At 40.7% G+C, this 72,089-nt stretch overlaps 1 long non-coding RNA gene across 1 annotated transcript; it reads right to left on the bottom strand.

Annotated features, from left to right (window-relative positions):
• Positions 1-27,175: 27,175 nt before the first annotated feature.
• LOC131195760 (uncharacterized) lies at positions 27,176-57,371 on the bottom strand. The gene is made up of 3 exons (XR_009154538.1): positions 57,272-57,371; positions 41,127-41,241; positions 27,176-27,506 (listed from the first exon to the last, which is right to left on the bottom strand). It is a non-coding gene; the product is annotated as an uncharacterized LOC131195760 (long non-coding RNA).
• Between the last annotated feature and the right edge of the window lie 14,718 nt (positions 57,372-72,089).

Raw genomic sequence — 72,089 nt, 5'->3', positions numbered from 1 at the left:
TTCTTCCTATCCCAAATGATTTCTCTGTTTAGACATGCATAGAAATGCTTCCACACTAGATGTATCTTTGAAATCTTATTGACTTGCATTTCAGTAAGTTCACTGAAGACGGGATGTTCGCAAAGGCCAATCACACTAATAAAGAGTGCAAGATTAGTATTTAGTATATTAGTATTAGCATCATTAGAAGTTATTTATCTGTTTCTAATCATTAATTGTTGCAAAGAACTATGTTAAGTGGATTCTCTAATTCTGGCAATAAAAGAATCCTGAAACATTTCTGGAGCTGTTGTAAAATGGTGAAAAACTTTTCTGGCATCTGGTTTTTGTGTTGTGCTTCCTTCCATTCCCCACCAGTCGGTTAGAACTGAAGAAGCTTCTTGGATGAAAACTGAAATATTTTTCAAATAAAAAAAAACCAAGAAAGTTGCCTTTTTGGGAAAAGTACTCTGAGACAATCATTACCTGGATAATTGAGAATCTCCATAGAAACTCTAGTTAGAGGAGATGGCTAGTGACATCATAAAGTTATTGAGATGAATGAGACCACTAAATGTCAACTCGCAAAGCATCCCTGGCCTGATCTCGAGTTGCCATAAGCAATATGGGAGTGGAAACTGATGGAGCAGCATGGCAGCCACAACCAGAAGAACATTCCATGCATACTTTTCTGAAGGCTGTATCCTAGATTACTTGGAACATCCAGTGGGGCATGATCTCTACAGCCTGTGAAAGTGCTCCATTGGAGAATGTGATTTATGACACATTCATAAATGGGGGGGAGGGGAGGAAATGATCATAATTGGGCCATAAATTACATGGGGCAGAGCTGGCTTCACTTTGGTAGGTGCCAACATGGTTGCTCCTAATAAATAATGGAATTTCTTTTGAAGCTTGGCTCGAGACTCATGATCTAATTACAGCATCCGTAGGAACAGCTACGGCTATCTTTGGCCCTCACAGAACTTTAATGTGCTTTTTGAACCTCCTTCATCCAAAAAAGATTTTGCAAATGTTGAAGGCTTTTAGGAGGATACCATAATCTACCTCAGCTGCTCTGACTCAAAAGTATACTTTAAATGCTCTGTAAATCTATTTCCTAGCAGTCAAAGGAGAGTATTCCTCTAGAAACATAGATATGGATAAAGCCTATTTTATTGATCTTAAAATCATTGTTGAAAATCTACATTAATTTGCAATGGTTCTCTCTCAGAGCATTGTACTCTGAAAACTAGCATCCTACTGAAATACTTGAAAAAATAAAGTCCCCGTCAAGTTGAGTTTGATTCTAATGACTTCATGGATATAGTCCACTTTTGTATATTTTTAAGTTGTTGGCTACCAAGGTATTTATCTGATTTACTTGTCTACCCAAAGATTCCCCAGAAATCACCCATCCAAGTACTAACCAGACCAAACCCTCTTAGCTTCAGAGTCAACATTTGCCAGCTACTGTGATCTGGGGACTTGATTAATTTTGTTTGATTGTCTGTATATGTGATAGTTTCCTCCCCTTGTTCTCTCTTTTCCCATTTTCTCATTTCATAGCTTGCATTTCTGTTCTATTTTTTTGCCAATACCTGGCACTACCTCAATTGTCATTTGTTAATCTGGTTATCTAGGCAATCATTTTAGACCACTCACTTCCATGGACTAGAGGTTTATAATCAACAAATATCAAAGGAGCAATATTGCAATCCAATTTAATCTGTAATAATATTGTCCTTGTATCATCAGAACCAACGCACCATCACAAAACACTAAGGTCTTCAAGATTTCCATGATGGTCAGGAGATCCTATTTCAGGAGGTCAAGAATTTCAGAGTGCAGTGGCAGACATTGAAAAGGATCATTTAACCTCTACTCCACGTATCTCCTACAGTATCTCTCTTAACATAATCTTCCTCAGAGACCATAGCGGTTATCTTCAAAGGCAGCTTGATTTACAACATGTGGCAGTATTAATATTATTAGTATTAGTATTAGTATTAGTACTTCTAGTAGTAGAAAGATGACATAGAGGAGTCATTTTTTCCAGAGCTTTCTAGTCCAAGATCTGAATCTGGGTGGATCAGCCATGGTTTCCATTTGCTGATTTAATAGGATCTGTGGATCCAGGGATTCTCTCAAATCATGTTGTTTCTTTGCAGGAGTGTGTGACCTAATCCAGAGTCAAAAATAGAAGTAGGATCAGGCCAGGTCTTTCACTGAAAAACTCCATCTTTCAGGGATGAAATCCAAATTTGTTTTGAGTCATCCAGGTACGATGCCTAGGTTTTAGTCTGGGCTAGTAATGTACAGCTTGCATACAGATGATCTCCCACATTGGTTTTATGTTGATGTTAAAATAGCGCAGGAGAGACAATTGAGACCTATGAGATGAAACACTCAAGAGGAACTGCCACCATGACCACTCTGCTGCCATGTACCAGTTGAAACCATTTGCATAAGAAGGAATGTAACCATTTAGAGTGCCTCCAATCTCCAGCTGTGGCAGGTGGTCTAGTGTGACCATAGTATCAAAGGTTACCAAGAGGTCTAGTGGGACCAATGAGGGCACTCTGTCATCCCTGACAAAGATAATCCATCAGGTTGGCCACTGCCATCTCTGGTGATCAGTATGGGATCCTGTCTGCAAATGGTCTATAAAATCCATGTTCTTAAGGGTCTTCCTTAATTAGGGAGCAAGTTCTCTAAAATATCAAAGGTGGAAGAAATGTTATTGTCCTACATATGGATCTGGTATTTACAAGCGATATCCTAATGGCATCCAGCAATTCTATGTGTCAGCCTTTTGCTTGGGTCTGAAGGACCTGATGTAAGAGTTGAACTAATTTGCTGATCATTCTTCCCCTATAATGCCTCAGGCAACACCTTTTATCATAATTTCTATGAAAATATACACCCTTCTTTCTTGTACCACTTGTTCCATTCCTCTCTCATGGAGTATCAATTCTTCACCATGGAGAAGCAGTCCAGCAACCACATTAATATTATTGTAAGCCATCCAACCATAAGTGAGAGAGTGGCTTTATAAAAGGAAGGAAGGAAGGAAGGAAGGAAGGAAGGAAGGAAGGAAGGAAGGAAGGAAGGAAGGAAGGAAGGAAGGAAGGAAACTACCTTCCAAATGTATTTCCTGACCAGTTATTCTCCAGCAACCTATTTTCCTCCCAGACCCTTCTTCTATAAGGATATAGGATATACATTATACCTTCCACACTTGCTGGCCATCTCCCTTACTATCATATCTTCTCCCATGACTCAAAATGAACTTTCAGCTCTCCCTTTCCAATTCAAAGCTGCCAATCACCTTTAAAAAGAAAAACATTGACTGGTACTGCTTGATTAATTTTTCCCCCAAAAATTAAAATCTTCCACTCAGCTCTATGGAAACTCCTTTTGTTTGTGTATGTGTGTGTGCATATGTGTGTGTTAGGGATATTCCTCAATGTTATGTTGTTTTTATGCTTTTTACTTTGGGTAAGAAGATAGCAATAGCAATAGTACTTAGACTTATATACCACTTCATAGTGCTTTTACAGCTCTCTCTAAGCGGTTTACAGAGTCAGCATATCACCCCCAACAATCTGGGTCCTCATTTTACCCACCTCGGAAGGATGGAAGGCTGAAACCAACCTTGAGCCTGGTGAACTGCTGAACTGCAGCTAGCAGTCAGCTGAAGTAGCCTGCAGTACTGCATTCTAACCTCTATGCGACCTCAGATCCAACACTATTTGTTTTTTTATTTCTTTTCTTAGAGCTTTAGAGAAGGAAAAAATACCATTGGAGAACAGGTTAAGTATCCCATTTTAACAGACTAGGAAGAGTTGGGCTCTTCATCGTGGATGAAGAGCCCAACTCTACCATTTTTTTTTTTTTTTGAGGGGGAGGAAAGTATTGGAAAGACACAATCTGTCAGGAGGAAAAGTGATCCCCCCACCACATGAATAGTCTTCCATCAGGATATTATCAGCATGAGTCAGCCTTCCAGATTTTTCTTGGGAGGCTTCTTGGCTCTAAATTATGTCGACATTATTCATTTCACTTGGTGAGCTATTGCTGCTATACAATTGCACCTCCATTTCAAGAACTCTGAAGAAAGGCCCATAGATTAGATAAACCTGGGATGACACTTGAAGAAATATATCCAAAACATCAGAGTAACTTATGGTAGAAAAAATAGCTTTTAACAGTATTACAAAGTAATAACTCAAAACAGTCTAGAGGCTCTTATAGCAATAAAAGGGAGAATAGAAGCTTCTTAGCCCTTTTTCAGTCAGCCATGCGTGGAGAACCGGCTCTGCGGGAAAGACCAATATCTAGCCAGCAAAAGTTGGCATTTCTAAATGCCTTCCTGTAGTTCTCCTTTCTAGACGCCACAATGTCTTCAACTTCTCTAGTTGAAATTATAGGACTGGCGAAGGGCACAGTCCTTTCAGGGAGCAAATCATAGGGGGAAGGGAATCATGGTATTTACTCACAGGCAGTGGTGGGATTCAAGTAATTTAACAACCGGTTCTCTTCCCTAATGACTTCTTCCAACAACCAGTTTGCCAAACTGCTCAGAAAGTTAACAACCGGTTCTCCCGAAGTGGTGTGAACTGACTGAATCCCACCACTGCTCACAGGACATTGTCAAGCCTGAATTCTATTTGAGTGTGGAATTGGTTGTATCCTAGGGTAGTCTAATGTTAATTCGGTTTGACACAGTTCTGACCTGGAGGAGGATGGAGCCTTCAATATAGAGAGTAATCAAAATGGATACTAGATTTTTGCTGCAGCAAAATTAGATTCAGAATGAACATTTTTGGCTGATCTGATCTGAAATATATTATCCTCAATTAGCAGAAGCTTATACTCCTTTAGTATGGTCCCTTTAATGTGTTCAGAGGTTATAATAGCTTAAGCATTCTTTATAATAACTTCTTTAAAAAGAAAAGGATACATGATAGCATCATTTGAACCAAGAGATAATATTCTACTTGTAATCACATTAATGTAGGATTTAAACCAAAAATGTCAATCTAGGTTATAAAATTTTGAGAAAACCCTCCAAATCAATCAACAGCTGGTTCAGGTATTGTGGAGGAATCATATTAAAACTACTTCAGTGTCCAAAGAAATAGCAGCTGAATTAAATCAATTCTTAATTAAAAATGTTACACTTTCAGAGTTTTGATGAAACTGAATACATCCATCTAGAGGTGGTGCACTACAGTTGGAAGAATAAGGTATATTCTAAGGGTTAAGAAAGCTGTTAAAATTATAGCATCCACAACAAGGATAAATATAGCTCTATAATTATAACAGATAACAAGATCCTTACCTCGCTTTCAGTCTGTCTCATTAAAACTAAGAGGTAGGAGACTGGAAAAGCTTGATGCATTCAGTACCTACAATATAATAAAAGATAAAAACTCAGTGTAATTTTTCTACCAATCAGCTAAAAAATCATCACAACAAAATATTCCCCTCTTTCATAGCTTTAATTCAAAGTTACTTAATAATAATAACCTTTATTGTCACTGCACAACGTATGTACAATGAGATTGGTAGAGCTTCCTCAGTGTACCCCCACCCAAAAACAATACAACTCACAGTGGAAACAGAAAATCCCATACCCAATAAATCATATTTACGAATCCCCAGTCCTATTACACCAGTGTGAACATGTTACACATTGCGCTGGCCCTGCAAGTCCATCGTACTACGTAATTATGATGTTATTTCACATTCAGGAATCTGACAACTCATGGATAAAAACTGTTCTTCAGCCTGTTTGTGCAGCTGGCTATGCTTCTTTTTTTAAAATTTATATTTTTTATTTTTTATTTACATAACAATAAACATTTTTAACAGTACTGTGCCATGTGTCTCTTACAGGTATTTACATTTATTCCTATACATTTTTGTTTCTCTGTTCTAACCAGTTATCCCACACCTCATAAAATTCTGCTTCTTCCTTGCCTTTCATTTCTAACGTGAGCCTATGCATCTCAGCACATTCTAGTATCTTGTATATAATCATCTCATTGGCTGGTATATTTTCTAGTTTCCAACATTGAGCATAGATAATTCTCGCTGCTGTTACTATGTGTAAAATAATGTATTGGAGTTGCTTCTTGATCTTTTGGTTAATCATTCCTAATAAAAATAATTCAGCTTTGAATTCAATTTGTTCTATTGTTATCTCCTGCAGCCATCTCCTCATCTATTCCCAATATTTTTTTGCTTTGGGGCATTGCCACCACATGTGATAACATGTTCTATCCTGGCTATGCTTCTATATCTCCTTCTGGATGGTAGGAGGGTAAAGAAGTGCTGACCAGGGTGTGAGTTGTCCCTGAGAATTTTCCTCAATTCTTCTAAGGCAACGAGTCCTAGCAATCTCATCTAGTGGTATCAGGGGGCAACCCACGATGTTTTGTGCTGTGCTCACCACCCTCTGTAATGTTTTTCTATTTGTGCCTGTCAACCACGGATAGAATGCCATAAGTGAGAATAAGTGAGAATGCAATAAGTGAGAATGCTTTCTATTGTGGACTGGTAAAGGAGGTCATCAGCTGTTGTTCCACCCTGTTCTTACACAAGGCCCTAAGGAAATGGAGTCTCTGTTGGGCCTTCCTGGCCACCTGGATCATGTTGTTTTTTCCAGGTGAAGTCTTCATTGAGATGGACTCCCAGGAATTTAAAGGAGGAAACTCTCTACACAGCTCCCCTCGATGTAAAGTGAGGCAGGTTCTTCTCTCTTCCTCCGGAAGTCCAACACCATCTCCTTGGTCTTGCTGATGTTCAGGGGCAGGTTGTTTTTTAAGCACCATGTGGATAGTTTTTGAACCTCCCCCTTGTATGCTGTTTCGTCTCCACCTGTAATAAGACGCAGTATGCTGGTGTCAACTGTGAACTTAATGATCACAGTGGATGGGTGAAACGATACACAAACATAAGCTACTTGAAGAGAAAGGATAAAATTAGATTTTTAAACTGGTCCTGTCTTTAAATGAGTTTCACATTCTATATATATAGATATTGATACATTCAATATAATAGATACATATATATATTAGAATCCGTAAATACGTTCTCCTTTCTGTTGCTTTCCATTCTACATAAGTTCATGATTTTTTTCCATATTGTACTATACACCAGTATCATACATCTCCCAGCTTCCTTTAGTTTAGTATATCGGGTCACAACGAAGACCAATCATCGAAATAAGATGTTGGTTAGCATTAGCGTTAGGCTCAGTGGTGGTTCAAATCCCTAGCTCCCGTTACTTGTCCCAGCTGCTGTCAATTTAGCAGTTTGAAAGCACATAAAAATGTAAGTAGAAAAATAGGGACCATTTTGATCAGAAGGTAGCAGCATTACATGTGCTTTTGGTGTTTAGTAATGCCGGCCGCATAACCATGGAGACGTCTTTGGACAGTGCTGGCTCTTCGGCTTTGAAACGGAGATGAGTACCGCCCCCTAGAGTCAGGAATGACTAGCACATATGTGCAAGGGGAATCTTTACCTTTTAAGACTTTGATCAAAGTATTCCACTTAAACACTACTAACGAGAGTCCTGTTTATGTTTTCCCAAAGCCACAGTGTGAGGAAGATACTTTTTGTTTGCTTCTGAATTAAGATTCAATACAGGAAATCCTCAATTTACAACCCCAACTGAGCCCAAAATCTCTGTTGTTGAGAAAATTGTTAAATGAGTTTGCCCCATTTTATGACCTTTCTTGCCACAGTTAAGTGAATTGCTGTAGTTGACAAGTTAGTAACCTGGTTGTTAAGTGAATCTGGGTTCCCCATTGACTTTCCTTGTCAGAAGGTTGCAAAAGGGGATCACATGATCTTGGGACATAGCAACGGTCATAAGTATGAACCAGTTGCCAAGTATCTGAATTTTGATTAGATGGTCATGTGGATGCTACAAAGGTTGCAACTGTGAACAAACAGTCATGAGTCATTTTTTCCAATGACATTGCAACTTTGAACAGTCACTAAATGAAGTTATAAGTTGAGGACTGCCTGTATAAGTTGATTTTTCCTTTTTTTTCCTTTTTCCTTTTTTTAACTGGGCTCTTGCTTACTTTCAGGAAACCTTAGAACCATACCTATTTCAGTTTACTGATAGTGGACTTTGACAACTCTACTCATTAAATCATTTGGCAAACAGAATTGAATTAAAATTAGAATCCCACTCCTACTGCCAGTTACCTCTTTGAGATAAGTAAGCTCAAACTGCCCAAGGAGCTGCTGATCCAATTCTACAGAGGAATTATTGAGTCTGTCATTTGCACCTCTATAACTGTCTGGTTCGGTTCTGCAACCCAACAAGAAAAACACAGACTTCAGAGGATAATTAGAACTGCAGAAAAAATAATTGCTACCAACTTGCCTTCCATTGAGGACCTGTATACTGCACGAATCAAGAAGAGGGCCGTGAAAATATTTGCAGATCCCTTGCATCCTGGACATAAACTGTTTCAACTCCTACCCTCAAAACGACGCTATAGAGCACTGCACACCAGAACAACTAGACACAAGAACAGTTTTTTCCCGAAGGCCATCACTCTGCTAAACAAATAATTCCCTAAAGACTGTCAGACTATTTACTGAATCTGCACTACTATTAATCGTTTCATAGTTCCCATCACCAATCTCTTTCCACTTATGACTGTATGACTATAACTTGTTACTGGCAATCCTTATGATTTATATTGATATATTGATCATCAATTGTGTTGTAAATGTTGTACCTTGATGAACGTATCTTTTCTTTTATGTACACTGAGAGCATATGCACCAAGACAAATTCCTTGTGTGTCCAATCACACTTGGCCAATAAAAAATTCTATTCTATTCTATTCTAAAGTTCATAGTTCATTTCCCCCTCTTCTGTTCTTTTATTAATCTTATTTCCCAATTTACGCAGAAGGGAAATCATTATGATGTGTCTATCATGGGGAAAACAGCAGATATTGCCTTCACATAATAACTGTTCCACGTGTTCAACTGTTTGTGGCTATGTGCAACTTTAGTTTCACATTTTGGTTGCCAAATATTCTCTAATAATAAATTAATTGGGCTTCAGAGTAAACAATTTCAAGCAAAGTGTCAAGGTTCCGACTAACTGACCCAATTAAAGCAAACATGATCGAGATAATCCAATCTCTTTATGCAAAACTTTATTGATTACATTGTTTCAGCACCATCGAGGGCAAAATCAGTTCTAGTTCCTTCCTGCACTAACTCCTATAGTCAAAGTTCCAATTATTCCACTGCCACCCCCACCCCCAATTAGTCCAGGTCACATTGTCCAATGCAGTCTCCAGATTTTGTTGTGGGAAGGTCTTTTAAGATTCTGTAAACACCTGCAAAACTGTCCTTGGTTCTCATGCCAACATCTCCATATCTGGGGCGTGTTCTATCTCCCTTTCCCTCCCTCCCCCATACATTTGTTGGCAAGCTGAGATGCAATAATAGTTGCAATAGCAAAATGACTTTTGAAGCTTGACACAAAGTCTTTATCACATGAAGCTTAAGCCCTCGTGGTAGATTTCTCCAACCCATAGAATCAATGTTCTAATGTCATTCAATGCACTTTCATGGGGTAAATATAAGAAACAGTGGTAAGAAACCTATCTACACTTAGAAGGCAGGAGAGAACCTTCAAGGCACTTAGGTTGCATGATTGCATCCTTCTCTGTGAGCCCCATGTGAATCTTCAAACTCTTTTGAAAGGCCAAGAGGGAAGGACCTGCTTCACCTCTGGGGAGAGAGTTTTCCATAGGATGGGGGTAACAGCAGAGAAAGCTCTCTTCCTGGATCTCACCACTTGGAATTATTTAACTAATGGGATCAGTACTCTGGATGGGACAGGCTGATGTACTGGGGATAATTAGCCACTTATTAATTTGCTTTGAAGTTGCTTTGAAGAGAGAGATGGGCAGCATATAAATTAATAAATAATCATATGCAGCAATTGCAATATGGGCAGAGCAAGAGCAAGATGGGGAAAAAAACTGTGCAATTATGACATTTCTGTTTTGTTTCCTAGTATGGGAAATCCAGCATCCTCAACCGAAGCTTTGTTGCTATACTTGGTTCCACTTCATAGACGACATTTCCCTTCCCCCCCACACACAAAAAAATCAACAACAAAAGAGCATCAGAAGAACAAACAGTGAAAGTACAAACGGCATCTGAAGTACAAACAGTGCATGCAAGATAAACACTGCAAAATGTCACCCATGACTTCAACATTCCACAGAATGTGAGACTAATGATAATATCCACAGGCACAGAAGATGCATGACATTTGGTATAATATGGAAGCTTGATCTTAAGGTAGGGGTGGGGGGAACCCTTTCTGGTGAATATATTTTAAAAGGTGTTTTGTACAACACATATGCTACCTCTCCAAGTGCTGAGGTAGCCACCTTTGCTGGAAGTCTTGGTGTGTCTGCTTTAAAACTTTGCCAGGTTGTTTCCACATTGTACAGACATTAAGAGCGGCGGTGGTGCAGTGGTTAGAATGCAGTACTGCAGGCTACTTCTGCTGACTGCCGGCTGCCTGCAATTTGGCAGTTCGAATCTGACCAGGCTCAAGTTGACTTAGCCTTCCATCCTTCCAAGGTGGGTAAAATGAGAACCCAGATTGTTGTGGGCAATAGGCTGTCTCTTAAACCACTTAGAGAAGGCTGTAAAGCACTGTGAAGCTGTATAGTGTATATAAGTGTTATTGTTAATGCTTTTTACTTCACTTTGTTGGCCATCTCATAAGGCATTTTCTGTCCTTGCAGATGCCCATTCAGAGAAGCCAGGAAGGCCTACAACTTTACAGAGCCTTCTATAAGACATTATTGATTCAGCCCTTGAAAGAATTATGACTTTGTTCTTACCACCATGGTTTGCAAAGTATCATCTCTAAAAGTGTGCTGAGATAGCACAGTGGTTGTTTTTTTTTTTTTTTAAAAAAAAGAAGATTCTCAGTTATACAAGAGCATTTTTAATGAGCTAACTGCCTTTTGTGGAGAATGAATGCTTTGCTCACAATAGATAATTGTATAAGTAGATTATGCATTAACAAAAAAAACAAGGACAGTGTGAATTTGTTACAAAATAGAATAATGAGCAAAGTGATTCCCTTTGGAGCTAGGGGAGAATGACTGGGCAGATCTGCTTCTTCAAAGTTTTGGAAGTTCAGATCTTGAGGAAGCTTCTGCTTCAGAGACTTTTCAGACACATTTCATAGCCCACTGGCAAAAAGAGGAAGAAGAGCAACAAAGATGATTAGGGGACTGGAAGCTAAAACATATGAAGAATGGTTGCAGGAACTGGATATGTCTAGTTTAATGAAAAGAAGGACTAGGGGAGACATGATAGGCGTGTTCCAATATCTCACAAAGAAGAGGGAGTCAAGCTATTCTCCAAAGCACCTGAGGGCAGGACAAGAAGTGATGGGTGGAAACTTATCAAGGAGAGAAGCAATCTAGAACTAAAAAAGAATTTCCTAACAGTGAGAACAATTAATTGGTGGAATAACTTGCCTGTAGAAGTTGTGAATCCTCCAACACTGGAAGTTTTTAAGAAGATGTTGGATAACCATTCGTCTGAAGTGGTGTAGGGTTTCCTGCCTAAGCAGGGGGTTGGACTAGAAGACCTCCAAGGTCCCTTCCAACTCTGTTAGTCTATATTTTAAGTATTGTTTTACTGTCAGCGTTCCAGTAAAAACCCCAATTCCAAGTAAAAACTCCGAACCAAGCATTTTTCAAAGTTCTATTTACTAGCATAGGTAAACTGGCACATCTGGGAAAACCCGAATTTGACAGGTCTGGGTTTTTCCTCGGTAAATCAAAAAACCCCAAACCATCCCCTCATTCCTCAGTCGATCACATGCTCCAATCATCATAGAATAGAATAGAATAGAATAGAATAGAATAGAATAGAATAGAATAGAATAGAATAGAATAGAATTTTTTATTGGCCAAGTGTGATTGGACACACAAAGAATTTGTCATGGTGCATATGCTCTCAGTGTACATAAAAGAAAAGATACGTTCATCAAGGTACAACATTTACAACATAATTGATGATCAATATATCAATATAAATCATCCATCCCATCTTGAGACAGCACTCCAACCACTCCTTCTCCAGATGCAGGATCGGCCTGACCTTGACTGACAGGAAGAATGCTATTATATCTAAAGACAAACCCTCTACTAAATCCCCCCTCCTACTTTCCCACACAGGAGAAAGTGGCAGCATGGAAGCTTCCGGCCTAATATGGCCTCCAAAGCTGACAAGTGATTTTTCAGAAATGGGACAGTGTTGTTCAAAAATTGGTTCAGCTTCGCATAGAAGCCAATCTGAGCCAGACATGAAAAAAAGACTTTTGTAAAACTTTTTATTGAAGCACTTCAGCAAAAGAGTCCCAGGACAATTTGGGAGCTGAGACCCAAACAGCATAGCATGATCTTTTATACAGTTGATTTCTGGAAATAGGGAAGTAACATTTCAAAAGCTATTACCTTTTTTGGAGTTCTACCTTGCTTTTAGTTTATGTGTTTGTTTGTCTATGGAGTTGTGTCTTGTTTGAGCATATGTGCCATTTTGCCCCTATAGAATTATGACTTGGTTAAGCTCTACATGTCCTTTTGTCCCTACTTATGGTTTCTGCTCCTTATTTTCTTGTTGCCAATTTTGTAACTTCCTACCGAATTCTGAGTACGTGTTGTTACATTTCCTTCATTTCTGACACGTTGCACATACATCTTCTAAATTTTTATTCCTTCCCAGGATGGGGTTGTATTGCTTCTGTTGGAAGAAATGTCCATCTGGGTGCAGTTCCAAGTGGGAAGAAAGACAGTGGAAACATGGAAGTGGCTTGGAAAGAAGGTTTATTGGATGAACAGGATCACATGGCTTGAGATCCTGGGCAGAAAAGGACAAGAGATGCTGAGTGACCTGGTTTTATGCTCTCTGTTGGGTTTTGAATTTGAGCTTGTGTTCTGATTGGTTGTCAGACTCCCATGAGGCCATGCAGGGATAACTTTGTAGGTTGTCTTTTGAGTCCCAGGCTTGGTTGACTCTTCCTGGGTGATGATGCAATGAAAGGGCTTTGGGCAATTCCTAATATGGCTCTGCCTGAAGGAGTAGATCTTTGTTAGGTAGAATACACTGGCCCAGGCCTTAATGATCCATTGACAAAGGTGGGGGGACTGAGTTTCTGCCTCCCTTTTAGGCAGGGGTGAAATGCTCCCGGTTCAGACCGGCTTGCGTGATCTGTTAGCAATGTCGGCTGCTGGTTTGGAGGACCGGTAGCAAAAATCCCTGGCCCCACCTCCCGCCTCTGCTGAGCCGCACCATCAGCAGAGGGTTTTTATTTTACTTTTAAAAGCAGGTTTTTCTTCAGCCGAAACATGCCTTTAAAAGTAAAAAAAAGCCTTTGAGGATCCCACCCCTCAGCTGAGATCGGCAGAGCCTTTAAACTTAAAAAAAAAAATAAGGCTCCTCTGGGGATCTCACCTGAGTTCCTCATCAGCAGAACCTTAAAAAACATGTTTTCTGTAGAAAACGTGTAGAAAACCTCCTTTTAAGAGATTCTAAGGCACTTACCTGATTACTGATTGACCGCATGGCTTTTTTCCAAGCCCGAAAGCCCCAGTTTCACTTTCAGCACCAGACAGAACTAATCTAAACTTAGCTAATCTATTTCATCACTGATCAACTAATGCTGCCTAGCTTTGCTGGCTGAGGAACTCTGGGAATTGAAGTCCACAAACCTTAATAGTAAAGTAAATATTTCTGCAGCTTTCTAAGATTTGGTGTGTTTCTGTAGTGTTTCACTCTAACTACACACACAAAATCTCAGAAACTTGTATGTGGTATTTTGTGTGTGTGTGTGTGTGTGTGTGTGTGTGTGTGTATGTGTGTCAGTTGTGTTGTGTTGTATGTGTGTAAAGTGTGAAAGTTGGTTTTTGAGCTTTTTGTGGCTGTGTGCAGTGTGAAGTGCATCTGCTTTTACATTGTGTGTGAATCAGTAGTGTTGTGATGTGTGTGCGTAAAGTGTAAAAGTTGGTTTTTGGTACCTCTTATTGTTTTTTATACTTTGTTTATTATTTTTATTACTTATTGTTATTGGCCACGCCCACCCAGTCATCTGACCACCAAGCCATGCCCATCAATTAAGCCACGCCCACAGAACCAGTAGGGAAAATTTTTTGATTTCACCCCTGCTTTTAGGGGAACTTTGGCTAAAGAGAAAACAAAAAGAGCAAAACACTTTCTTGCCAACAATCAACATCCAGATAAATCGGGATTGAAACCAGGATTAATAGCAGACCAAGGATCAAGCAGTAAACAATATCCTAATGAAAGAATTACCAACTCAGACAAACAATCAAACAAACAGTAAACAATAGCCTAATCAAGGAACTACCAATAGTAGAACTATATATATATATATAATCTGATTCCAGGGGTGAAATGCTCCCAGTTTGGACCGGATCACCCGATCCAGTAGTGATGGCGGAGGGTTGTTTGGAGAACCGGTAACAAAAATCCCTGCCCCCCTTCCCCCTCCATGCCCAGCTGAACCGCGTGATCCTCACAGGTTTTTTTTTACTTTTAAAAGCATTTTTTCTTTGGCCGAAAAAATGCTTTTAAAAGTACAAAAAAGAAAAGCCTCTGATGATCACGCGGCTCAGCTGGGATCATCGGAACCCTTTCAAAGAATTTTTTCTACAAGCTCTTCGGCCGAAGAGGCCATAAAAATGCTTTTAAAAGTAAAAAAAAAGTCGTCACATTACACACCCCCACCAAGCCACACCAAACCAGTAGTAAAAATTTTTACATTTCACCCCTGTCTTACTCCCTTCTAGCACTGAAGATGTTACTTAGTTGGGTAATGAAACATCTGCAAGAAAATAACCAAGCTCAGAGAGCACCAAGGACTTCACAGTTCAACCCTGCTAGAAGCATTTCTTTCCATTAAAGGGGCTTTCATTACTGTGCTGATGCATGCAGATTTCAAACAAAACCCAAAATGTATAAAAATCCATTTTAGCCCTAAAACAAAATAATTCTATATTCCAGCAGCAATCATTGGTTTCCTGGATGCCATAAATGAAGTTGAGTGGCAGTTGCCTAGCAATTCTAAGCAGGAAAACTTTTTAAAAGTCTTGGTATGAAAAATCTAATTTTGTGATATTGCAAAGGACGCGATGGCTCAGGGGCTAGGATGTTGAGCTTGTCGATCGAAAGGTCGGCAGCTCAGCAGTTCAAATCCCTAATGCTGCCGTGTAACTGGGTGAGCTCCCGTTACTTGTCCCAGCTTCTGCCAACTTAGCAGTTTCGAAAGCACATAAAAATGCAAGTAGAAAAAATAGGGACCACCTTTGGTGGGAAAGTAACAGCGTTCCGTGCGCCTTTGGTGTTGAGTCATGCCGGCCACATGACCATGGAGATGTCTTTGGACAGCGCTGGCTCTTCGGCTTTGAAACGGAGATGAGCACCGCCCCCTAGAGTCGGCAACGACTAGCACGTATGTGCGAGGGGAGCCTTTACCTTTACAAAGTTGGCTGGGATTTGTATTTACAAGAATAAGGGAGAGCAGCTTCTTTTTGGAAAATCTCTTTCGCTCCCAAAAAAAGTATGCTTAAATTGATGCAGAATGAATTCTTTGAGCTCTGACATTTTTCCTGTGATGTTTGAAAGCAGGTTAAAGGTTTCCCAACCTTTTCCTTCTATTATTTTATCTCTTTTATATGACTTTTGGATTCCTAATGGATGGAATGGATGACTTTTTTGCACAGAATGACTGTGATATAATGCAATAGGCAATGCTTAGCAGATGTGAAGAATTGCTCTCTTGCATATTGGATCAGCCAAATATTGATAAATGTATGCTGAGCTTATATGTGACTTGTGGAGTGTGTAGATATTTAAATTTTATAAGGCGGGTAACAAGTTGACTTCTGGTGCATATTCTGGAAAAGATTAGTTGGTGGCTTTAATATTTCAGCAGGATAATCTATTAATCAGAATTACAACTGGTTCTAAGTTCTGACTGTCAACCTATTGCCCTTATGCTGTTTGGAAAGCTAATCAAGGATTATTTTTTGAAAAATTACCATTTGTATTGGAATGCTCTTTATTTTCACTATTCCTTCCATTTTGACATACAAGATTAGATTCAAATTTGCTCACACTTAAACCAATACCATTGAACTCTCTGAGAATTTAACTATGATTAATTTCAAGCCCATTGATTTCTATAGGTCTACTTTACGAGGAACCTGGGGACATGCTTTGTGAAAATAGGCTGAAGGAACATGGGATATTCAATCTGGAGAAAAGATAATAGTCATGTTCAGATATATAAAGGGAGGCTACAGGTAAAATGATTAAGAACTATTTTTCACCATCACAGAACTATAAATAATAGGTTTCAGTTACAACTACCTAGATTTTTTCTACACACACACACACACACACACACACACACACACACACACACACACAAATAATCCTGGAAGGGTTTATTTGTGGAAGTTGTACGTTTCCCATTACTGAAGGGTTTAAAAAAGAATCTGGATAATTATTTCTCATTGATGGTCTAATGGGTTTCTTCAAAGGTGGTATTCAGATTTTATTTTTTATTTTTTATTATTGATTTATTTCGTCAAGCATGTATTTTATGACAGGTACAAATGTAAACATAATTATAAATACATGTAAAGGATATGAATAAAAGAAAACATTAGGACAGGGGCGGTAGGCATGCTGGTGCTCTTATACACGCCCCTTAAAAATAATCATGGAAAGGTTTATCTGTGGAAATAGTAGGTACCCCTTCATTGAAGGATTTTAAAAAGAATCTGGATAGTTATTTCTCATTGATGGATTGATGGGTTTCTTCAAAGGTGGTATTCAAATGGTTCGTACCGGTTCAGGAGAACCGGTAGTGGCCTACCCAACTGCCCTGATGTAATGCTGTCCTATTTAGCTATGTTTTCAAGGCCGGGCAGATGCACAGAAGGTGCGCAAGAGAGCAAAGTGAACCGGTGGTAAGAATATTGGAAACTGGTATTTCTTGCATGTTGCAAAATGTGGGATTAGGATTATCCTTCCGGTCATTCAGATCTACAGTTCTTTGATTCTATAGGTCAAGGGTATCCAAACTTGGCAACTTTAAGACATGTGGACTTCAACTCCCAGAATTCCTCAGCCAGCTGCTGGCTGAGGAATTCTGGGAGTTGAAGTCCACAAGCCTTAAAGTTGCCAAGTGTGGACATCCCTGACCTACAGCTCATGGGCTCAACCTTCTCTCCATGTTCCTTTAAACCAGTAATGGGCTATGTGAATAGGAACAGGAGATAGAACAGTAGCCAACTAAACTATGTTTAGTTAAGAGAAATTTGAGTCCAAAGCAGAAATTTAATTTGAGAAAACAGCTCAGACTTGATCCTCCCTAATTCTCTTCCCTCGGGATAAAGGCAGGTGGTGGGGAGATTCATTTAATAATATGACCTTATTTATCTTTGGTTTCCTTGTGGAGTCTACCTTAAAGGACTGACAAAGCCTCACTGTAGAGGTCATCTTCTTCACTCAAAAGTACAATCTATTGTTCATATGTGAGTCATACTTTCCCTTTTTTTTGTGGCCCTGGGAGTCTTGTAAGATGACACGGTCAAAAAAAAAAGTGATATATCATCAAATAAATACTACCAGAATCATTTCCCCAATTTTCTTTGGGAATTGAATATGTACTTTAAGCCTCCAACTGGTTTATTGGACCTATGACTATAAAAAATAAGCCAAATTACCCCAAAAGGGAGGGGAATTTTAAAAAAAATATTGTGCTATGCCTCCTGTTGATATGACTCTGACATTGCCACAGCCTTGCATCCTTCTTCACTCCCACCATAAAAACCTTCAGAAATGTTCCCTTCTACACCCTGGAAAGGAAGTATATTTCAACAGTGCCATCCTTAATACAGAGACATTAGGGAAGGTACTAATGAAATCTATAGGATCTTTTGTACCTTTCTACTGTAGCTTTCTAGTACAGTGGCTTAAATCAAGAGGCCCAACCTACCCTCTGTACTTCAAACAAGCACCATGGTGAAGTTGCTATGATAGGAGGCTAAAACATATGAAGAATGATTGCAGGAACTGGATATGTCTAATTTAATAAAAAGAAGGACTAGGGGAGACATGATAGCAGTGTTCCAATATCTCAGGGGTTGCCACAAAGAAGAGGGAGTCGGGCTGGTCTCCAAAGCACCTGAGGGTAGAAGAAGAAGTAATGGGTGGAAACTGATCAAGGAAAGAAGCAACTTAGAACTCAGGAGAAATTTCCTGACAGTTAGAACAATTAATAAGTGGAACGACTTGCCTGCAGAAGTTGTGAATGCTCCAACACTGGAAATTTTTAAGAAAATGTTGGATAACCATCTGTCTGAGATGGTGTAGGGTTTCCTGCCTGGGCAGGGGGCTGGACTAGAAGGCCTCCAAGGTCCCTTCCAACTCTGTTGTTATATATATACCCTCTGGAATGAGCTACCACCAGGTATCTGCCAACTCCCTGATCTTCGGACCTTTCGACGTGAGCTCAAAACATTTCTATTCCAGTGAGCAGGACTGGCCTAATAGGGTTTTAATAATGGGGTTTTTAATGGTTTTAAATCTTTTGCCAACTTTAAATTTTTTTCTTTTAATCTGATTTTAATTTTGTATTAATTGTCTTACTTGGTTGTGAACTGCCCTGAGTCCTCTGGGAGAAGGGCGGTATAGAAATTTAAACAATAAATAAATAAATAAATAAATATATTATATATTATATTATATATTATATATAGAGAGAGAGCCACTTTGGCAGTGGTTAAAGAAACTATAAACCTGGAGTTTCTGGGTTCTAGTCCCATTGCAGGAATGAAAGCAAGCTGTGTAATTTTGGGCCAGTCATTCTCTCTCGGTGTGTGTCCAATTCACCTTGTTTATTGTGGGGAAAATAGGAGGAAGGAGTATTATGTATTTGCCACTTTGAATTATTTATAAAGTAATAAAAGCAGGATTTTAAAAAATCTAATAAAAAAAATGGGAGTACAAAATTGCCTCTCTTCTATTGGGACACAGAGCTTATACTTATTTACAAAGCCCAATTGCAAAACTGATTTGCCTGCCTTATCTTCATTGGCATCATTCTCCACTCTCCAAGGGAAGCCCATCATAAAACTCTCAGGTGCTGATTAGTCCACTGCAATTAATTAATTAATTAATTAATTAATTAATTAATTTTGTCACACAGTATATATAAGCATAAGCATGAAATAACTATACAATATATGATCATATATATAAGCATGAATATATAATAACTATATTAATTGGATAAAACGAAAGGAAACAATAGGACAGGAACAGTAGGCACGCTTGTGCTCTTATGCATGCCCCTTTCAGACCTCTTAGGAATGGGGTGAGGTCAATAATAGACAGTTTTTGGTTGAAGCTTTGGGGATTTTGGGAAGAGACCACAGAGTCAGGTAGTATATTCCACGTATTAACAACTCAGTCACTGAAGTCATATTTTCTGCAATCAAGATTGGAGTGGTTAACATTAAGCTTAAATCTATTGTGTGCTTGTGTATTGTTGCAATTGAAGCTGAAGTAGTCTTCATGAGGAAGGACATTGTAATAGATGATTCTATGTTCTCTGTCCAGCTTAAGCTAGGAAAACCACACCTGATTATGCTCAATCCAATAGCATCCATAAATTGATTCTTCAGAGGAAAAATTCAGGAGAGATTGTGGCATCCCAAATTTTGTTGTCACTTAGACAAGAACAACAGCGATGATTCATGCATCCTTGCCTATACTTTAATGATGACAATCTCAAGCAATACCCTTCTACTACCTTAGCCCTAAGGTATGTTTTCACAGGAAACTGTTTGTGCTTTCAGCCACAAATCATCAAGAGTGGAAGAATCAAGCTATCTGACCTAAGATATGTGTCAGCCGCTTTGGATTGCCACAGAAAGACCTCCACTCCTTTGAAATTATAAAGAAAAGGATTTTAAAAAGCAGGGGGGGAAAGTATGTTTTGTGACTAGCTAAAGTAAAGCTTTAACACTGTCACCTACCAGAGGATCTGTGAGGAGTAAAGAAAGGAAGCCTTATTTAGAAGAACAAATGCTAAACAAAACCACCTGAGCTGCTGTTAATAAACCAAACCAAGAATAATATGTATGTTGATGATAAATCACCTCACAGTTGAGACAGCAGGTTTTAGCTAGCATTTTCATACCACGCAGCAGCATCTTTTCAACTGTCACTTCCTAGCCAACTTCCATAACTTGGCTACTATATCAGCATGGAAAATATCACTAAGATTTTTTTTCTCCTTTGAAATATTTTAAAAAAATTCCACTCAAATTGAATAACCTCCATTATAACACAATATGGAGGATGACAGGAGATGGAAGGGACCTGAGAATAACAGAGTTGGAAAGGACCTTGGAGGTCTTCTAATTCAACCTCCTGCTCAAGCAGGATACCCTATACCAGGGGTGTTAAACTGGCAGCGCACGGGTCGGATGCGTCATGCGCAGGCCACGCCCACCTCAGCTCCACAATGGCAAAAAATGTCATGATACGTCATGATATGTCAGGTGAGGCAAGCCGGATTGACACCTGTGTCCTATATTATTTCAGAGAAATGATTGTCAAATCTCTTCATAAAATCTTCAGTGATGAAGCAGCCACAACTTCTGAAGGCAAGCCGTCCCACTGGCTAATTGTTCCATCAGGAAATTTTTCCTCAGTTCTAAGTTGGTTCTCTCCTTGATTAGTTTCCATCCATTGCTCCTTGTTCTGCCTTCAGGTGCTTTGGAGAATAGGTTGACCTTCTCTTCTTTGTAACAGCTCCTCAGATATTGGAATACTGCTATCATGTCACCCCAGTCCTTCTTTTCATTAAACTAGATGTACCAACATGTTAAAAGCAAGAAAAAAGTCAAGGAAACAATTGGCCCATTGCTGGGAGAAAGTGGCAAGAAGATGACAAGCAACAGGGAGAAAGCAGATCTACTTAACTCATTTTTTGCATCTGTCTTTACACAAAAGGAAAAAACAATCCAACCTATCAAAAACAGCACCACAAAAAACAGATTAGAAACACAAGTTAAAATAGGGAAGAAAATGGTAAGTGATCACTTGTCTACCCTAGACGAGTTCAAATCACCAGGACCGGATGGATTACATCCCAAGATTCTGAAGGAACTGGCAGACGAAATCTCAGAACCACTGAACTATATCTTTCAAAGATCCTGGAGCACAGGGGAGCTGCCAGAGGACTGGAAAAGAGCTGATGTAGTTCCCATCTTCAAAAAAAGGCAAAAAAACAGATCCAGGAAACTACAGACCTATCAGCCTGACCTCAATACCGGGGAAGATTCTGGAAAAGATAATCAAGCAACGAATCACCGAACACCTAGAAGCAAACAAAGTAATAACCAAAAGCCAACATGGGTTTGTCAAAAACAGATCATGCCAGACTAATCTTATTGCATTCTTTGACAAAGTGACAAAATTAGTAGACCAGAGGAATGCTGTCTATATAATTTACTTGGACTTCAGTAAAGCATTTGATAAAGTAGATCATAACCTACTACTAGATAAAGTTGAAAAATGTGGGTTAGACAGCAACACCGATGGATTCGTAACTGGCTGACCAACTGCACTCAATGTGTAGTCCTCAACGGAACTACATCCACATGGAGGGAAGTATGCAGTGGAGTACCCCAAGGCTCTGTTTTAGGCCCAGTACTCTTCAACATCTTCATCAATGACTTGGACGAGGGGATAGATGGGGAACTCATCAAATTTGCAGATGACACCAAGCTGGCAGGAATAGCCAACACTCCAGAAGATAGGCTCAAGTTACAGAAAGATCTTGACAGACTTGAACATTGGGCGCTATCTAACAAAATGAAATTCAACAGTGAAAAAAGTAAGGTTCTACATTTAGGCCAAAAAAACAAAATGCACAGGTACCGTATATGTGGTACCTTGCTCAATAGTAGTACCTGTGAGAGGGATCTTGGAGTCCTAGTGGATAACCATTTAGATATGAGCCAGCAGTGAGCTGCTGCTAAAAAGCCAACACAGTTCTGGGCTGCATAAACAGGGATAGAATCAAGATCACGTGAAGTGTTAGTGCCACTTTATAATGCCTTGGTAAGGCCACACTTGGAATATTGCATCCAGTTTTGGTCGCCACGATGTAAAAAAGATGCTGAGATTCTAGAAAGAGTGCAGAGAAGAGCAACAAAGATGATTAGGGGACTGGAGGATAAAACATATGAAGAACGATTGCAGGAATTGGGTATGTCTAGTTTAATGAAAAGAAGGACTAGGGGAGACATGATAGCAGTGTTCCAATATCTCAGGGGCTGCCACAGAGAAGTGGGAGTTGGGCTGTTCTCCAAAGCACCTGAGGGTAGAACAAGAAGCAATGGGTGGAAACTGATCAAGGAAAGAAGCAACTTAGAACTAAGGAGAAATTTCCTGACAGTTAGAACAATTAATAAGTGGAACGACTTGCCTGCAGAAATTCCGAATTCTCCAACACTGGAAATTTTTAAGAAAATGTTGGATAACCATCTGACTGAGATGGTGTAGGGTTTCCTGCCTGGGCAGGGGGTTGGACTAGAAGGCCTCCAAGATCCCTTCCAACTCTGTTGTTATTATTATTATAAATTCATATAACCATTCTTCATATGTTTTAGCCTGCAGTCCACAATCGTCTTTGTTGCTTTCTCTGCACTTTTTCCTATAGTCTCAATGTCTTTTTTGTACTGTAGTGACTAAAACTGGATACAATATTCCAAATGTTGTTTTGCCAAAGCATTATAAAAAAATTTTTTAGGAAGCCCTTTTAATGGCATCCTTCCTTTCACGCAGTTGATGTTTCCATCCAACATTGGAAGTTTTTAAGGAGAGATTAGACAATCATTTGTTTGAAATGGTATAGGGGTCCCTGCTTGAGCAGAGAGCTGGACTAGAAGACCTCCAAGGTCCCTTGCAATTCTGTTATTCTATCATTACAAACTACTATAAAAAGGATGTAAAACTATTCTCCAAAGGCTATTTACTATGTTCCACAGGTTATGAACGCTGTTACAGAATTGGAAGAAAAGCCTGGAAAGCAGTGGTGGGTTTCAAAACTTTTTACTACTGATTTTGTGGGTGTGGCTTTGTGGGTGTGGCATGGCTTGGTGGGCGTGGCTTGGTGGGCATGGCAGGGGAAGAATGCTGCAAAATCCCCATTTCCTTCCGATCAGCTGGGACTCGGGAGGCAGAGAATAGATGGGGCGGGGCTAGTCAGAGGTGATATTTACCGGTTCTCCGAACTACTCAAAATTTCTGCTACCGGTTCTCCAGAACTGGTCAGAACTTGCTGAATCCCACCTCTGCTGGAAAGATTTGTTCTTACTAAGGAAAGAGAATTTTACCTCCATCCCATTAAAGCTATTTGGGCATTCTGACTGTATATAATGGGCTATGAGAATAGAGGTAGTCCTTGACTTTCAACCGTTCATTTAGTGACTGTTCAAAATTACAATGGGACTGAAAAATTGACTTATGGCCTTTTTTTCACAATTACGGCCATTGCCTCCTCCCTATAATCACATGATCAAAATTTGGTCTGGCTTATATTTATGTCATTGCAGGATCATGTGCGTATCTTTTGCGACCTTGTGACAACAAAGTCAATGGAGAAGCCAGATTCACTTTAATGGGCTGGTGTCAGCTTAGTAACACTGCAATTGTTATTAACTTAACAACTGCAGCGGCAAGAAAGGTCATGAAATGGGGCAAAACACACTTAACAATTGTCTCGCTTAGCAACAGAAATTTTGGACTCAGCTGTGATCATAAGTGTTGTGGCCCACCAGTGCCCAGCAGAGCTGGCAGCAGATTCGGATAGTGACGAGGTTGGGGAGGAACATGGGCCAGTCCTGGAGTCTGGGGAAGACTCAGACGATGGCTCTGAGTTAGAGGCAGAGAGGTGGCCAAGGCTATCTGGTAGTTCTTTGCTGCTTCCGGAGTCTCTGGAGTCTGACATCAGTGAGGCAGAAGAACAGCGTCAGCCTGTTCCCAGTGTGTGCATGCACAGAGCTGCCAAGGAACAATTAAGAAAACAGGGTCGACTTGGGAGTAAGGCTTGGAGATGATTGTCCCCTCCCATAAGACAGAAAAGAGAAGCGAATCGTACATGAGCTTTTGCAGGAGCAATTAGTTCATCTGGTTGGTAAAAGCTGTGGAAAAGTTTGTTTGATTCTGTGCTAAGTTTGGCCTTGCCCTGCATGTGCAATTAGTTCTCTGGCAGCATTCCAAGGGAGATAAGGTGAGTGTTTGTAAACACTCCCCTGCAAGACTGTTTGATAAGCCTTTCGGCTGGGAATGAAAATAATTCACAGCTGTATGAATTAAAGAGGTTTGCTGGGACTATGTTTGTGCTATATACTTTCTAAGGAAGCCTAGGTCAGAGCAGTAAGTTGAGAACTACCTGTAACCTTGGGAAACAGGACGAAGCACTTCAGCCAGAGCAACAATAAGAAAACTAGAGGGTCCCTGCATTGTCCTAGCAATTGGACAACAATCCCCTACCTTTTGTTAATGTAATTTACAACATAAGCCAGTTAAGGTACAAAATTGCTATGTGGTTGTGAAGAGGTGTCAAAACAATAAGGGTAAATGGGGAAATGACCAAAGAGTGTAAGGTATCACCTCCATAAAGCTGAGCTGAAGTGGGCCAAAATGCATGGTCCTAAATGGTGAAGAAAGCTATGAAGTTAAACACTCCATTTTGATTCAACTCTAGGTTGTAGCATAATTCTGGAAGAAGCAGGCAAACAAGGCATCAGATCAACCCTGGCTAGAACTAAGAAAATAACATGGCAGGTTTTGTACTACATGAATTAGATATTTAAATTCAAGCAAGATCACCATTTGATATGTCTGTAATACCGTCACTTAATTTATCACTTTGGTATAAGCAAAAAAAAGATTTGGAAGCATTGATGTCATTTTCTTTAAATCCTTCCCAAGATGAGCAGGAATAATTGGTGTTGACAGTAAGTGCAAATGAAATGTCAACTCCACACTCTGCACTCATTTTTCCATATGCAAAACCCCTACACCACAATCTCTTTTTATACTAGCCACAAGAGCTTATGAATATTGTACGCATTGTGTGAAAGTGGCTATATAAACAGTTGATCTCAGATCCAGTGTGATAAATAGATTGTGCTGAAAAAGTTTAGGGTCAGATCTATTTTCAAGCAGTGGAAACTCAGAGGGGTTATTTTAGTCATTCTCCTCCCCAGATTTTTGCGTGAGGAAAATGTCTGGAGGGAACATTATGTGTGGTGCTTTGATTTTCTTATCAAAACCAGAAATATCAGGTTAACAAATAAAATCTGCACATCCAGCAATCTTGTCAGCTAACATTCAACATGGGTAACTGTTGTTGTGTTCTCATGACATGCCTAACTAGAACAGGTCACAACAAAGCCAACACACTAAGCTTAGGGTTATTTCTGATCATGTTTTGTTGCCTAGTATATTTATTTATTTATTTATTTATTTATTTATTTATTTATTTATTTGTTTGTTTGTTTGTTTGTTTGTTTGTCGTAACAATATATACAAGCATTACATAAAGGATTATATAATATATAAACATATATATGAGGAGAAACAAGGTAATATAAACATATATATATACAGGGGAAGAAACAATAGGACAGGAACGGTAGGCACGTTTGTTCTCTTATGCACGCCCCTTAGAGTTCTCTTAGGAATGTGGTGAGGTCAACCGTGGATAGATTTTGAGTAAAGCTTTTGGGGTTATGAGAAGAGGGCCGGTTTAGCTCACGCTGGTAAAGCCTGTTATTAAGAACACAGTAGCCTGCAATTACTGCAGGTTCGAGCCCGGCCCAAGGTTGACTCAGCCTTCCATCCTTTATAAGGTAGGTAAAATGAGGACCCAGATTGTTGGGGGGGCAATAAGTTGACTTTGTAAAAATATACAAATAGAATGAGACTATTGCCTTATACACTGTAAGCCGCCCTGAGTCTTCGGAGAAGGGCGGGGTATAAATGTAAACAAAAAAAAAAAAAACAAAAAAAAAGAGACCACAGAGTCAGGTAATGCATTCCAAGCATATATAATTCTGTTATAGAAATTGTGTTTTCTGCAATCTAAACTGGAGCGGTTGACATTGAGTTTAAATCTGTTGGTAGCTCTTGTGTTATTATTGAAACTGAAGAAGTCATTGACAGGAAGGACATTACAACGGATGATTTTATGAGCTAAACCCAGGTCCTGTCGAAGGCGACGAAGTTCCAAGTTTTCTAGACCCAGGATATCAAGTCTGGTGGAATAAGGTATTTTATTGGTTTCGGAGGAGTGGAGAACTCTTCTCGTAAAATATCTTTGGTATTATTATATTATGAGGACCTGACTACATTTAGGCAAGAAAAGCAAAAGTACAGTATAGGGGGTACCTCGCTCAATAGCAGTAACTGTGAGAGGGAACTTGGAGCCCTAATGGACAATCACTTAAATTTGAGCCAGCAGTGTGTTGCAGTTGCCAAAAAAGCCAACACAGTTCTAGGGTGCAAAAACAGAGGGATAGACTCAAGATCATGTGAGGTATTAATACTGCTTTATAATCCCTTGGTAAGGCCACAGTTGGAATACTGCATTCAGTTTTGGTCCCCACAATGTAAAAAAGATATGGCGACTTTAGAAAGAGTGCAGACAAGAGCAACAAAGATGATTAGGGGACTGGAGTCTAAAACATAAAGAACAGTTGCTGGAACTGGGTATGTCTAGTTTAATGAAAAGAAGGATTAGGGGTGACATGATAGCAGTGTTCTGATATCTCAACAGCTGCCACAAAGAAGAGGGAATCAAACTATTCTCCAAAGCACCTGAGGGTAGGACAAGAAACAAAGGCTGGAAACTAATCAAGGAGAAAAGCAACCTAGAACTAAGGAGAAATTTCCTTAAATTAATCAGTGGAACAACTTGCCTCCAGAAGTTGTGAATGCTCCAACAATAGAAGTTTTTAAGAAGAGATTGGACAATGATTTGTCTGAAATGGTATAGGGTTTCCTGCCTAAGCAGGGGGTTGGACTAGAAGATCTCCATGGTCCATTTCAAGTCTGTTATTCTATTTTATTCTAATACACGGCTACAGTTGATCCTTGACTTATGACTCGTTGCCTAGTAATTGTTCAAGTTCCAATGGATCGTCAAAAGTACTTGGCCAAAGGCCAGTCCCCCATGGTCATGTGACTATATTTCATGTGCTTAGCAACTGATCCACATTTACCGGCTGTAAATATGCTTGCAGCATCCATGTAACCACGATTCACCATTTTGCTGAAATGGATCCACTTAATGATTGCAATGATTCGCTTAATGATTGCTGCAAAAAGAAAAAAAAGTTGTAAAATCAGATCGTTCAGCCATTTTATGACCATCACAACTTACCAACATCTAGGCAGACTCAATTATGGTCATAAGTTGAGAATCACCTATAGTTTTTGCTTCAGTATATAGTACAAGCCCAGAAGTTAAGTCAACTCATTAACTAGCTTAAGCATGTTCTAAAACGACTTTTTTTATTGTCCTCTTTAGCTTTTGAGCATCACAAGTAAATATCATAAATAAATTAATGTTGTATGACTGTTTCCAGGCCCTGGGCCTCTTCACATTTCAATGTCATGTAAACAACCCTGCTTCCAAAAAAGCAGGCAAAAAATTAATGGGATCAAAATAAAAACCAAAGAGACTCAAAATGTAATTAAAGTTTAATTCGTTTAAGATTAAATAAATTACATGGAGTTAATATGTTTATTCCTCTTGACTTCTTTTTTCATATAAAAAAATTAATAGGTGGTAAATTATAGAAGCTTCAGTTAATATTTTGGTGATGCTATGTGGCCCTAGAGCCTTAAACTGTACACACCTGCACAACATACAGCTGTGAGGAGTACAACAGAAGTACACAGAAACTTTTAAACATCTGGCATCTTCCATTCCACATAAGTCTCTAGCCTACACTGGATGAACATAAGCATTATTTGTTAGCATATAAAATTAAGAACACTGTGCCATAGTTTACATCAGGGGTGAAATCTAATTTTTTTTGCTACCAGTTCTGTGGGCATGGCTTGGTGGGCATGGCTTGTGGGGGGTGTCATGTGACTTGGTGGCCGTGGCTATGTAACCATGTGACTGAGGGATCAAAAGACAGAAACCTACTAACCATGTCCTGCTGGAGCAGGGTTGGACTAAATAACCTCTAGGTCCCTTCCAGCCCTGGATTATCCTCTGAAGCTGCGTCTAGTGCCAGGTTTGTACTCCCTCCTTCCTTCCTTCCTTCCTTCCTTCCTTCCTTCCTTCCTTCCCTCCCTCCCTCCCTCCCTCCCTCCCTCCCTCCCTCCCTCCCTCCCTCTCTCTCTCTCTCTCTCTCTCTCTCTCTCTCTCTCTCTCTCTCAAAGATGAACCCCACACACACACACCGTTGGGAACAAAAACAGACTCCCCCCCATTTCTGGGCTAGCACCCAGCTGAGCTGCATTATCATCAGAGGCTTTTTTTTTTTTTTTACTTTTAAAAGCATTTTTTCGGGCGAAGAAAAAATGCTTTTAAAAATAAAAAAACAAAACCTCTGATGATTGTGTGGCTCAGCTTGGGGCGGGCGGGGGGGGGGCAGGGATTTTTGCTACCGGTTCTCCGAACCACCTGCCCCCATCACTACCGGATCAGGCAATCCGGTCCGAACCACGAGCATTTCACCCCTGGTTTACATACTCTATTAACAGACTCATTTCTTGGTATCGATATAAAGACTGGCCTTTTCCAATCAATAGGTTGCACTTTCATTCCCCAGATTTACTGACATAATTGAATTAGACTGTTGACTAATTCTTTCTTTTTGACATATTTCTGTAGATATTCATCATTTCCAAACTCTTCTGACTTGGTAATGATCGATTTCAGCTACAGTACCAGAGTTTCTTGTAAATAAGGGATATAGTTTAAGTTATAAGGAAGGTTGATATTCCTTCTGAATTTCAGTATCCACCTTTGCTTGATTTTTAAATCATCTTCTCTCTATCCTTTAGCATAACAAGGTTCAAACTCCTGAGTTCAGAGATCTTTTGGAAGGCTTTCCTGTTTTTCTGTGTCTGATTCCTTTTTCAGGGTTTTTGTGGATTTTTAATACTCTTCTGCTTATTGTCTCTTCTAGCAGCTCTCAAAGTTCTTTTCTGAAATCTTTCTTGTCTCTAGGTTCTCTTCTCTTCTTGCGAATTTTTACTGTCTGTTTTGACATTCAGTTTGCTTTCTTCAGTTTTTTTGGTCTTTGGCATTCTCTTACCACATTCGTCCTTAATAACCTCTTTGATTTGTTTCCACAGATTCACTGACTTTCTATCAATGAGGTCTATGACTTCAAAGCGATTGTAAGGATCTCCTGGTCACAGATTTGCTGTTATAACTAGTCTCTGCCTCCACCTGATATCAATAATATAGTCAGTTTGATTTCTGTGTACTCTCATGTGCATATATATCAGCTATTCTGGTTGTTTGAAGACTATATCAGCAATGAAGGAAAAAAATGGACTGGCAAAAATAGGTGAGTTGTTCTTCCTGTTTTATTACTCCAAAATTATACAATCCTAGATTGTACATTATATACTGTGCCTCTTTCAATTTCCAACTTCTGCATTTCAGCCTCTAATCACATTTGTGTGTGTGTGTGTGTGTGTGTGTGTGTGTATAGGATAGGATAGGATAGGATAGGATAGGATAGGATAGGATTTTATTGGCCAAGTGTGATTGGATACACAAGGAATTTGTCTTGGTGCATATGCTCTCAGTGTACATAAAAGAAAAGATACGTTCATCAAGAATCGTAATTTATTTTTTTATTTATTTATTTTGTCACAACATCATACAAAAAGATTATATAGTATATACACATATAAACATATATAGGAAGAAGAAAAGAAAAACAATAGGACAGGAACGGTAGGCACGTTTGTGCGCTTATGCACGCCCCTTATGGTCCTCTTAGGAATGGGGTGAGGTCAATAGTAGAAAGTTTTTGGTTAAAGCTTTTAGGATTATGGGAAGAGACCACAGAGTCAGGTAAAGTATTCCAAGCACTGATGATTCTGTTGCAGAAGTCATATTTTCTGCAATCTAGATTAAAGCGGTTTACATTAAGTTTAAATCTATTGGTTGCCCTTGTATTATTGCAATTAAAGCTGAAGTAGTCTTTGACAGGAAGGACATTACAATAGATGATTCTGTGAGTTAAACTTAGGTCTTGTCGAAGGCGACGGAGTTCCAAGTTTTCTAAGCCTAGGATTTCAAGTCTGGTGGGATAAGGTATTTTGTTGTTTTCAGAGGAATGGAGAACTCTTCTTGTAAAATATTTCTGGACACGTTCAATTGTATTGATGTCAGAGATGTGGTGAGGGTTCCAAACAGGTGAGCTGTATTCTAGAATTGGTCTAGCAAATGTTTTATATGCTCTGGTTAGTAGTGTGGTGTTTTGGAAAAGAAGCTACGAAAATTAGGTTTACAACTCTTAGAGCTTTTTTGCTATGTAGTTGCAGTGGGCTTTGGCACTTAGATCATTTGACATGAAAACTCCAAGGTCTTTAACGGGATGGGGTCGTCTGTAAGGTAATGTCCATCTAGTATGTACTTAGTTTTAGAGTTCTTTTTCCTATATGTAAGACTGAGCATTTGCTGGTTGAAATTTGAGCTGCCAATTTTAGACCAAGCGTTAGATGGTCAAGGTCGTTTTGAATGATAGAAGTGTTGTCTGTGGTGTTAAATAGTTTGACATCATCAGCAAAGAGAACACAATTACTTGAGATATGGTCACAAAGATCATTAATGTATAGAATAAAGAGTGTTGGTCCAAGGACGCTGCCTTGAGGAACGCCACTCTTGACAGGAACAGGATTTGATAAAGCATTGCCAATTTTGACCACTTGTTGTCTGTTAGACAGAAAAGCAGATATCCATTTGTGGAGGGGTCCTGAGATGCCATAGGATGTTAGTTTAAGGAGAAGTTTATCGTACTACTGAGTCAAAAGCTTTGCAGTAGTCTATGTAGATTGCATCTATTGATTTGCCTTGATCTAGATTTGAAGTCCATATGTTTTTGCAGTGGAGAAGTTGTAAGTTACATGATAACTTTTTCCTGAAACCAAATTGTTTGTTGGAGAGTAGGTTGTTAGTTTCTAAGTGTGAGGTAATGGATTGGTTGATGATAGATTCCATGACTTTGCAGGTGATGCAGCAAAGGGAGATCGGTCTGTAGTTTTTGACTAAGCTGGGGTCTCCTTTTTTGAAGATGGGGATGACTGTGGCTAGTGACTAAAGTTTGGGAAGAGAACTGGTAGTGAAAGCTTTATCAAAGATAATACTTAGGGGTTCAGCTATATTAATGGAAAGTTTTTTTAAGAAATATGCACATAGTCCATCGGGTCCAATAGAAAGCGATGGTTTTAAGTTGTGAAGAGCTTTACCAACGTTGTCTTCTGTGAAATCTATATGAGTTAAATCATCATAGTCATTGCTGGTTATCATAGGGAAGAAATAAGCAATCAAATCGTATTAGGAAACGGTCAATATAAATCAGAAGGATACAAGCAACAAAGTTACAGTCATACAGTCATAAGTGGAAGGAGATGGGTGGTGGGAACGATGAGAAGATTAATAGTAGTTCAGACTTAATAAATAGTTTGACAGTGTTGAGAGAATTATTTGTTTAGCATAGTGATGGCATTCGGGGAAAAAACTGTTCTTGTGTCTAGTTATTCTGGTCTATAGTGTCGTTTTGAGAGTAGGAGTTGAAACAGTTTATGTCCAGGATGTGAAGGGTCTGTAAATATTTTCACAGCCCTCTTTCTGACTGGCTCCTGAGTGCATGGCAATAAGGCCAAGTGCTTATTTTGGATTTCAAAAAAATACAAGACAGGGTCATTTGGATATCTTCATTGATGCACAATGTAGCCACACTGCCCAGAATCACTGTATCAGTGAGTTGGACAGCATATAAATTTAAATATATAAATAATAAAGGGTATCAGATGTTTGGCACATCTGACAGTTTGCCACTGCTTTTTGAGCTGCATTGGTTCCCAGTGTGTTCCTGGATGCAATTCAAAGTTGTGGTTATCACCTTTAAAGACCTTCAGGTTTGGGGGATGGGTTACCTAAGGGACCATCTTCTCCCAGTTGTGTCTACTTGATTTAATGTACCTGGTCAAGCAGATTCGGCATGTTACAGGTCCTGTCAACCAAGGAATGTTGATTAGCAGGATCCAGGAGACATGCCTTCTCTTCCATAACTAATGCCCTCTGGAATATTCTCCATTCAAATATTGTAATGATTCCCCCAGATACTTCCTCAGATACCTCTCCAGATGTCAGTTCAGAGGACAATAAACCAGTTCCAGACATGTCTAGAGGGGAGTTGGTTAGTAGTTCTGAGCAACTGTCTGAGAGGGATTTGGCTGAAAAACAGCCCTGAGGTTTCAGGTGGGGAAAGCATGCAGCTGCAGCTGGCCACCGATGATGAACTACTTTTGCATCTGATCAGAGAACACATAGGGCAGAGAAAAGGTAGGAACAGCGAAGGTCAGCCTTATCGCTCATAAGGAGGCAGCCTTGCCCTTCTTGATGGGCTAAACCACTGCTATTTAGCACAGCAGACAGATGGAGGTGATGCTGGGAATAACAGGTTCATTTTCTAGCTGTGGTTTTCCTGGTAGTTGTGATTCCTGCCTTGCTTTGGATTGATGCCTTGACTTAGATCATGCCTTGTGAGCTCTGGACTTTTCTTGCCTTGTGAACCTTCTCTTGTGTTGTAGATTTAACTTTGCCTTTAGGGGGCCATGGTGGCTCACATGGTAAGACGCTGAGCTTGTACTCCGCTGAGGTCGGCAGCTCAGCGGTTCAATTCTCATGAGTGAATAAACCATGTAGGGACAGGGAAGGAGCCTCCCACAATTGCCTACTGGCATTAAGGTATCCCACGGGAGGGTCATGGGTGGGTTCTACTTACCTTCACTACTGGTTTGCAATGGGACCATGTGCAAACATTTCTGCGCATGCGCAGAAACTTCCTGATGACATCTGGGTCGGTGGGCGGAGCCTCCCGCCAGTTTTACTACCGGTTCTTGTGAACCGGTCCGAACTGGGGGCAACCCACCACTGCCACGGGTAAGATAACACTGCCTTAAAAAGTTCCTTTCACAGAGGCAGCCAGCTGCTTTTGTGATTCCTGGCTAACATGTGCCATATGCTAAATAAATAAATATAATATAACAACAGAGTTGGAAGGGACCTTGGAGGCCTTCTAGTCCAACCTCCTGCCCAGGCAGGAAACCGTACACCATCTCAGTCAAATGGTTATCCAACATTTTCTTAAAAATTTCCAGTGTTGGAGAATTCACAACTTCCGCAGGCAAGTCTTATTAATTGTTCTGTCAGGAAATTTCTCCTTAGTTCTAAGTTTTTATTTATTTATTTATTTATTTATTTATTTAAATTTTATACCGTCCTTCTCCCGAAGGACTCAGGGCGGTGTACAGCCAAAGATAAAAACAATAAAATATACAAAGTTAAAATATCAATTTAAAAAACATATTCAATAATGGCCGAATTAAAACCGTCAATTGACCCAACCTAAAATAACCCATATAAAATTACAAAAATTTAAAATTTAAAATTTAAAATTTAAAAATCAGGCCAGTCCCGCTTGGATGAATAAGTAAGTTTTTAATTCCCGGCGAAAGGTCCGAAGGTCAGATATTTGGCGCAAACCGGGGGGAAGTTCGTTCCAGAGGGTAGGTGCTCCAACAGAGAAGGCCCTTCCCCTGGGGGCCGCCAGCCGGCATTGCTTGGCGGACGGCACCCTGAGAAGACCCTCTCTGTGGGAGCATACAGGTCGATGGGAGGCATAAGGTAACAGCAGGCGGTCCCGTAAGTACCCGGGCCCTAAGCCATGGAGCGCTTTGAAGCTGGTAACCAGAACCTTGAAGCGCACCCGAAAGACCACAGGTAGCCAGTGCAGACTGCGCAGGAGCTGTGTTACCTGGGAGCAGCGTGCAGTTCCCTCGATCACCCACGCAGCTGCATTCTGGACTAACTGGAGTCTCTGGGTGCACCTCAGGGGTAGCCCCATGTAGAGAGCATTGCAATAATCCAGACGAGAAGTGACGAGAGCATGAGTGACCGTGCATAAGGCATCCCGGTCCAGAAAGGGACGCAACTGGCGAACCAGGCGAACCTGGTAAAAGGCTCTCCTGGAGACGGCCGCCAAGTGATCTTCAAATGACAGCTGTCCATCCAGGAGAACGCCCAAGTTGCGTACCCTCTCTGTTGGGGCCAGTGACTCACCCCCAACAGACAGCCGTGGTTGCAGCTGACTGTACCGGGGTGCCGGCATCCACAGCTACTCCGTCTTGGATGGATTTAGTCTGAGTCTGTTTCTCCCCATCCAGACCCGTACGGCCTCCAGGCAACGGGACAGCACTTCGACAGCTTCGTTGGGGTGGCCCAGGGTGGAAAAGTACAGCTGAGTGTCATCAGCATACAGCTGATAACTCACCCTGAAGCCACTGATGACCTCACACAATGGCTTCATGTAGATGTTGAACAGGAGAGGCGAGAGAATCGACCCCTGAGGCACCCCACAAGTAAGGCGCCTCGCGGTCAATCTCTGCCCTCCTGTCAACACCGTCTGCGACCGGTCAGAGAGATAGAAGGAGAACTACCGATAAACGGTGCCTCCCACTCCCAAGCTCTCCAACCGGCGCAGCAGGATACCATGGTCGATGGTATCAAAAGCCGATGAAAGATTTAACAGGACCAGGGCAAAGGAACAACCCCTATCCCTGGCCATCCAGAGGTCATCCACCAACGCGACCAAAGCTGTCTCCGTGCTATACCCGGACCGGAAGCCGGACTGGAACGGGTCCAGATAGACGGCTTCATCCAGGTACTGGGGAAGCTGCCATGCCACCACACTCTCTACAACCTTCGCCACAAAGCGAAGGTTGGAGACTGGACGGTAATTACCCAAAATAGCTGGGTCCAGGGAAGACTTCTTAAGGAGGGGTCTCACCACCGCCTCTTTCAAGGTGGCGGGAAAGACCCCCTCCAACAAAGAAGCATTTATAATTCCCCGGAGCCAGCCTCGTGTCACCTCCTGAGTGGCCAGCACCAGCCAGGAGGGACACGGGTCCAGTAAACATGTAGTGGCATGTAACCTCCCCAGCAGCCTGTCCATGTCCTCGGGAGCCACAGAATCAAACTCATCCCAAATAACATCAACAAGACGTGTCTCAGTCATCTCATCCGGATCATCACAATCTCGGTCCAAACTATCCTGAAGCTGAGCGATTTTATCGTATAGATAACCACTAAACTCCTCAGCATGTCCCTGCAAGGGGTCATCCCGTCCCCCCTGGTGTAGGAGGGAACCCGAAACAGGGCAGCCGGGCGGTTATCTGCCGACGCAATGAGGGTGGAAACGTAGGAACGTTTCGCAACCCTCAGTGCCACTAGGTAGGCTTTCGAGAAAGACCTAACTAGTGTCCGATCAGCCTCAGAACGGCTGGACCTCCAAGTACTCTCCAGGCGTCTTCTCCGGCATTTCATCTCTCTCAGCTCCTCAGAAAACCAAGGAGCCAATTGAGATCTACGCCGGGTCAGAGGCCGCAAAGGCACGACACGGTCCAAAGCCCCAGCCGCAGCCTGTTCCCAGGCCACAACTAGTTCTTCAGTCGTGTCGTGGGCAAGATCCTCAGGAAACGGCCCAAGCTCCGTCAGGAACCTCTCAGGGTCCATCAGGTGCCTGGGACGGAACCAACGCATTGGTTCCGTCTCCCTGCGGTGGTGAGCGGTGGTCTGAAAGTCTAGGCGGAGGAGAAAATGATCTGTCCATGACACCGGTATCGTCACTAAATCCCCTAATACCAGATCATTAAACCACTGTCCAGAGATATAAATCAAGTCCAGTGTGGACCCCTCCCCCCCGTGTGTGTAGGGCCATCAGTTACTTGGATCAGGTCCAAGGCCATCTTGGAAGCCTGGAACTCCTGAACCACCGTCGACGACAAGCCGGCCAATGGCAGATTGAAGTCCCCCATGACCAAAAGTCTTGGGATCTCAATCGCCACCCCGGCAAGCACCTCAAGCAGCTCAGGCAGGGCTGTAGTCACGTAGCAAGGAGCCAGGTACGCAATCAACAAACCCATCTGATTCTTATGGCCCCACTTCACAAGAAGGGATTCACAACCGGCTATCTGAGGCACAGTGGACTCTCTCGGTTACAGACTCTCTCTCATCACAACCGCCACCCCGCCACCCCGCCACCCCTACCCTGGGCCCTCGGCTGATGGAATGCCCGAAAACCCGGTGGGCACAGTTCAACCAGGGGCACACCCCCTTCTGCGCCCAGCCAGGTCTCCGTAATGCCCATAAAGTCCGCGGACTCCCCCCGAATATGATCACAAATCAGGGGGGCCTTATTAACCATGGACCGGGCATTGCACAACATCAGCCAGAGGCCTGGGCCCTGAGGATCCTGGCCTTCCAGGGAACGGGTAAGAACTGAGGGACCAGAGCACGTTATCGCTTTTAAACAGCGAGTCCGTGCTCCCGAGAAATGATACGGCCCCTTGCTTCCGCCATATCTGCCCCTCCCACTTACCGTACAGATGGAACCAACCTCTACGCCTGGAACGAACCCCTCAACCCCCTCCCTCGGACCAGATAAAATGCCATGGATAACCCCCAGGACTGGACTTACCCTTCCCGACGGGTTTCCCTCCGCCCCCCCGTCGCTTCCCTCCCCCCCCCTTTAAAAAACCCTTATTAAAAAACCTATGTACAAAACCCTAAAGATTCTTCTTCCTCGCATGCCACCTCTCCGGGTCCCAAGACCCCTCGTTAAGGCAGGCCCTCGATAACACAGAGGGCCATTCCTGCGAGGCGGGGGAACCTCGCAGTCGGAGAAGGAACCTGGGTCACAACACATTGCTTCTTGTTCTACCCTCAGGTGCTTTGGAGAACAGCCCGACTCCCTCTTCTTTTTGGCAACCCCTGAGATATTGGAACACTGCTATCATGTCTCCCCTAGTCTTTCTTTTTATTAAACTAGACATACCCAGTTCCTGCAACCGTTCTTCATATGTTTTAGCCTCCAGTCCCCTAATCATCTTTGTTGCTCTTCTCTGCACTCTTTCTAGAGTCTCAACATCTTTTTTACATCGTGGCGACCAAAACTGGATGCAGTATTCCAAGTGTTACCAAGGCATTATAAAGTGGCACTAACACTTTACGTGATCTTGATTCTATCCCTCTGTTTATGCAGCCCAGAACTGTGTTGGCTTTTTTAGCAGCTGCTGCACACTGCTGGCTCATATCTAAATGGTTATCCACTAGGACTCCAAGATCACAGGGCAAAATAAACTTTGCCCTGTGGGTTTATCTTGTTTGCGAAACTTATGGACTCATTGGCCATTGCTCTATGGACTAGCATTGGTCTGCATTTGGCTGAACTTAATTGGGACAGTTTTGGGGTTTTGGTGAAGGAAATTGCTAGGGAATGCCAATAAGCCCACTAAACCACTATTACGGGTTGTATCTGTGAGTGGGACAGCAGAGATATCAGGATAATCCCTGTTGGGCTTTTATAAGGCTGTGAAAACTTGGTTGTGTGCCCAACTTGAAGTTTGTAAAGGACTCCATTCCCTGGTTTTATTAACATCCATAGCAATAGCTTTTCTTGGTACCATAGATATTCATTTCGTACTGTTTTAATTGTTTTTGTCTTATGATGTATGAATGCCGCCTAGAGTCGCTTGAGATGAGTGCTATAGAAATCAAATAAAATAAAAAATCAAAGAAAGCAAGAGCTGTGTCATTTCTTCTTGAGAAGAAAACACCCCCTCTGTGTTTGTTATAGGAAAAGCTTTTAATTGTTTTCTTGGTTATGGACAGAATAAGGAGGATAAACTGCCGTAGTAATTAACTGCAGTTCCTTGGCTTCTGCCCAACTGGTGAAGCCTGCAAGTGTCGGCAGGTATTTGATAATTACCTCTGATGGCAGACTGATTTTCCCAACCTTTGCTCCTGTCAATGCAAATGTAAAGACTAGCCCTGAAGTTCAGAAAATGAGGACCTCAAAAGCTCCTAAGTTTTGAAGTGAACTTCTCTTGCATTGCTCTGGGTTTTTCCAAGAGCTCTCTATTTTAAAATTCTACAACACCATCCAAAATTAAGAGTTGCAAGCTCAAGAATTTTTTAACATTATTTGATTCTCATATCTTGGGAAGAAGATTATGGTTGATCATCTGAGCTTTGCCTCATTTAAGGACTGATTCCACTCTTAAATGAATGAGAACAAAAGATCTCCTAAAGGCATGCAAATTAAATCCTATCTGGTACATTGTGGCATTAAACTGCAAAAAAACCCAATTAATACCAACCTGCCTTCCATTAAGGACCTGTATACTGCACAAGTCAAAAAGAGGGCTGTGAAAATATTTTCAGACCCCTTACATCCTGGAACATAAATTGTTTCAACTCCTACCCTCAAAATGACACTATAGAGCACTGCACATCAAAACATCTAGACACAAGTACAGTTTTTCAATGCCATCACTCTGCTAAACAAATAATTCCTTCAACACTGTCAAACAGTTCACTAAGGCTGCATTACTATTACTATTAGTCTTCTCATTGTTCCTATCACCCATCTGCATGACTATATGACTGTAACTTCGTTGCTTGTATCCTTACAATTTATATTGATACTGATTGTTTCCTAGTATGATTTGATTGCTTATTTGTACACTATGACTATCATTAGGTGTTGTATCTTATGATTCTTGACAAATGTATCTTGTCTTTTTATGTACACTGAGAGCATAGGCACACAAGACAAATTCCTCGTTCGTCCAACCACACTTAACCAATAAAGAATTCTATTCTATTCTATTCTATTCTATTCTATTCTATTCTATTCTATTCTATTCTATTCTATTCTAAACAGAGCTGTGTTCCTGCAGAAACGCAGAGATGAGGACATAGCAATAGCACTTAGACTTACATACCGTTCCGTAGTGCTTTACAGGACTCTCTAAATCTGGGGTGTCAAACTGGAAACCCATGGGCTGAATGTGTCACACATAGGTCATGCCCATCCCAGCACTGTGAAGGGGGAAAACATCACATGATAGCAACATGACACCACAAATTTGACACAAGTGCTCTAAATGGTTTACAGAGTCAGCATATTGCCCCCGACAATATGGGTCCTTATATTACCAACTTCAGAAGGATGGAAGACTCTGTCAACCTCAAGTCCTGTCAGGATCAAACTCCAGGCTGCAGGCAGAGTTAGCCTGCAGTACTGCATTCTAACCACTGCACCACCAAGTCTTATATAAGTATTTGATTTTTGTTGAAGTCCAGCTTTTTTATAAATACCCTTTCTGTTAACTGACTGGTAGAAAAAAAGAACATGTGTGAACAAGGCAGTCCATAGCTGGAGTGAGCAACTTTTCTTAGCTACCTAAAGGTTTGCATGGCATGCTAAAAGTAGATTCTAAAAGTAGGCAGAGACCCTTTTCTTAACTTTAATCTTTTTATCTCCCTTTTTTATTTTATTAACATTATATGTAAAGGTTTACATAACTTAATAACCTGCTTATGCTTATTGTATTTGTTGTATAAAATTCATGGGAGATTCTGGTTGATATGAAAAAGAAAAATAAATTTAAAAAGTTAGCATGGCTTCACTCATTTGCAATACTTTATAGTTTTTCCTTTATCCATTCACAGACTGGTTGGCTTGGAATTTAGATGAAGATAACCTTGCTACCAGCTATAAATACTTCTTTAAAAGAATGCCTTTGAGAAGGGGAAAAAAACAAACCCCTTGCCACCTGTTTTTATTCCTACACTTTCAAACGCAAGGAAAAAAAATAGCTTGAAATGTATTCCATGCTAAGTACGGTTAAGTGATCAATTAAGGTTTCCTGTTTTTTTTTTTAAAAAAGCTAAGCTAAAAGTATGCTGTAAAAATATGATGCAAAGAACCCACTTATTCAACTCATGTGAATTGCTTCTTTCCCAGCAATTATTGGTCAAGGCATAGTCAGGGAAATGTCTGATGTTGGAACCAAATGTTCTACTATCATTAATATTTCATAGAGCTATTATTAATAACTCAGAACGGATTTGTGAAAAATCTTTATTAAATATCTAATGCTCAGTTAGTTGTACCCTCCAGTGAAATGCTTCACAGATCAAAGGCTGTAGTGTTTCCTCTTGGGAAAACAGATAGTCAAATGTTAACGTATTTCTGGCAATGTACATGAATTTGCAGTTTTGTTTTTCCCTCCAAGCTTCAGTGCTTAATTATTTTGGGAATAAATCTTTTCCATCAACCACCATGTCATGAGGGAGGGATTTTGGGGTTTTTTTGGTTCCCAAGTGGAATCTTTTTTGTCTTTAAAACAACATGAAATGTTGAAATGAAGGTACTTCAAAATTTCAACGCTTGATTGTGATGTAAATATTAATGGTGATTGTAAGTTTCAAGTGAAGACTATTTAAGAAGACCATACATGTGGATTACAGCTACACAAACTTTTCAAATGGGAAATCTCATCATGGAATAGAAATCCCAATATTTCCTAGGCAGATGAAGGCGTCTAAAATATATTGCCATGTGTTAGAAAACAGAGGGCAAATGGATTGCAAGGAACATCCTTCAGATCAGAACAACAGAACTTCTATAAGATGTTTTACAGATGACATCTTCCACCAGAAAGATTGGCAAAAAATGTTTAAAGATAAATCAGTGAAATGTTGGAAATGTCACCAGCTACTGGGGTTGTACTGTCATACATGGTGACATGCGTAGAAGCTAAGAAATATTCAACAAAAATTTGTACATGGTTGAAGAAAATGATACAACAACATATTGATTTCAAACCTGAATTTTTCTGTGAGTTGAAGTCCTCCAGGCTTAAAGTTGCCAAGGTTGCAGACCCCTGCTTCAGATCATCATTCAAAACTGTGGGTGGTGCCATTCTCATTATTTCTACTGTCTGAGAATTAAATGCAAATAACATCATTAAGTTGCCCAAATACAGCATGTCAGTTAAGCTATTGTGGAACCACATCAGATACAAAAAAATAAATAAAAATACATAAATGGCAAAGCCCATAGCTAACCATTTCATGCTGTTGCTTGTCACCAAAACATGTCTTGCCAGCCACTTCAATCTGTTTCATAATTGAGCCAAGCTTGGCTGCACTTCTGTTTATAATCCAAAGATGTCAGTAAAACAGTCATGAGGAGTTAATTGCATAGTATTTCATAGGGACACACCAATCAGTCGAGACTCAGTTTGTATTTGAGATGGGAAAGCGAGAAGATGCTATCTGAATTTGAGATTCAAGGCTTAGAAGCAAAAAAAAATCTGATTCAAGCTTCCATTAGATAAAATACTTGACCATGTCAGAAGGTCTGGAGTTGCTTCATGAGGGGATGAGGTCTTTCAAAGAACATTAACCTGAGCTCTGCAGAGTTTCAAGGATTCTACCACAATAAATATGTGAAGTATTTCTCTTGCACATTTTTGGAAAGAGATAGACAGCATGATGAAAAGACTGCAAAGCAGAGGTGGCATTCAGCCAGTTTGTACTGGTTTGGACAAACCGGTAGTGGCGACTGCACCCACCCCGGTGTAATCTTGTCCTGTTTATCCATGTTTCCAAGGCTGGGCGTGTGCGTGGAAGGTGCACGAGCGCACAAAGTGAGCGTGTGCGTGCACTCCGAACCGGTGATAAGCATATGGGAAACCCACCTCTGCTGCAAAGATGTGTCTCAAGCTGCCCAGCAGAGGTGATATGGAGGAGAGATGTTGAACCAGTGCACAAGTCTCTTACCTTTCCTTGTGCCAAGCTAAACATTAAAATTTTACGAACTATTTCCCCCCAAAAAAGCCTATACTAAATATGGAAGAGTTCATCATCTAGAAAATAAATTAGCCAAGTGGCAAATTACTAATCTGGGGCCAGTAAGGGAAGATTTTACCCTAATTTCAGCATTAAATCTGGGAGTTGAAGTCCACAAGTCTTAAAGTTCTCAAGGTTGGAGACCCCTGGTCTAGACTCCTTCTTGTGAACGTTTGCTGCACTGCTCTTTAAGGCTTCCCTTAATATTTGGGGCACCTTGTGGATATTGCTTAGGTAAAGGTAAAGGTTCCCCTCGCACATATATGCTAGTCTTTGCCGACTCTAGGGGGCGATGCTCATCTCCGTTTCAAAGCCGAAGAGCCAGCGCTGTCCGAAGATGTCTCCATGGTCATGTGGCCAGCATGACTAAATGGCAAAGGCGCACGGAACTCTGTTACCTTCCCACCAAAGGTGGTCCCTATTTTTTCTACTTGCATTTTTACGTGCTTTCGAAACTGCTAGGTTGGCAGAAGCTGGGACAAGTAACGGGAGCTCACCCCATTACACGGCAGCACTAGGGATTCGAACCGCTGAGCTGCTGACCTTTCAATCGACAAGCTCAACGTCCTAGCCCTTGAGCCACCACGTCCCTGGATATTGCCTACACAATCTTTTGACCGAAAACTGGTCCAAGTGATCTTTGTGGCATCTCACTCAATAGTGAGTGTCCCATTTCATCGGGAACCATTGGTAAGTATGATTTCTGAGCAAGATAAATATCCACTTAATTGTTATGTCTTCCAGCCCACACTAAACTAGCTTGCTAATCAGCAGAGCATGGAGTTAGAATCGCTAATGATAAAGTTGAAGCTCCTCTTTGCAGTATCATTTGTCCCCACATGTACTAGCAGAAAGGAAGAATTGTCAGAATAGTTGGAGTTTATTAGTCTTTAGAATGGTTTTGTCACGTTCTTGATCCTTGCTTCTGCTTCTGATAACTCACTACATGAACAAATGAGTAATGTTAACACATGCCGATTTAAATGCCGCATAGTAATGAGTGACCAACTACCTTGACTTTTCTCTTTTCTGTATGAGTTGACATTGTTAATTTATAGTTTCTATCCCATTTCTATCCCAAGCTCTGTGCATGCGCAAGATGGCGCTGTTCTGAAGACTCGGCTCCGGCGAGGAAAAAGGCCCCTCCGATGCTGGCAATGTCCTGGCGGCCCATCTAGCCGCTTGCTGTCCCCGGCCCGGGAGATCTCTTTTCGAGCAGCCATGGGAGAGGTCTCTGGACCTTCTCTGACACATGGCTGCCGAGAACGAGGCCGGGTAGGCTGGCGGTGGATTCGGAGGCCATGTTCTGAGGCTCGGAGGTGGGGCGATGAGTCGGCGTTTTCTAGCCGGCCGTTTTTCGGCCGATTCGTCTCGCTGGCGGGCCTCTAGCCTTGGACTCGTCTTCCGGCCCTCTTCTGACTATCGACTTCGGACTTTGGGGGTTTCAGCCTCTGCAACTTGGACGATCTGGATGATAGCGGAGGTATTACATCTACCCTTACTACTGCCATCTGCCTCTTGTGCCACGGTTTGTTGGCTTTCTCCCTGCTGCCGGATTGTGGACTTGGCAGCCTTCATATCCTCCAGCCTCTCGGAGAAGTTCAGCCTTTTATATGGGCCTGGCCTCTTGGGGATAAGGCTGGAGACCTGGCCTCTGGGGTGGTTAGGATTTATTCCTGGCCATGTCTGGAGGGGTTGTTGGAGGTTTGCGGGGAGATGATGGAGGCATTCGGGCGGTTCCCCTGTAACCAGTCTGTGGTTGTGACTGTGATAACATCATCCATGCCCCCTCGGCCTTTTGGGACTTCTATGGCCGTTTTTGGTCCTATTAGGACTTTTTGGGGGAGACAATGGGACTTATTTGGGGACAGAGGAAGACGGAGGAGGATGTGGCCAAGGACTGGAGTGCCATCTCCCCTCACCCCCGGTTCCAGGATGTTTGGACTATACACTCGACAGAATACCACCTAGACTGTCATTTGGTGCCTATCGCTGTTCCATTCTACGTCCGTCCTCATTCTGGACTAGTACCATCTGCTACCACCTGCCATTCGGAGATGGAGCTTTTGTTTTTGCCAATTCTTAGTCTCAGCTGCTACGCACTATACTTGTGATGAACTCTTGAGCCTGCGAGGTGCCCCCGCCTCGCAGGAATGGCCCTCCTCACTACCGAGGGCCGGCCTCCATGACGGGTCTTGGGACCCACAGAGGTGGCATGCGAAAAAGAAGAGCTTGTGGGGTTTTTTAGAGAGGGAACTTTTAAGGGGTGGGAGGGTAAGGCGGGCAATGGGGTAACCCGTCGGGTAAGGCCAGTCTCTGCACATGCTCATGGCGGTCTTTCTTTATCAGGTTCGGAGGTTATGGGGTGGAGGTGTTCCTATTGATGAGGGTGGTTCTATTGACACGGTAAGTGGGAGAGGCAGATATGGCGGGCGAGGTCATACCAAGTTTCGGGAGCGCGTGCTCGATGTCTGAAAGCGATCACGCGCTCCGACCCTTGGACTTCTCCCGTTCCCGGATGGTCAGGATCCTCAGAGCCCGGGCCTTGATTGATGTTGTGCAATGCTCGGTCCGTGGTGAACAAAGCCCCTTGTTTGTGATCTTATTCAGGGGTTCCGCGGACCTTATAGGCATTACGGAGACCTGGTTGGGCACGGAAGGGGTGTGCCCTCGTTGAGATGTGCCCGCGGGTTTCCGTGCATTCCATCAACCGAGGCCCAGGGTAGGGGTGGTGGGGTGGCGGTTGTGATTAGAGAGAGTCTAGAGCCGAGGGAGACCACTGTGCCTCAGATTGCCGGGTGCGAATCCCTCTTTGTGAGATGGGGTCATAGGTGTCAGATGGGTTTGCTGATCGCGTACCTGGCTCCTTGCTACGTGACAGCTGCCCTGCCCGAGCTCCTGGAGGTGCTGGCCGGGGTGGCAGTTGAGACCCCCAGACTTTTAGTCATGGGGGACTTTAACTTGCCATCTTCCGGCCCGTCATCGACAGCGGCTCGGGAGTTCACGGCTTCCATGACGGCCTTGGACCTGACCCAGGTAATTGATGGCCCTACTCACATTGGGGGTGGCACTCTGGACCTGATTTTTCTCTCTGGTCAGTGGTTGAGAGATCTGGACTTAAAGGAAATAGTCACTGAACCTTTGTCATGGTCAGATCACTCTCTTCTTCGCCTGGACTTTCTGACCGCCATTCACCACCGCAGGGAGACGGAGCCGATACGTTGGTTCCGTCCCAGGCGCCTGATGGACCCGGATGGGTTCCGGACGGAGCTTGGGCCATTTCCTGAGGGTCTGGCTCACGGCTCGGCCAAGGAACTTGTTGCGGCCTGGGAACGGGCCGCGGCAGGGGCCTTAGACCGAGTCGTGCCTTTGCGGCCTCTGACCCGGCGCAGGGCCCAACCGGCTCCTTGGTTCTCCGAGGAGCTGAGGGGGATGAAGCGCCGGAGAAGATGCCTAGAGAGTTCCTGGAGGTCTAGCCGTTCGGAAGCTGATCGGACACTAGTGAAGTCCTATACTAGGACTTACCTAGTGGCATTGAGGGAAGCGAGGCGTAGCTACGCCTCCTCCCTCATTGCATCGGCAGATAACCGCCCGGCCACCCTGTTTCGGGTGACTCGCTCCCTCCTTCATCAGGGGGAGCGGGATGACCCGTTGCAGGGACGGGCTGAGGAGTTTAACGGTTATCTATACGATAAAATCGTTCAGCTTCGGGATGGTCTGGACCAAGATTGCGGTGATGCGGGTGAGACGCTCGAGGGTGGTCTTGGCGACATTATTTGGGATGAGTTTGACCCTGTGGCTCCCGAGGACATGGACAGGTTGCTGGGTAGGTTGAATGCCACCACGTGTTTACTGGACCCGTGCCCTCCTGGCTGGTGCTGGCCACTCGGGAGGTGACACGAGGCTGGCTCAGGCGATTACGATCGCTTCTTTGGTGGAGGTGTCTTCCGGCCGCCTTGAAAGAGGCGGTGGTGAGGCCCTCCTTAAAGCCTTCCTGGACCCGGCTGTTTTAGGTAATTATCGTCCGGTCTCCAACCTTCGCGCGGCAAAGGTTGTAGAGAGTATGGTGGCATATCAGCTTCCCTTGCACCTGGATGAAACTGTCTATCTAGACCCGTTCCAGTCGGTTTCCGACCGGTTACAGCACGGAGACGGCTTTGGACGCGTTGGTAGATGATCTCTGGAGGGCCAGGGATAGGGGTTGTTCCTCTGCCCTGGTCCTATTAGACCTCTCAGCGGCTTTCGATACCATCGACCATGGTATCCTGCTGCGCTGGTTGGGGGGATTGGGAGTGGGAGGCACCGTTTATCGGTGGTTCTCCTCCTATCTCTCCGACCGGTCGCAGTCGGTGTTGACAGGGGGGCAGAGGTCGTCCCCGAGGCGCCTCACTTGGGGGGTGGCGCGGGGTCGATCCTCTCGCCTTCTGTTCTTTATCTACATGAAACCGCTGGGTGAGATCATCAGTGGTTTCGGTGTGAAGTATCAGCTGTATGCGGATGATACTCAGCTGTACTTTTCTACACCGAACCACCCCAACGAAGCTATCGAAGTGCTGTCCTGGTGTCTGGAGGCCGTACGGGTCTGGATGGGGAGAAACAGGCTCAAGCTCAATCCCGCCAAGACAGAGTGGCTGTGGATGCCGGCATCCCGGTACAGTCAGCTAAATCCGCGGCTGACCATCGGCGGCGAGTCATTGGCCCCGATGGAGAGGGTCCGCAACTTAGGCGTCCTCCTGGATGAACGGCTGTCTCTAGAAGAGCATTTGACGGCCGTCTCCAGGAGAGCGTTCTACCAGGTTCGCCTGGTACGCCAATTGCGCCCCTTTCTGGACCGGGATGCCCTATCCACGGTTACTCACGCACTCGTGACGTCTCGCCTGGATTACTGCAATGCTCTCTACATGGGGCTCCCCTTGAGGGGCATCCGGAGGCTACAGCTAGTCCAGAATGCAGCTGCGCGGGTGATAGATGGAGCCCCTCGTGGCTCCCATATGACACCTATCCTGCGCAGACTGCACTGGCTTCCTGTGGCCTTCCGGGTGCGCTTCAAGGTTTTGGTGACCACCTTTAAAGAGCTCCATGGCATTGGGCCGGGTTATTTACGGGACCGCCTACTGCGACCGAATACCTCCCACCGTCCCGTGCGCTCTCACAGAGAGGGTCTCCTCAGGGTGCCGTCAGCGAGGCAATGTCGTCTGGCGACGCCCAGGGGAAGGGCCTTCTCTGTGGGGGCTCCCACCCTCTGGAACGATCTACCCCCCGGACTTCGTCAGCTTTCGGACCTTCGGACCTTCCGCCGCGGGCTTAAAACATACTTATTTAATTGTGCAGGACTGAGCTAGATTTTAAATTTTGGGTTTTAAATTGGGTTTTATTTCTATTTTTAATTGGACGGGCTTTGGAATAAGTTTTTTAAATGTTTTATATTGTATTTATATTCTATTTATCTGTTTTTAGTGCCTGTAAACCGCCCTGAGTCCCTTGGGAGATAGGGCGGTATATAAATATGATTAAATAAATAAATAAATAAAAATAGTTACTGCCATTTATCTAACTTTATTGTATAACCAAAGTTTTTTGCCCATGCTATCATTGTTTCCTTTACTTGTTCTTCTTCTAATTTAATATGCAACAAGTAATTATGCAATTTTTATCACCCTCTCTTCTGTTCCTGTTAGTATCTTATCCAGTTCTGTCAATTCCATGTAAAAACCGTATAGTTTAGCAACAGCAGAACTTGTATAAGATGTTTTACAGATGACATCTTCCACCAGAAAGATTGGCAAAATGTTTAAAGATAAATCAGTTAAATGTTGGAAATGTCACCAGCTACTGGGGTTGTACTGTCATACATGGTGGACATGCGTAGAGGCTAAGTAATACTCGACAAAAATTTGTACATGGTTGAAGAAAATGATACAACAACATATTGATTTCAAATCTGAATTATTCTTGTTGGGGATTTTGCCAGAAATTTATAGTAAAGAAAATGTACTGTGTTTTCCCAAAAATAAGACCCTGTCTTATATTTTTTTTTAACCCTGAAATAAGCACTTGGCCTTATTGCCATGCACTCAAAAGCCCGATTGGGCTTATTATCAGGGGATGTCTTATTTTGAAGGAAACAGGGTATATCTGATTATTCATATAATAACTGCAGCTAGAATTGTATTTGCACAAAATTGGAAAAGTGAAGAGATCCCCATGGATGAGAATGCCATTAAGAAAATTTTAGAATGTGCAGAAATGAATAGATTAACACTTGCAATTAAAGAAAAGGAAGATTCTGACTATTATAGCATATGGGAATTACTCTATCAATGGTTAGAGAACAAATATAAAAATTAGAAAGGAAAGCAGAGATGTGAAATATGGAAAATGTTTTAATTAAGTTAAATAAGCTAAGAAGAGGATTGTTTTAATATTAGGTATGTAAGGTATTAGTATTAAGTTAAGAGTAGACAAAATATTAAATATGGCTGTAAATCTTAATTGTTATTGCACAAAATATTTGTACCCAGATGACACACTGTTTAATGAAAGATGAAATGTTTGTATTAAAATAATTTTTAAAAAAAATATTATGGACTTTTCTCTTTTCTATCTTAAAAAGCACAACGTCATCCTCCCTATCCTGTTTTTACCTAAACAAGGCCTCGTCACCAGAACAGTCAATCTGTTTCATCTGAAGCTTTCTTTGAATTAATGAATCCTTCTTCTTTCTCATTAACCAAGGTGTAGTCACTCAACATTCCAATCTTCTCTACAAGCTTGTGTTTGCTGCAGACATATCCTAAGCTATTTTCAGACAAGGGACAAACATGCTACATACACAATAACCTTCCATCCATTCATCTTTGGCTTCCTAGGGCACCTTCAGTTAAAAAATAAATAAATATCATTTTCTCCTTTTTCCTTTCTCATGTGCTTGTAGTGGTTGACTGTGGCTTAAAGAGAATATTGTTACATATTCTTCCTTAAACTTCTCTGGCAATAACTCCCTATTTAGTTCCTGAGCTATTTCTGTACAAGTTGTGCATTCAGAAACCTAAGATACTATTTTAGGATAAAATAGTAATTCTAACTACCAGTACACACAATCTTTGGCCAAATATTTAATGGCATTTAAAATGCTAGATTGATCTTTATTTATATAATAATCAGGACATATGTTTATATTTATACAGGTGACATAGATTACAATGTAATTATTGAAAGTAACTGGTACATTTATTTCCTGCCCATATACTGTATGTATAAAAACTACATAAACTTTTAGTGGGTAACAGTACTGTGATGTTTAAGAATCCCTGCATCAATTCATTAAAGAGAACTCTGTAAAAATATTCTGAAGTCATGTTGTTACTAGTCTAATCAATCCAATAAAGGAAGAGAAAGGAGTTAAAATGATTCAGTTCTGTAACTTGGTATTTTATCATCAAATAGAAGAAAATATCCACAGCTCTGGGTTGAACTGTGGAGTTGTTCTTGGTGCTCTGTTGTCTGTTTGCTTGCAAATATTTCATTATCTGATTAGGCAACATCATCGGTGCACTGATCATGTTACTTGGTTGGGTAATGAAACATCCTAGAACTAAGAAGAAATTTCCTGACAATTAGAACAATTAATCAGTGGGACAATTTGCCTCCAGAAGTTGTGAATGCTCCAACACTGGAAGTTTTTAAGAACAGATTGGACAACTCTTTGTCACAAATGATATAGGGTTTCTTGCCTGAGCAGGGGATAGGATTAGAAGACTTCTAAAGTCCCTTCCAACTCTGCTGTTCTATTCTATTCTATTCTATTCTATTCTATTCTATTCTATTCTATTCTATTCTATTCTATTCTATTCTATTCTCCCTATCCCTATCCCTATTCGATTCGATTTGATTCGATTTCTATTCTATTCCTATTTGATTTTATTCGATTTCTATTCTGGTTCCTATTCCTATTCTATTCTATTCTTCCTATTCCTATTCCTATTCCTATTCCTATTCCTATTCCTATTCCTATTCGATTCGATTCGATTTCTATTCTATTCTATTCTATTCTATTCTATTCTATTCTATTCTATTCTATTCCTATTCCCATTCCCATTCTCATTCCCATTCCCATTGCTATTCCTATTTCTATTCCCATTCCCATTCCCATTCCCATTCCATTCGATTCCATTTGATTTGATTTGATTTGATTTGATTTGATTTGATTTGATTCAAATTCTATTCTATTCTATTCCTAGTCCTAGTCCTAGTCCAATTTGATTCGAGTTCTGTTCTGTTCTGTTCTGTAAGCAAATAGGTAAGTTCATAGAATACCAAGGATTTCTCATTTTCTCACCTTTCACATTTAAGAACAGTCTTGTCCTCTGATCAAGCCAATGGAGAAAAAGCCTGGATCTTGGGACTGGTGCAGGCTTATGGGTTAGCTTTTGGACTACTGCTTGCTCCTTCTGTGCTTGATTGTTACATCCTATATCTTATCTTCTTCAAAGAGTAAGAGAGAATAGTCAATAACAAAATCAAGGAAAAGGAGACCATTTCCTGCTTTTCCTGATGAGATCATCAGTGGCTTTGGGGTGAGATACCAACTGTACGCTGATGACACTCAGCTGTACTTTTCCACCCCGGGCCATCCCAGCGAAGCTGTCAAAGTGCTGTCCCGGTGTTTGGAAGCCGTACGGGTCTGGATGGGGAGGAACAGGCTCAAACTTAATCCCTCCAAGACGGAGTGGCTGTGGATGCCAGCATCTCGGTACAGTCAGCTGCAGATGCGGCTGTCTATCGGGGGCAAGTCGTTGGCCTTGATGGAGAAGGTACGCAACTTGGGCGTGCTTCTGGATGGTCGGTTGTCCTTTGAAGATCATTTGATGACTGTCTCCAGGAGAGCCTTTTATCAGGTTCGCCTGATCCGCCAGTTGCGTCCCTTCCTGGACCGGGATGCCCTATGCACGGTCACTCATGCTCTCGTTACCTCTTGTCTGGACTACTGCAATGCTCTCTACATGGGGCTCCCCTTGAAGAGCACCCGGAGACTTCAGCTAGTCCAGAATGCGGCTGCGCGGGTTATTGAGGGAGCGGTTTGGAGCTCCCACGTAACACCTATCCTGCGCAGACTGCACTGGCTACCTGTTGTTTTCCGGGTGCGCTTCAAGGTATTGGTTACCACATTAAAGCACTCCATGGCTTAGGACCGGGCTACTTACGGGACCGTCTACTGCCGGCCTCTATCTCCCAGCGTCCGGTGCGTTTCCACAGAGAGGGACTCCTCAGGGTGCCGTCAGCCGAACAGTGTCGACTGGCGGCCCCCAGGGGGAGGGCCTTCTCTGTGGGGGCTCCTACCTTGTGGAACGAGCTTCCCCTCAGGCTTCGACAACTACCTGACCTTAGGACCTTTCGCCGCGAACTTAAAACCTATTTATTTCATATGGCTGGACTGGCCTGATTTTAAATTTTAAATTTTAATTGAATTTTGATGGGTTTTAAATTTCTGTAATTTTATGGGGTGTAATGTTATTTTAAATTTTCTGGCAAATTTGAACCAGTTTTTTAAGGGTTGTTTTAATTATTGTGTATGTTTCTGTTCGTATTTTATTTGCCTGTTCACCGCCCTGAGTCCTTTGGGAGAAGGGCGGTATACAAATTAAAACATTATTATTATTATTATTATTATTATTATTATTATTATTATTATTATTATTATTATTATTATTATTATTATTATTATTATTATTATTATTATTATTATTATTCCTATGGAAATGGTGGGAATTAAGGAATCTTGTCTTGCATTTCCATAGCTGGTACTGGTTGCACCCAGAATAAAGCACTTATTAAATAGGAAACATGAAGATGCACCAGATATTCATGTATGTATGTCTATGTTAGTATGCATAATTAAAAGAAGACCAGAAAATTCCCACAAAGGCATCTCTCCTATATTAATCAAAATTAAAGTTACATTATATATTTCTGACATATATAAAAAAAATCATGAACATTTAAGTCAGTCTACATAATAGGAAGAAATACCGAGCAAACAGATCAACAGATGATGCTGTTAATATGGCTCTGCACTACATCCTACAGCATCTTGAGTCTCCAAAGACCTATGCAAGGGTCCTTTTTGTAGACTTTAGTTCAGCATTCAATACCATCATTCCAGACATTCTTCTAATTAAGCTAAACCAACTACAGGTACCGGAACAGATTTGTAAGTGGATCACAAGCTTCCTAACAAACAGGAAGCAGCAGGTGAAGCTATGCAAGATCACATCAAATACCTGTACAATTAGCACAGGGGCCCCCCAAGGCTGTGTGCTCTCCCCACTTCTCTTCTCTCTGTATACCAATGACTGCATCTCCAATGATCCATCTGTTAAGCTACTGAAGTTCGCAGATGACACAACAGTGATTGGTCTCATTCGAGACAATGACGAATCCGCATATAGACGAGAGGTCGAACGACTAGCCTTATGGTGCAACCAAAACAATCTGGAACTGAACACACTCAAAACCATAGAAATGGTGGTAGACTTTAGGAGAAACCCTTCCATACTTCCACCTCTCACAATACTAGACAACACAGTATCAACAGTAGAAACCTTCAAATTTCTAGGTTCTATCATATCGCAAGATCTAAAATGGACAGCTAACATCAAAAACATCATTAAAAAAGGACAGCAAAGAATGTTCTTTCTGCACCAACTCAGTAAGCTCAAACTGCCCAAGGAGCTGCTGATTCAGTTCTACAGAGGAATTATTGAGTCTGTCATTTGCACCTCTATAACTGTCTGGTTCGGTTCTGCAACCCAACAAGAAAAACACAGACTTCAGAGGATAATTAGAACTGCAGAAAAAACAATTGCTACCAACCTGCCTTCCATTGAGGACCTGTATACTGCACGAATCAAGAAGAGGGCCATGAAAATATTTACAGACCCCTCGCATCCTGGATATAAACTGTTTCAACTCGTACCCTCAAAACGACGCTATAGAGCACTGCACACCAGAACAACTAGACACAAGAACAGTTTTTTCCCGAAGGCCATCACTCTGCTAAACAAATAATTCCATCAACACAGTCAAACTATTTACTGAATCTGCACTACTATTAATCTTCCCATAGTTCCCATCACCAATCTCTTTCCATTTATGACTGTATGACTATAACTAGTTGCTGGCAATCCTTATGATTTATATTGATATATTGACCATCAATTGTGTTGTAAATGTTGTACCTTGATGAACGTATCTTTTCTTTCTTTTATGTACACTGAGAGCATATGCACCAAGACAAATTCCTTGTGTGTCCAATCACACTTGGCCAATAAAAATTCTATTCTATTCTAAAAATGAAATTAAATATGCAGATTAATATATGCAGTCCAAATTTCTAAAACTACCTTTCAGTTGACACTTCCAGCAATAAACACACGTTGAAATATGGTAAATTTTCTTCAGCCAACTGTATAATTGATGGAGAATGGACAACTTTATAAAACCCATTGCAAATGTATCAGACAGCAGGGCTGCCATGCCTGGCTAGTAAAATCTAGCAATCTTACTCCTTTCTGACAAATAGCAAAAGCATCCTTGACAGTTTTGTTGATTCAAAGCCTATTTGATATAGAAGATTTAAACTCAAACAAAGAAACAGTGCTGGACTAGAATATTTTTTTAAAAAAATTGGCTAGGCCTCTGACTGGAAATAAAAATAGAAGCCAAGAAGCATAAGATATTGCCATCCTGATGAAACTATATATAAAGATACTTAAAAGTATTTACAAGGGCAGGGGGTTCATATTACAGTAATTACCATTGGATAAATCTCATAATGAGGGGTCCTTAGTTGTCTTTTTGCAGACATTTCGTTAGCTAAACTAGGTAGCATTATCAGTGCTGATGTTATCTAGTTTGGGTAATGAAACATCTGCAGCTCAGAGAGAACTAAGAACTCCTCATTTTAACCCTGACCTACAAATATTCTCCTTTATTTGTACATAAGGTGGTGCAGTGGTTAGAATGCAATACCTCAGGCTACTTCTGCTGACTGCCAGCTGCCAGCAGTTCAGGAGCCAGATGCCAGCAGTTCAGGAGTTTGAGTTTCACCAGGCTCAAGGTTGACTCAGCCTTCCAACCTCCAAACCAATTTACCAACCAGCCTTCCAAGGTTGGTAAATTGAGGATCCAGATTGTTGAAGCAATATGCTGACACTGTAAACCGCTTACAGCGATATATAAGGCTGAAGCGATATATAAGACTATGCACTATTGCTATTTAATAATTTAGGTTGAAATACCTTACTAGTGCTTTGTAATTGTGGTGTTATGGTGTTGGAGAAGAATCTTGAGAGTCCCTTGGTCTGCAAGGAGATCAAACCCGTCAATTCTAAAGGAAATCAACCCTTCCTTTGGAATAATAGATACTGAAGATGAAGCCCAAATACTTTGGCTATCAAATGAGAAGAGAGGACTCATTGGAAAAGACCCCAAAGCTGGGAAACAATGTAGAGTTAAAGGAGAAGAGGACACAGAAGATGAGATGGTTAGGAAGTGTCATCAACACAATGTACATGAGTTTGGATATGGCAGGAGATAGTGGAAGATGGGGGAAAGGAGCTGGCATGCTGTGACCCATGGGGTGACAAAGACACAAGTTAGTGGCTGAACAACAAAACAACATCTTACAAGATACTCTCATAGTAGTACCTGTGAGAGGGATCTTGGAGTCCTAATGGATAACCATTTAGATATGAGCCAGCAGTGTGCAGCAGCTGTTAAAAAAGCCAACACAGTTCTGGGCTGCATAAACAGAGGGATAGAATCAAGATCACGTGAAGTGTTAGTGCCACTTTATAATGCCTTGGTAAGGCCACACTTGGAATATTGCATCCAGTTTTGGTCGCCACGATGTAAAAAAGATGTTGAGACTCTAGAAAGAGTGCAGAGAAGAGCAACAAAGATGATTAGGGGACTGGAGGATAAAACATATGAAGAATGGTTGCAGGAACTGGGTATGTCTAGTTTAATAAAAAGAAGGACTAGGGGAGACATGATAGCTGTGTTCCAATATCTTAGGGGCTGCCACAAAGAAGAGGGAGTCAGGCTGTTCACCAAAGCACCTGAGGGTAGAACAAGAAGCAATGGGTGGAAACTGGTCAAAGAAAGAAGCAACTTAGAACTAAGGAGAAATTTCCTGACAGTTAGAACAATTAATAAGTGGAACGACTTGTCTTCAGAAGTTGTGAATGCTCCAACACTGGAAATTTTTAAGAAAATGTTGGATAACCATCTGACTGAGATGGTGTAGGGTTTCCTGCCTGGGCAGGGGGTTGGACTAGAAGGCCTCCAAGGTCCCTTCCAACTCTGATGTTATGTTAAGAGCAGAAGTTTTCAAACTTGGCAGCTTTAAGACTTGTGGACTTCAACTCCCAGCATAGCTGGCTGGAGAATTCTGGGAGTTGAAGTCCACAAGTCTTAAAGCTGCCAAGTTTGAAGACCTCTATATAGAGGCAGATTATCATGAAAATTCCCCAAATTTATCAGCCACATGGACTTTGATGGCATATGTTTCCTTGCAAGGCCGTATTTTCAAAACATTGTACCCATATGTTGTTTCTTCCCTCCCTCTTACTCTCCCCCAATGAAATAAGAGAGTTATTTTATCTAAAGAGAACTTAGAGTCCATACTTGTCAAGTTGCATTACCTATTACGCCTCCCTCCCCACCATTGTTTGTAACCAGTGGAGAGAAACATCAGCTCTTATGCCCAAGCAGCTTTGACATTCTATCCAATATTTGCCATGTATACATAAAGGTATCACAGAAGAAACTCTAAATTGAAACTGGCACACGAGGCAGCAAAACCGTAAAACTAAAAGCTGCCTAACTGTAAGGAGTAAGTGGAATTTTCCACTTCACCACATAGGGAGAAATCTCTTTGTTTCTCTCACTTCTGCATTTAAATTTTTAATATCTCCAATTCTTTCCACCCTGTTTATAAAGACCTTAGAGGACTTTGTCAGTTCTTATTCTAAAATCAATACATTTAGCTGAGAGAGGGGGTTAGTTCACAGTTTGAGAAAATGTCCCCCAAGGGAAGCTCCAAGTTTTAGAATGAAACTAAAAGGAATTCTTCTTCTTAATACAGTAAAGCATTTTCCCCTGATCTGCTGCCAAGCAGGGGTATTAAAGCAGGGATGTCCAACCCTGGTAACTTAAGACTTACGGACTTCAATTCCCAGAATTCCCTAACCAGAATTCTCCAACCAGCCACCATAGAAAGGGGTGTCCAACCCTTGTAATTTAAGACTTATGGACTTCAACTCCCAGAATTCCCCAGCTAGCATGGGGAATTTGCCTCTTGCAGTCCAGATTCAGTAAAATCTTTTGTTACTTGTTTTGAGATCCAGAAAATGAAATGTCTCCATTTTACTGTTTCACTGCATCAAAACAATACCCGTATACTTCTACAGATATTGATTACATTGATTATATTATACCTAAGAATATATACATACTTTTACAATGCATTTTGTAAATAATTTTATCCACAATAGATGTTTAACTCAGAATGATCTCCCACCCATCTCCTTGCCTGAGGGGCTTATTCAAAAAAACTCACACACTTTCTCTGTCCCCACCTCCAGTACTCAGGAAGGCTCTTTAAACAGGTGGTAGATTTTAAAACCACAGATTGCTGCAGGTTGGTTATCTCTTTCCTATCTCCTATCACAATCCCGGTTGCCTAGCAAAAATGCTGTATTTTTTCCTATCACCAATGATAAACTCTCGTGTCCAGTGTGCCCAATGGCTGATAAATTTATACACACAGGCTCTGCAAACTTCTATTAATCAACAACTCAGCTACATGAATATTGCACAGATATATCATTGGGAATGCATTCAAAGATATCCTTGAATGCATTCCCTTGAATGCCAGAACCACTGGCAGGCAAAACTTTTTGCAGTCTAGAAAGGAACAAGAGCTACCAAAGTCTCATAATTTCCTTTTCTCATCCTTAGGACTTTGCTTGATTATTCATGTAAATCCACCTCTGTGGTTCAGTCCAAATCCATTGCCAGCACTTTCCCGGACCTCCCCCGACCATTACCTACCCAAAATTCCTTGTTTAGTTGGTTTCAGTCCTCTCCACCAGCCAAGCACCTTTATAAATGGAACCTGGGAACGTACGTCACCAGGTCATATGGTAGAAAATGTTCATTCTCTTTACCTCTTGCTCATGAATACTTTGTCTATTTCTTCTACATCAGTGTTGTTGTTGTTGTTTTTCAAATTTGGCAATGTTAAAATGTGTGGGCTTGAACTTCCAGCATGTTGCCTTGGGACTTCTGAGAGTTGTAACCCACGCAACTTAAAGTTGCCAAGTTTGCAAAACACTGTTCTACATGGAATGCTTTGACTCTGGGGTCATTTTCTTTTCTTAAACTACCTAACTTGTAAAATATTTCTCTAAATGTAAAGTTTGCGTCTTTTCCCTTGTACTGTTCAGTGATCCAATAGAAGTGTAACAGTATAGCAATAGTAAATAATACTATTTAGAGTAGTATTATAGAGTAGTAGTATAGTAAACAGTATAGTAATCCAGTATAGAATACTTCTTTGAACTCTTCAATAGGTTTGGGATACTAACTCACTTAGTTAAGTCACCAGCCTAGAAAACTGAAGACTGGGAGATCTAATCCTCCTTAGCCATGAAAATTAATTTCTGTATTTTGATGTTGTATAAAATAATGAGCAGTGGCGGATCACTGGTTAGACTGTAGTATTGCAGGCTAATTCTGCTGACTGCCAGCAGCTCGATTCTCACTTGCTCAAGGTTGACTCAAGTCTTCCGTCCTTCCAAGGTTGGTAAAATGAGGAACCAGATTGTCGGGGGTAATGTGCCGCCTCTGTAAACCGCTTAGAGAGGCTTCTAAAGCTGTATAAATGTCTAAGTGCTATTGCTAAAACCATCTGGGTAACCTGGGGCCAGTCACTATCTCTCAGCCCAATTCACTTACAAGATTGTTGTGGGAAAATAGGAGGAAGAAGGTGTGTTAGATACGTTCACCATCTTGAGTTATTTGTAAAAGTAAAAAGATGGGATTCAAAGAAACCAAAAAAGCGAAGTATTGTCTTTTCTTCTTTTCACCATTACTTCCAAGCTTTGCCTCTTCATGTCAGGGCTGCTGCACAAATAGGGCCCTTGAGATTCATGCAACTATAATGGGGGATGGGTGTGTGTCTGTGTTGCACTAACAGCTCCACGCTTTGTATCTGTTTGTAGAGCTCTGTTTTGTTTCTTCCTCTCAGCTCTTTAAGAGCGAGCTCTCCATCTTCAGAAGTTCTGAGTTATTATATCCTTGCAGGCCCCATGCTAGTAAGAATCTCTTTTGTTTCATTCTGTGATCTTCTCCACTGTTTTGCCTTACAGTCTTTGTTCCGCCTCCTGTTAATTATAAACTCTGATCACTCAAATTCCTAACACCCGTGATTTCCTTGCTTCTCATGCCAAATCCCCACAGTTTGTACCAGCCTCATTCATTTCCTCAATTGCAATCTCCTCAGTAACATAAATCAAAGATACTTTTGTACTAGCCAAATTCAAAAAAAGAGCAACTGTTTTCAGCCACAGGAAAAAAAACAAAAAACCCTTGCTTACTTTGCGGGATTATGGAAGAAGAGTGTGTCAGAAAAACATGGCAGGCCTAATTCATCATCACAAACAGGGCTGCATTTAAGTATGTAGGACTTTAAAGAACTATGCATTCAAAATTCCTAGACTGGTTTTGCTTTGTCTGTATTATTTTGTATAAATCTCCAGTTCTTAAGGGGATGTGGTGGCTCAGTGGCTAAGACGCAGAGCTTGTCAATCAAAAGGTCGGCAGTTCAGCAGTTCGAATCCTTAGTGCACATAATGGGGTGAGCTCCTGTTATTTGTTCCAGCTTCTGCCAACTTAGCAGTTCAAAAGCACGTAAAAAAATGCAAGTAGAAAAATAGGGACCACCTTTGGTGGGAAGGTGTTCTATGCGCTTTTGGCATTTAGTCATGCCGGTCACATGACCATGGAGACGTCTACGGACAGCACTGGCTCTTCAGCTTTGAAACGGAGATGGAGAAACGGAGAATATGTATATATATATATTTAAAAGAGCAGAATCTCACACCTCTATATTTACATGTATGTGATAGCACTATTGTATGAAATGAAAAATCAGTCTTGCAAACATGGTGCAATGTTTGTCTTCAACTGTGCTTCAACTACCATCAAAAGTACAATTGCGCTGAATGAAGGGATATATGACCCATCCCTGAGGTTCCAACTGTTGCAGTGCCCCTATAGCCATGTGACAAAAATTTGGGCCCTTAGCAACATGCCTGCCTTTATGATTGTGGAATGCTGAAAGAGTCCCCCCACAATAGGCTAAGAGGCCTTAGCTGGCTGGGGATGATGGTATTTGGACTTTCCCCCACCCCACCATTCTGGGAAAGCTTTAGTCTTCTTTCTGCCAAAGTTTATGGACCTACTTATCTTCCTTTTCTGTGCAACTGTTGGCAAGTACACCCAGTCAATGCAAGTTACAGCTACTACAGAAAGCTGGCTAGCACCACCTCCTCCTCCTCCTCCTCTTCCTCTTTATATCCATCATTGGATGTTGGCAATCATGTTGGTGATCCTATTTTTATCAACAGCCACACGAAAAACTGCTGCTGAGTTTTGTCCAAACAAGTCCCTTAGATTTTGAAGCCATGATGTTCTTCTTCTTCCTGGACCTGAACAGATACGACTAGCATAATAAAATGTGCAGGAACTCCTTTACCTTTTACCTTACTAACAACTGGTAATGAGGGATGAATATGTGAAAAGATACATCCGCACCCCTAGAGTCATGAATCAGGAGTCTGTTAGCATCTTTTCAGACTAACCAATTTATTAAAAGACATGAACTTCTTCCAAATTATGCCAAGAAAACTACACATCATGAGAAATGGAGCTTGTATTGAGGGAGATCTTACCCTAACTACAGTATGGAGATTTTAACACCTTTCTAAGGTAGGCAGGGAGGAAGATGTGTATTTTTGATATTGTTAAGTAACTGGGATCCAGAAGCTGTTGCTGATTGTACCAGGTTCCCCATTTACTTCTTTTTCATTCCTAGTGTAAAATTCCAATAATTTATTTTTTCATTGGTAGATAATGGATACACTGAAAGTTTTGCAGTGCTAAATTCTTTCTGGCTCTGCAAAATTTAGAGAGAACTTTAAAGAAGAAAAGAACAGACTCAGTAGCAGAAAATAGGCCTGGTGATACATGATTGTGTGGGTCTGTATTCTTGATGCATTGCTAAATGGAAGAAATTCTAGTGATTTGTATTATGAATCTTGCACTGATTGAGTAACAGTTGCACCTATCATAGAAATATTTTCAAAGAGGTATATATTTTTAACTAACACAGATCATATACATGAATATGAAAAATGAAGAGGGAGAAAAGATAATATTAGATGCCAATGTACTAAACCCTTTTTCCTCATGTCTGGCCATCACTAAATATAATAAAAACTGTCACAGGGAAGGGGAAAACCTTATAAATAGGCTGATAAAGTGTGAAAGATCAGGAACGATGTACTTTGAATTGTTAAATCACATGAAGGTAAGCTATCCATTTCTAGATATATAACTTCAGGTTTTATAGATTTCCATTGCATTGAATTTCCAGTCTATCTTTTTCTTTATAATGAATTCATCTCTGTATTTGAATTTCTCACCACTCATTGCATCACTTGCTTATAGACTCCAGAAGCATGAGCCCTCTATGACAGGGGCCTCCAAGCTTGACAACTTTAAGACTTGTGGACTTCAACTCCCAGAGTTCCTCAGCCAGCAAAGCAAAGCTGGCTGAGGAATTCTGGGAGTTGAAGTCCTCAAGTCTTAAAGTTGCCAAGGTTGGAGACCCCTGCTCTATGATATTCTCAGAGGTTGTATGGATGCTTAGAAGTCACAAGCTTGCCCTCATCTTGTGTTATCAGCCATCTCTCCATTTAGCAGGTTCTCCATTTTTTAAAATTCATTTGAGAACCTTTGAAATCTTAGTTGTGATGAAATTATGATTTAGTAGTTGGAATAAGGTTCAGGAGAAGATCCTTTCTGCAGTGATGTGCTAATAGAAAGGAGAAGCCAGAGCAGACATTAATTCTGAAGACAGTACTTGAACCAAACATTTCTTTGAATTCCTTCCAAAACACTTCCCAACCTCGGCAATCAGCTCCCTCCATTCCTGCAATTTCCAACATCTGTCTCTCCAAAATTCTCACACCAAATAGCTGAATCCACTTCTAATATAAATCAAAACTGAACATGGAGGACCTTTCAAAATGATCCATCAAAATTGTGGACAAAAACATTGGGGAGATGGTTGCTGCAAGGAATATATAATATAACAACAGAGTTGGAAGGGACCTTGGAGGTCTTCTAGTCCAACCCCCTGCTTAGGCAAGAAACCCTACACCACTTCAGATAAATGGTTATCCAACATCTTCTTAAAAACTTCTAGTATTGGAACATTCACAACTTCTGAAGGGAAGTTGTTCCACTCATTAATTGTTTTATTGGTCAGGAAATTTCTCCTTAGTTTAAGTTGCTTCTCTCCTTGATTAGTTTCCACTCATTGCTTCTTGTTCTACCCTCAGGTGCTTTGGAGATTAAAGAAGATTTGGAGATTTGGAGATTCATTAAAGAAGGCAGACCCTTCTAGACATATCCAGTTCCTGCAACCGTTCTTCATATGTTTTAGCCTCCAGTCCCCTAATCATCTTTGTTGCTCTTCTCTGCACTCTTTCTAGAGTCTCAACATCTTTTTTACATCATGGTGACCAAAACTGAATGCAGTATTCCAAGTATGGCCTTACCAAGGTATTATAAAGCAGTATTAATACTTCACGTAATCTTGATTCTATCCCTCTGTTTATGCAGCCCAGAACTGTGTTGGCTTTTTTGGCAGCTGATGCACACTGCCAGCTCATATTTAAATGGTTGTCCACTAGGAGTCCAAGATCCCTCTCACAGTTACTACTACTGAACGAGGCACCACATATACTGTACCTATGCATTTTGTTTTTCTTGCCTAAATGTAGAACCTTACTTTTTTCACCATTGAATTTCATTTTGTTAGATAGCGCCCAATGTTCAAGTTTGTCAAGAATATTCTCCAACGTTTTCTGAAGGACGAGATTCTCCCTTTGTGATGGTAGGAACCCTGGGCCTGCTAAACTCTGTTTCAGTTCCCTTCTGACAGCTCACCCTGAGATTTAAATGAAGTGGGAGTAAGGTCATTGAAAAGGTGCTTACATAATAACTATATTAGTCCAAGATCGCTAAAGTCTCCCCCTGAGAATCTCCAATATTCTGCATGGAAATAAATTTCTAAGCAAAGCTGTTTTCCTCAATTTGAGTGAGAACATATTGGGAGAAAAATCCATCTTGTCACTGCTGTATGCTAGTTTCCTTTTCAATTATATATATATAATTGAATATATATATATATATATATTCTGAGGTTTTCGCAGGTGTTTGAATGTAAGTCTTTGGTTATTCGGGTTTTCTCCCACGTAAAATTGGAAGTGTCTATTCCAACATATTTAGCTGCAAAATGCCTGCAAATTGCACCTACCATAATTTTCTTACTACAAAACTGTTTGAGAATTATCTTCCTTTTCTCCCATTGTTTCCTAATTTTTGGTGATGCATTGTACAGGGGTCAAGTGATAAATTAGTTGCGTCAAAGGCATAATAATGCCTTTCTGAAATAATTTTCAGAAAAGAGAAAAACAGAAGGATAATCTCTACCTGAAACTATTGTATGTGACCTATCCACCAATACCACACTAAGATTCATATTATGCTACAGAGCCCCGGACTACGACATTGCTCATGCAAATATGTTAACCTCACTACTAACATGGGCTACCTCTTGCCCATATCCTCTCATCTTTCTGGGAGACCTAAATCTACCTTCTATAAACTGGATAACAAATGAATGTTCAACTGAACCAATCCATACTACACTATACAACACAGTTACAAACCTTGGCCTTGAACAACTAGTAACTAACAATACTAGACTCATGAACTGACTTGACCTCATCTTTTGTAATAACTCAAACTCAATTTATGGACTACAAGTAAGAGAACCCTTTTCCAACAGTGACCACTGCATGATAGACTTTTATCTAAACATACGTCCTCGCATAAATCGTCTCAACAATAGTACTCCAAACTACAATTTTAAAAAAGCCAACTATGACCTTATAAACAATGATCTCTCATTTCTTGACTGGCAAAATCTATTCTCAACCTGTACCATTGCAGAAGACCACTATAAAGTATTCCTACTTGAAATCAATAAAATCATCAAACTATACGTTCCACAATTCATCACCAAAATCAAAAAGAAAAGCAAATTTCCCATATCAATAAAAAAGCTGCAATCCAAAAAAAAATCCCTCTGGAAAAAAACCAAAAAGGGTTATGTAGCTAACTTTAAAAAACGCTACAAAAATATTTGCAACAAAATAAAAACAGAATGTAACACTTACCACACTAAACAAGAAGAAGACCTACGCACCAATTCCAGTCGTGCTTTTTATAATTTTGTTAATAATAAACTTAAAGAAACAAGATCCATTCCACCACTAAAAGAACCTAACGGCAAAGAATGTACTGTACTGTACTTTAACTGTACTGATGAAACAGTTAAAGCAAACGTTTTTAACACATTTTTCGGCTCAGTCTTTGTAAACAGTGATGGCTCACATCCAACATTCCTCAATCGTATCAAAAATGTTAACAACGACTTAACTCAAATAGACTCAACAGATGATAACAACGACCTATCACACATAGACTTCACAAAAGATAATGTTGAAAAAGCCCTTCGCAACCTGAAACCATCATTATCTATTGGACCAGATGGACTATGTGCATACTTTTTAAAAAAACTTTCAATTAATATAGCTGAACCCCTAAGCATAATCTTCAATATAGCCTTCAAAACTAGTTCCCTTCCAAAATTCTGGTCTCTAGCCACAGTCATCCCTATCTTCAAAAAAAGAGATCCAAGCCTTGTTGAAAATTACAGACCTATCTCCCTATGTTGTGTCTCTTGCAAAGTAATGGAATCCATCATAAACCAATCCATTACACTCCATCTCGAAACAAACAACCTTCTCTCTAATAAACAATTTGGTTTCAGAAAAAAATTGTCTTGTAACCTACAACTCCTCCACTGCAAAAACATATGGACTACCAACCTTGATCAAGGAAAAACAATAGATGCAATCTACATAGACTTCTGCAAAGCTTTTGATTCAGTAGTACATGATAAACTACTCCTCAAACTAAAATCCTACGGCATTTCAGGACCTCTTCACAATTGGATAAATGCCTTCCTGTCAAATAGACAACAAGTGGTCAAAATTGGCAACGCTATATCAAATCCTGTTCCTGTCAAAAGTGGCGTTCCCCAAGTAGTGTTCTTGGACCAACACTCTTCATACTATACATAAATGATCTCTGTGACCTCATCTCAAGTTATTGTGTTCTCTTTGCTGATGATGTCAAACTATTTAATACCACTAATAATACTTCTACCCTTCAAGAAGATCTCGACTTAATTTCCGATTGGTCTAAAACTTGGCAACTCCAAATCTCAACCAGCAAATGCTCAGTCTTACATATTGGAAAAAAGAACCCTAACATCAAGTACAAACTTAATGGACATTACCTAGCAGACGACCCCCACCCTGTCAAAGATCTTGGAGTTCTCATATCAAATGACCTTAATGCCAAAGCCCACTGCAACTACATAGCAAAAAAGGCCTTAAGAGTTGTAAACCTAATTCTACGCAGCTTCTTTTCTAAAAACTCTACACTACTAACCAGAGCATACAAAACATTTGCCAGACCTATTCTTGAATACAGCTCATCCGTCTGGAACCCATACCTCATCTCTGACATAAATACAATAGAACGAGTCCAGAAATATTTCACTAGAAGAGTTCTTCACTCCTCCGAAAACAACAAAATACCTTATACCAACAGACTTGAAATCCTTGGATTAGAAAACTTACAACTCCGTCGACTCCGACATGACGTGTGTTTAACACACAAAATCATCTATAGCAATATCCTTCCTATAAAAGACTACTTCAGCTTCAATCGCAATATTACAAGAGCAAAAAATAGATTCAAGCTAAATGTCAACCGCTTCAAACTTGATTGCAGAAAATATGACTTCTGTAACAGAGTTGTTAATGCTTGGAACTCACTGATTCCATAGTCTCTACTCAAAATCCCAAAATCTTCAACCAAAAACTGTCTGCTATTGACCTCACCCCATTCCTAAGAGGACTATAAGGGGCGTGCATAAGAGCACAATAGTGCCTACCGTTCCTGTCCTATTGTTTCCTTCATTATATCAAATTAATATTATTGATGCATATTTTACTTATATATTTTCTTCAATACATGTTGTTTTATCTATGACAATTGTTTGTGTATACTGTTGTGACAAAATAAATAAATAAATAAATATGTTCTGGTTTGGCATTAGTTCAGGAGGTTAGGTTGGTTCCTATTGAAATGCAAGCCAAGTTTCCCCCCCCCCCCATTCCTAGTTCATCAACTTGAACATCCTCGCTTAAAAGAGAAACAGAAACAATTGCTCTGTAACTCTTGAAAAAGTTGCACCTTGCTTAACAATGTGCATTAATTGCTTTTGGTTAACTAGCTATACCACTCCATCTGCCAGCAATATGTTATTCATTAAAGTTGTGTATATACATGAGTGTGTAAAGAGAGGAAATGGAAAGAGATATTGAAAAAGAGATGGCTAGCTGAGTTAAATGAGACATAATTGTCATGGATAATCATAGAGAGAACAAACAAAACAAACAATTATTTCTTCAGTAATGAAGGATGGAATCAGATGCTGGAGGCAAATACAGCTCAACTTACCGCAGCTGCTGGCTCACCAAGGAAGGACATTTGGACAATTTAAAGGAACATTATTCTCCCAGCACCTGTAAAATCAACAAATGATGGAAATTTCCTTCAGTTTTGTTTCATTTCATAACATGCCAGAGTCAGGGTTGAAATTCTTCACTAGAATACCAGATTGGCAATAGTTTATTTGATAAAAACAAGTTATGTACTGATGCAAAAATGATCTTTTTGAGAAGCTCAGTTCTCTGATTTCCCAGTGTCTGTGAACAATTGAGTATAAAGCTGAATATACCTTGAATCAAGTTCAATTAATGGTATCTATATTTTCTCAATTCCTGGCAAATAGATGGGGAAGAAATAGAGGTAGTAACAGATTTTATTTTCTTGGGCTCCAAGATCACCGCACATGGGGACTACTGCCAAGAAATTAAAAGATGCTTGCTCCTGGGAAAGAAAACTATGTCAAAGTTAGACAGCGTACTAAAAAGCACAGACATTGCCCTGCCAACAAAAGTGTGTATAGTCAAGGCTATGGTTTTCCCAGTTGCAATGTATAGTTGTGAAAGTTGGACCATAAGGAAGGCTGAGCACCAAAGAATTGAGGCCTTTGAACTACAGTGCTGGAGAAGACTCCTGTGATTCCCTTGGGCTGCAAGGTGATCAAGCCAGTCAGTCCTAGAGGAAATCAACCCTGACTGCTCTTTAGAAGGCCAGATCCTGAAGATGAAACTCAAATACTTTGGCCACCTAATGAGAAGGAAGGACTCACTGGAGAAGAACCTAATGCTGGGAAAGATTGAGGGCAAAAGAAGAATGGGATGACAGAGAATGAGGTGGCTGGATGGAGTCACTGAAACAGTTGGCATGAGCTTAAATGGTATTGGGGGATGGTACAAGACAGGAAGGCCTGGAGGAAAGTTGTCCATGGGGTCGCAATGGGTCGGACATGACTTCACAACTAACAACAAATATCCATGCAGCTTTTTAAGCAACATGATTCCTAGCCAATCTTTGATGATCTCAGAAGCTTAGCAAGATCAGACCTTGTGAGAAGCTGTTGGTTATTTTTTTAAAAAGTAATTCCAAACAGCAGGATTACTCCTTATATAATAATATAATGTAATAATAATAATATAATAATAATAATAATATAATATAATAATATAATAATAAATAATAAAATAAAAACCTTACTGAGGACCCCCACCCTGTCAAAGATCTTGGAGTTCTCATGTCAAATGACCTTAATGCCAAAGCCCACTGCAACTACATAGCAAAAAAGGCTCTAAAAGTTATAAACCTAATTTTACGCAGCTTCTTTTCCAAAAACTCTACACTACTAACTAGAGCATACAAAACATTTGCCAGACCTATTCTTGAATACAGCTCATCCGTCTGGAACCCATACCTCATCTCTGACATAAATACAATCGAACGCGTCCAGAAATATTTTACTAGAAGAGTTCTTCGCTCCTCCAAAAACAACAAAATACCTTATGCCGCCAGGTTTGAAATCCTGGGATTAGAAAATTTACAACTCCGTCGACTTCGACATGACCTGTGTTTAACCCACAAAATCATCTATTGCGATATCCTTCCTGTAAAAGACTACTTCAGCTTCAATCGCAATATTACAAGAGCAAAAAATAGATTCAAGCTAAATGTCAACTGCTTCAAATTTGATTGCAGAAAATATGACTTCTGTAACAGAGTTGTTAACACTTGGAACTCATTACCTGACTCCATAGTCTCTACTCAAAATCCCAAAATCTTCAACCAAAAACTGTCTACTATTGACCTCACCCCATTCCTAAGAGGACTATAAGGGGCATGGATAAGAGCACAAAAGTGCCTACCATTCCTGTCCTATTGTTCCCTTCATTATATCAAATTAATATAGCTGATGCATATTCTTTACTTATATATACATACATACATACATACATACATACATACATACATACATACATACATATATATATATATATATATATATATATATATATATATATATTCTTCATGATATTTTTTTTATTTACAACAACGTTTGTGTATACTGTTGTGACAAAATGAAATAATAATAATAAAAAAAATAACTGACCTGCAGGTAAATGCATATAACAGTGGCCTGATGTTATTCAGATGTTTTGCACTTGAGCTCCTGTCAGCTCCAAGCACCCTCATCAAAGGCAAAAAGAAAAAGAAAAAAGAATTGCAAGTCAAATCTTATAGAAGATATTTTTGGATTACAAAAGCATTATTCACCGAAACACAACTTGAAATTAGTGATTTACAATTGCTATATAACTAGTAGAACATTTCTGGGTTTGGAAACTAAGTACTATAGACCATTTAGAACTCAGGTGGAAAAATCAGCTGGGAAGTGTAGCGCTATAATCAAACATTCTGGAAGAAGACACTGGCAAATCATTTACATTCTGTAACAAAGAAAATTGTATGAATGTGTCCAAGAGGCCATAGCTGAATTGCAATTCTTTCTTTCTTTTTCATAGCCAAAGATTACAGTAGTTCAGATGAGGATGTTATTCAAAACGTAAATGTTGTGTTGATTTAGTTCTCTCATTTGCTGACATTAAAAAGGTTCCCCTTCAACACTACTTGGAAGATTCAACTGATTCAAAATGCAACAGCATGTGAATTCTCTGGTCCATCATCTGCACTGTTTACCAGTCTGCTTCTGGATGTGAATCAATGTGCTGGTTATGATCTATAAATCCTTACATGTCATAGTCCTTCCTGCCTATCTCTCATGGAATTTGCCCAGCCAATTCAAGATGACAGAGTTGACATTCTTTGGGTTCCTTAAATTAAACAGTGTCATCTTCCAGGAGCCAGGAGATGCACCTTCTCTGTCACAGTACCTGACCTCTGGAATGAAGTTGTCTCTGAAACCCAGGTGGCTTCCATCCTGGTAACGTTCTCCAGGCCTTGGATAAAGGTATTGGGGGCCCTTGTGAATGTTGTTGTTGTCTAGATTCACCATCTCATGTGTTTTTTAATCTGTTTTTAATATATTTTGGCTGATTGTTTTTGAATTGTGTTTCATTTTACTCTGTTGCAGGCTCATCTACAGCCTGGTAACACCTAAATCTAACAAATTAAGTTAACCATTGGAGCATCTGGGCCATATTGTTTAATGCGTGTTTCAATTCTCTATATTGCCAAAGGAATATTGTAGAAAAATCATACTCAACATGCAATATTTCAAAAAACTTAGTAATTCACCAATTTAAAATATTTATTTGTTATTTAGCCCATATTCCAATAAGACATCTTCCCCTTTATTTTCAAAATTGGATTATTATTCAGCATCAATGTATGTGATTTGAGATTAAAATGTAAGGACTTAATTGTTAATTACCATATATTGGAAGTTTTTGAAGCCAGAACTGAAGATCTTTGCTGAATATACCTTGATCCTAAACTGGACAAAATGTCAGAAGCTTTACACTTGGTCTCGAAATAGGCCCAAAGTGAAGAATAGTCACAGTCCCATTCCAAAATAAATAATATAATAAATGTTATGAATGATATATAAGAAAGGTGGAATAAAAATGTAATAATAATAATAAAATGCAATAATATAGTTGAAAATCTGGTAGGCTGAACCTACCACCAACTTTTAATCTTCTTAGTCATGGGGCTACCCTTGATGTGTATTCTGAAGTTACACCTGGTATAGAATGCAGCAGAGTGCATTATGGGCTGCACATGTAACTCCACTGCTATGTGAGCCTCATGGGATGCCAGTGTACTTCCAGGTCCAAGTCAAGGTGTTGGCTATCACCTTTATGGCCTTTCATGGCATGGGACCTTAGGAACCATTTTGTCCCTATTTCATACCTTAGGAACCATTTTGTCCCTATTTCATCAACCCATCCTACCCTGTCAGGCAGAGAGACTATATTGTGGACCTTGAAGGTCAAAAAACTTCAAACTTTGCCCCCACCCTATGGAACATCTTGCCTTTAGAGACAAGGCAGACCCCTACACTCTTGGCCTTTTTTTATTATTATTATTATTTTTGCATTTATATCCCACCCTTCTCCGAAGACTCAGGGCGGTTTACACTATGTTAAGCAATAGTCTTCATCCATTTGTATATTATATATAAAGTCAACTTATTGCCCCCAACAATCTGGGTCCTCATTTTACCTACCTTATAAAGGATGGAAGGCTGAGTCAACCTTGGGCCTGGTGGGACTTGAACCTGCAGTAATTGCAAGCAGATTAATAACAGACTGTCTTAGCAGTCTGAGCCACCAGAGGCCCTTCCAGGTGAGTGTCAAGATGTAGCTTTTCCAACAGGCATGAGGGTGGGAATCTAAGAGTGGCATGCAACTCTGGGGGTGGCTGGTGGTTTGAAGCTGCTCACCTTCCATTTTTAACTTATTTATTGTGCCATTTTTAATTTGGTTTTAATTCTGGTTTTTTAAATGTTTTTTACACAGGTAAGATGGGGGGTATAGAAATTTGATAAATAAATAAATCATAAAATGCATTTGGACAAAAATATTACAGGAGGTTTAGCCTGCCATAAAAAAATCCCCCTTAATATGTTTAGTGTGTAAAGTATTCAATGGGGAATTAACATCGGAAGCCCTCTTAGAATACACATTAATCTCAATGCAACATTCATTTGTGTAACATTAATCTTGTCCCAAAAACTAAATTGAGGATTTAACCATTGAATTATATCTCCCTGGAAATGCATCTGTGCTCTTAGACACATTTAATTCAACACAGTTTGATAAATTTTGAGAATGAGCAAGACCCAAGAATTTTCTAGTTTGTACAAACTGTAAATACCAGACTGTTATAGATATCTATTGAGATAGATCAAAAAGGCAGCAAATTAGATTTGTTCCAGTTATATACCAGGAGTATAAAGTACATTTCTACAAGTATATAATTTCAATAAGCTTTGGTAAACCATTACATAATCAGATGCATGGTGTCAGGTTTCCAAGTGATGAAACCCATTCAAAAAAAGAAATAGGCAAAGTCCACATTCCAAAACATTTTTTTCATTTAGGTTGGCGTTAAATTGGCAAAGACTGTTGTAATTCCAGATCTGACACAAACCAGAATTATACCACATGATATTGAAAATTAGAAACATCCCACAAAAGTCGCATTCCCCAATAAAAGCAAAATCAACATTGCCTGATGTCATCAAACTCCACCTTCAGCTCTTGGCAAGGACAGCCTCCATTCCAGGGGTGAAATGCTCCCGGTTCAGACCGGATCATCCGATCCGGTAGCGATGGTGACAGGTGGTTCAAAGAACTGGTAGCAAAAATCCCTGCCCACCCCCCATGCCCAGCTGAGCCACGCAATCATCAGAGGTTTCTCTTTTTTTACTTTTAAAAGCATTTTTTTCTTCAGCTGAAAAAAATGCTTTTAAAAGTAAAAAAAAGCCTCTGATGATCGCGCGTCTCAGCTGGGATCATCAGAGCCTTTTAAAAGCATTTTTTCAGCCAAAGAGGTTGTAGAAAAAATGTTTTTAAAAGGCTCTGACAAACCCAGCTGAGTTGCTTGATCGTCAGAGCTTTTGGTAGAAAAAATTCTTTTAAAAGGCTCTTACGATCCTAGCTGAGTTGCCTGATCGCCAGAGGCTTTTTTTTCTTTTAAAGGCAAAAAAATGCTTTTAAAAGAAAACAGAAGTCTCTGATGATCAGGCAACTCAGATGGGATCGTCAGAGCCTTTTAAAAGCATTTTTACAACCTCTTCGGCCAAAGAAGTTGTAGAAAAAATGCTTTTAAAAGTAAAAAAAATGGCCACACCCACCCAGTCACGTTACCCCTCCAAGCCACGCCCACAGAACTGGTAGTAACAAATTTTACATTTCACCACTGCTCTATTCCCATGAGAAAGAAGATCCCCTAGCCAAAACAATGCTCACTA

Source organism: Ahaetulla prasina, chromosome 3 (assembly GCF_028640845.1).
Source record: "Ahaetulla prasina isolate Xishuangbanna chromosome 3, ASM2864084v1, whole genome shotgun sequence".
NCBI classification, from domain to species: Eukaryota; Metazoa; Chordata; class Lepidosauria; order Squamata; family Colubridae; genus Ahaetulla; species Ahaetulla prasina.
The sequence above is the reverse complement of the archived record's forward strand: the minus strand, read 5'-3'. Positions and strand labels throughout refer to the sequence as shown.